Source organism: Lactuca saligna, chromosome 2, assembly GCF_052625555.1.
Source record: "Lactuca saligna cultivar CGN05327 chromosome 2, ASM5262555v1, whole genome shotgun sequence".
Classification (NCBI taxonomy): domain Eukaryota; kingdom Viridiplantae; phylum Streptophyta; class Magnoliopsida; order Asterales; family Asteraceae; genus Lactuca; species Lactuca saligna.
This window is the reverse complement of record NC_136418.1, coordinates 26424080-26496168: the sequence shown is the minus strand read 5'-3', so window position 1 is coordinate 26496168 and position 72089 is coordinate 26424080. Positions and strand designations below refer to the sequence as shown.

The window sequence follows — 72089 nt, the reverse complement described above, 5'->3', positions numbered from 1 at the left end:
ATCGAACTTCCCTTCTGTTTTGGGTTAAAATCTATGATTTAGGGTTTTCTATAAACCTTTTAAGGCTTGAAAGGTTGAGTATTTGGTCCCTTACTGGGTTAGACCTCAGATCTGGACCCATAAAGGTCCAGAGAACCTTTCCCATTCTGCTTTATGCTTGTTCATGGAGGATTGGAGACTAGGTTGCCATTTTTAGAGTTATTTCTCCATTTATGGCTTGAAGTGGGTTGCATGCACGTAAAGGTTGCACCTTTACGTGACCTTTTAGCACTGAAAGGCCAGATCTATAGTTTAGTAAAGCAGATCTGACCTCAGAAGGTCATTTGAGAGTTGTTATGGGAGCAACTCGCCGAGTCCATAAGTGGACTTGACGAGTCGAGTTCGGGTTGCCCCACATAAGAGGCTGAAAGGAGTCAGAGGACCCGTATAGACTCACCGAGTCGCCCATATACACTCGACGAGTCGGGTTAAAGTTTTACCATTGACTTTCGTTGACTTTAGGGTTCTGGTCAAGACTGATTCAGGAGAGTTCAGGAAAGGGTAGAATGGTCTTCTACCCAGTCTGTAGAGATGAGATCATGACAGAATATTGATCGGGGATGTTATTTGAATAATAGGAGGAGGCTAAGTCGGGACGTTGAGCACAAGAGTTTATCCGACTTCATTGAGGTGAGTCTTCTCACTATACTGTACATAGAAGGGTACATATGTGTGACCGGTAGGTCTTGTATGCTATGAGATGTATGTGCTATATGTTGTTATGTGATATGTATGTGTTATGTATGTTATGTATGATAAGGACCGGAAGGTCAAGATGACATGGACCGGAAGGTCAATACGGGTAGGACCGGAAGGTCTACCGGAATTCGGGACGGAAGTCCCCTGAGACACCTGGATCGGAAGATCTCACAGAGTTATGGCTTGGAAAGGCGTATGTGTCGTATGTGGTATTTTGGGGAACTCACTAATCATTTATGCTTACAGTTGTTATGATATGTGTTTCAGGTACCAACGAGGATCGCGGGAAGGCGCCAGCATGATCCGTACACACTTATGGAGATTATGTTGTTGAGATTCTGGGACATGTTTTGTTATGACACAGTGAATACATTATGTTTTGTGGTTATGATGTGATTGAAAGTATGTTTTAAAAATGAAAAATTGTTTGAAAATTTACATCGTTACAAGTTGATATCAGAGCCTTGGTTTGAGGGATTCGGGTGCATCTTCGGATGAATCTGAACTCAAACTGGGGAATTAAGAAAGTTTTTCATAAAATAAACAATTTTTCATAAAATAAACAATTTTTCTAAAAGAGTGAATACATTATGTTTTGTGATTATGATGTGATTGAAAGTATATTTTAAAAATGAAAAATTGTTTGAAAATTTACGTCGTTACAGAGACCAGGGTTCACCACCTACTATCCCAGGTATGTAATGATTCCTCCTCCATTTTGAGCATATTTATTTTATAGGGAAAATGTGTTTTGATTTAATGGGAAAAAAATATTAATAAATTGAAGAAATTAATTTTTGATAAACAGGTGGGGTTACACTTATATTTTATATGGAGCTTGTTGTTGTCAATGATAAAGGATTAGATGGAGGAGACACCAACCACAAGACTCGATTCAAGAAGGCCACAATCCTCTTCTGATCAAAATGGTGGTCCAGTGGCAGTGAATGAGTCGATAGCAAACGAAGGAGTAGGAGTAGGACAGCCTGTCCCTATGATTGGTCGAATACAATCTCAACTGTCTACATCACTTACTGCCACAGCTGCTGCTGAGTTGACTTGCACTGTATAGCTAAGAATTTGGTCTCATGATTCAAACAATCCATGTGCCTCTCTCAAGCATGAACGATGTCGCTTAACAATACCACATGATGTCCTTTGCAGGTAACATTTTTTTAAAATAAATAAAAAAAATAAGGAGCTTGGTGGTGGTTGATGTTTGTATTGTATGTTGTTGCAGTGAAATGGGTGCTCATTTTGCAGCTTGTGGGAGATATCTAACTGCTTGTGTTGCATGTGTGCTTCCTCAGTTTGAAGGCGATTCAATTTCTGGGGTACAATCACAACTTCATCATCAAGAGGGTAAGGGGCCCGGAACATCTCCTACATGCCATCCTATCTCTGCACGCCAAGTCATCTATGAACTCAGAATATATTCACTTCACGAGGCAACCTAAGAGACCCCGATGCCAAACCTGTAGTCTACCATGGCTCAATCAATAATTCAAGACGTATTGATGTCATGGAACAAAATAAACATCAAGGTGCATAAATCATTTTTGTTAGTTTTTCACACCTAATATTATATTTAATTATTTATTTTTTCATTAGTGTTTCCCCAATTAAAAAGTGTTACATCTATGGAGCTTGGTTGTGATCCAAAAGGCTACCCATGTGCTGGATATGACACCACAATTTGGTATTGTGTTGTTCTTATTGGAAGACAAAGCACATAACTCCATCAAATGTGTGAAGTAAGATTCTTATCTTAATTCATAGAACAATAGTCTTTTTATTTCTTTTCTTTTCTTTCTTTAGAGCTCTCATTGGCCAAAATCTGTGAGATACTAATTCTTTTATTTATTTATTTGTAAATCCCATCTCACCTTTTAGTTTTTGTGTTTTTGTTGTTCTTGGCAGCTTCAAAAATAGTCTACACCAGAAGACATTGATGATATGGATGATGTGACAGCACTATGCCGACAACATGTCGTCGGTATAGGTTACAGATTTTTTGATTTTGATTTATTTATTTTCCTTTGTGCAAGAACTACTATCAATGTCGTTTGGTGGAGAGCTATCCCGACGATATGTCGTTGGGATAAAAAAAAATGGCTATCAGTGTGACAGCACTATGCCGACGACATGTCGTTAGTATAGGTTACTAATTTTTTTATTTTGATTTATTTATTTTCCTTGGTGCAAGAATTACTAACGACATCGTTTGATGGAGAGCTATCCCGACGACATGTTGTTGGGATAAAAAATAGCGATCTGTGTGACAGCTCAATGCCGACAACTTGTCATCGGTATAGGGTTGTAGCCTAATAGAACTCACTAGACATTGATTTCATTTACAATGACTTTTTCCTTTGTTCCTCCACCTCCCAATGAAGACTCATGCTTCCAACCCCTCCCTTCCTCTTCACCAGTGAAACAATTCTGGTGTACATCTTCCGACCACTCCTCTTTACCGGTAATGACAACTTCCCACTTTCGGCTATCACAACCCAGAACCGATAAGCTTTCTAATTTTTTTTATTTCACAGTTTTTTTTTCACTGATTTGGTTGTTTTCCAGTGAAGTAGTGATCGGAGGACCACGTACGACGACCCACATTCTCCTTCCGGCCACCACATCTCACAAAAACAGGTAGCGTATTTGATTTCAATTTTTTTTTCTGAGTTTCAGGTGACCACCAGAATCCCGCAAGCACATACCACATAACAGGTTAGTATTTTTTTCGATCACCTGTATCGATGACATGTCGTCGTAATAGGTATATAATAAAACTTTTTTTACATCGAAAATCACTCCCAACGACCCTTTGTAGACGAGCACCTCGGATTCGAGCTTCTTTACAGAGCAAACCCAGCCCCCATAGGGCTTTCTAGGGAAAATCCCCCCACATGTGGCACAAGTTTTTAGAGGCAACCAAATTGGGTTTTGCAGGGATTGAACTCCCGACCTCTATCCCATGTGGGTATTAAACCTGGTACCTCTTCCTAGCTAGGCTGGAAGTCATTGGTTATTGCCTTGCTATTACTATTGAAAAATGTATGTATGCTTCTATTATATATTATTTAATAACTTTGCATGCCTATATATCTTGTTTGTTTATCATTTTTTGTAAAAACAAGTAAAGTACATTGCGTGGGCGGCTCAATCATTTTAGCGGCTCTAAGCAAACCAAAAATTTGGGAACCTTTAGCCTTTACTATATTCGGAAATCAAAAACATATGAGATGAATATGTCACAAAAAATAGAATAGGTAGAAGAATGCATTGTCGTTTCAGTTTCATGAATGCAGCGATCGTTGATTTATTCTTCTGCTTTATTTATTTTGTGGTTGCCGGATTGGATTTCTTATTGGACTAAACTTTTGGATTTTGGAAAATATGGAGCCTTAAGCCCTAACTTAAAAAAACCTCTACATAGAGTCCGCACCGGACTACATTGTTATTTCTATCTCTACATACTTTACTATTTATGTTTGTTTTGACATTTTTGTGGATATACGACTTGAAAACCAAGTTCACGAGGAGAGGATGAAATGGATAGAGTTTGGAGCATGTATTCGAAGATAAAATGAAGTTTCTAAAGCCCATCTTAAACAATGAATGAAATACATCATAAAGAATGTGAAGAGTCTGAAGCCCATCTAAAAAAAAACTATTCAAGAACTTTGACTGAAATTCATGCAAGGCAGCAGGCAGCATGAAGCAACCCATTCGACCTCCAACTAATATCGACTTGTGATATTCGCCTTTTTGTAGATATTTGTACTGATACTGAGATTGGGTTGTGTGATATGAATATATATATATATATATATATATATATATATATATATATATATATATATATATATATATATATATATATATATATATATATATATATATATGTAGGATTTATTTGTTTGTTATAAGATGTCATTAAATTACAGAAAAATCAATTTTTTTTATTTTATAGTCATTTATAAAAATTGTAAAGATTATTTATGCTGAACATGCCCCAAATTAATTGTTTGCTTAATGTGATATGCTCAAGCAACCGTCCTTCCATTTAAAATTTCATCATCCTTATATTTAATTATAATTTTCCCATCACAATTTTTAAGGTTTTGAACTACATCATCCAACGACTGCGACTGTTTTATAAGATTCACATAGTAATCATTGTTGAACAATCTTGATCATGTATATATGTATCCTGTTATCTTTATAGTAGATGAAAATGATTGGAAAAAACATAGAGAAAATTAATGAGCTGACCAAGCTTAAATTGGACTTTTTTTAGTAAATATATTATTTTCTAAGGCTATAAACTTTTGGACACACGCAATTCATTGTCAACGAATATGCATTCATTCCGAGTTTCCGACACATCCGTCCATGTATTGCTGTATGCCGTTTGTGGACCATTTCAAATTCCGACATCACGGTGTGTAGTGACTATTTTCTAATCTTAGTATTCCCCAACAGGATAACGTTGCGAATTTAATAAGCAAATACAGATGCTTTTTTCTGATTTGATGATGCAGGACTGCAGTATAGAATAGGTCAAAGAAAGAGCATGAAATATTTTGTGTCGGTTTTGTTACATTTCATTTGCAATTTTATTACTCCAAAAAGCTAGAAAACAAACAGAAAACTACAACTTTCACACGTTTATACAGCCTGCTTGCTTCCCCTTTGTGCCATTTGTATCCTTCACTCGACTCTAATGGTTAATTAATTAAAGAATGAACATGATAAAGACTAGAAAGATGCAGAAAAGTAAAAAAAAAAAAAAAAAAAACTCTTGAAGAATCTATCTTGGACGTTATTAATTAAAGGCATTCTGCTCAGTGAGATGCTGATATATATTGACAAAAGTTTGTAGCGTAACAAGTACAACGTGTAAAATGGTAGGTCAAGTGATATTAGTGAGCATTGAAGCGGGTAAAGAGATCACAGATTATGCACTTGAATGGGCTGTTCGAAATGTAATCAAGCCTATGGATTCTTTGATTCTACTTGTGATCATCTCTTCTCAGGAATACAATCCGAATCCAATCAAGAATACTCAACCCCGACATTCTTCTAAAGGATTATTTTCTCGTAATATTATTATTATCTAATAAACTAAGTTTTCAAAGCGGATGCGTGTATGTTTCTATGTTTTGTAACTTCATTTATGTTATAATTAATAGGCATGTTGAAGAAACGGAGTAGTGGGAAATATGACATGTCGGATAAGGATGGATTTGTAGACGATGGACGTGATATACCACAACGAATTTATAATGTGTGTGCACAAATGATACACCACGTTTTCTCCCTTCACAAAGTAGTCAAGGTAAATGTGTACTATGTTCGTTAAATGACGCCTATAGTTATACTCATTCTACTAATAATATATAATGTTTTTATATGATAAATCCAGGTTCATACCGAAGTAAAAGTGGTAGCGTATGCCCCGGTGGGGTCAGTGGCTATGGTAGCAACAGAACAATGTGCAAAATGGGTGATTCTTGATGAGTATGTATGCTTATATATAAATCAATAATAACTTGGATTAGAGTCATTTTGAAGAAGTATTATATGATCAAAATCAGAAAAGGTAATGATTTGGAATATGTTTTATATTCATGTGGCAGACGCTTGAAGAACGAAGCAGATTGTTGCTTAAAGCAGTATTTGAATTGCAATGTCGTGCTTATAGAAGGTCCCTTTCACAAGATCCTTCGATCAGTGAACTTCCCACTGAATATGAACATTGATCAGGAGCAGATCCCGACTATGGCTGATATGCTTGGTACTTCTCCAGCCTACAAGCAAGTTAACGACACCAATCTTGTAACTGGATCAGATCTCATTCCAAGCTCATTCAACACACAAAACAGTTCATTTTTTTCAAGTTCATCGTCTACTACCATTGAATATTTTTCAGAAAAGACTATGTCTCCAGTTGCAAAGTCCAAACCTCCTCGACAAAAGCAGTATCTAAAATCACAGCAGTTGAATCAGATTCCTGAGTTTGAGGTTAAGGTCAGTAGAAGATCGGTATCTGGTCCTCTAGAAGTAAGAACGGATGGAAATGGAAATCATTCCAAATTTAAGAATGGTGAGGTACCTAATCTTTTAATTCATTCTTAATTTTTAACTAAGGATGAATTGATTTATGTGTTTATGTGTACATATTCTGCATTTGTATGTTATGATGGGTGATCTCTCATTCATTCAACACACAAAACAGTTAATTTTTAACTAAGAATGGTGATCTCTCATTCAATTTTTAACTAAGAATGGTGATCTCTCATTCATATATATGGTGATGGATCCATACACATTTCTCATCAATAGAAGTCCATTTAGCGACAGGTTTACAGCACTATTCGCGATAGCATCCATTTGACATCTTTTAAAGCTATTTTGTTTTGACATATAGTTTTCCACTAAGTTTATTTAACAAATTAAAGAACTATCACCATTTTACCATACTCTTTCTTTAAGGGTAAATGTCTAATGAAATTTTCAAACCGTTCACAAACACAATTATGTTTTGTCTTTTCAGAAAAACCCAATAAACTTAAAATTTGTCTAAAAAAGCTCAACTATATTATATTTTTATTCAATTCTATAGAAATCACCATATTAGAAAAATGACTTGTAAGACAAACGAAATTTTAAAACCGTTCAAAAAACTTCAATTATGTTTGATGAATTTAACATTTCGAACAACACAAAAAATGATTAGGATTTTTTGAACGATTGTAAACTTCGTTGGGTTTTTTTAGATAAATGATAAGTTCGTTGGGTTTTCTTGAATAGATAAAACATTATTGAAATTTTTTGAAATTTATTAAAACTTAATTGAAATTGTAAGTCATTTTCCCTTTCTTCAATCATTACCGTTTTCAAAAATAAATTATTAAATTAACTCCTATACCTTTGTCTTTGTGAAATAAGTTATTAAATTAACTACTTTATCTTTGTCTTTGTGAAATATTTTGTAATAATCTATTATCTTTTTTCTAATTATCCCTCATCTTTAATTTTTTAAGCTTACATCACATTTCTAAAATTAAATATCAGCATAAATAATATTAAGATAAGTATATTATAACAAGAAACAAGAAAAAGCTATGTCACGTTTTTATTTTTAAAATTAAATTTTACTTCGTTCTCTTATCCTTTTTCTTCTATCTATAGATATGGCAAGAAATATAGACGACATGAAAGTAGAAACCGGAATAGCATATGCAACAAACCGAAGCCAAAGCCAAACAGAAAGGCATCAAAACAACTCGAGGCAACTTACTACAAGAAGGGTATCATTCAGCCATGCAAATACTCCATCAATTGACAGAACCTCAAGCGTACGAAGGGACATGTCTCTCTCTCTTAAAAAGCCACCTACACCACCTCCTCTTTGCTCTGTTTGCAAGCATAGTGTTCCTGTATTAGGGAGATCACCACGAAGGTTTAGCCATGAAGAGATTGAGAGAGCAACGGATGGATTCTCAAGAAGAAATTTCTTGGCAGAGGGTGGATATGGTGAGGTATACAGAGGCGTTTTGAGTGATGGACAGGTTGTGGCTGTGAAGCAACGAAAGATTGCTAGTGCACAAGGTGCAGCTGAGTTTTGTTCTGAGGTTGAAGTGTTAAGTTGTGCGCAACATAAGAATCTTGTCATGTTGATTGGTTATTGTATTGAGAAGGAATGGTTGCTTGTGTACGAGTTTGCTTGTAATGGATCTTTAGACAAACACCTATATGGTAAGCATCTCTCCCTCTTTCCAAATTAATTATTTCCATGTGAAGTTTATCATTTTCCATTGAAAATATTGTACTTTTTAATTTAGTTAAAGCTTTATTTTTAATTTGTATAGGATCAGAGGAAAGTGAGGTCATGACTTGGGAGAAGAGAATGAAGGTTGCATGTGGTGCTGCAAGAGCATTGAGATATCTTCATGAAGATTGTCGTGTTGGGTGCATAATTCATCGAGACTTTAGGCCTAATAATATTCTCTTAACCCATGATTTTAAGCCAATGGTGAGTCTTTAAAATTCTTGTAACTTTAACAATAATTGTTTTTTGTCTGTATTTTTTATAGATTCAATGATGTATGTGTCAAATATAGGTTGGAGACTTTGGATTGGCTCGATGGCAAGTAGATGGAGAGTTAGAGGAAGAAACACGCGTTGTTGGTGCATTCGGGTAATGAATTTTAGAACCCTTTTCATTAAAGGCGTGCACAATTAATATACTAGAAACGAAATGAAAATTTTGTTTTAGCGATCAAGGTGTTACAATCACATAGTTTTGAAATTTTCCACTTTCGATAATGGCATGGTTTTTGGGTATAGAAACATCCCATTCTCTCCTATGATACAGATATCATTATAAGAAAACAATTTTCTAATAAGGTCCACAAAATTAACCTGTTAAAATAGTTTTTCAAAAGTATGATGGTATAACAATAACATGAAGCAACAATAGTTAAAGTGTCTAATTATTCTTACATCAAAATAAATGTCATCTAAATTTCTGAAAGCATGTGACATCTTCGGTCTTCATCTAAAACTCATAATTTAAATATGTCAAAAATTAGTAGGTTAGGCTTGTAAAACCTAATAAGTATTATGGAGGTTAGACATTATTAAGTGTCTAGAAACTTATATAATTCATCCATGATGCAAACCTTTAAAAAAAATTCAAAAACTGAAAAGTTTGTATGTTTAATATGTGGAGATAGAAACATCCCATGATAAACATAGTTTTAAAAACGTTAATAAGTCGTAGCAACATCAAATAAACAATATCAACAAATTGAAATACATAATATGCTTCTAAACCTGAGTTCCAACCTTCTTCCTGTGACTCAGTCTGAGTGCCAAAGTGGTCTATCCTTGTACGAACTAATGTTGTGACATCCCAACTTGTTTCCTTCATATATTTTTCATGAGACATTTTTTTTCTTGATTTATTTTGCATAATGTCTAAACTACTGAAATCATTCACTATGTCTAACCATTACACTTAAACCCAAGTACTATCCACTAGAATTGTCCTTTAGGTTTCTCCATGCTTTTCTATACTTTGTATCATGTTTGGACATTTTTTCATGATAGATTTTCGTAATAGAACTCTTCCACATGTCCCTTATTTATATTCTAGGTTGTCTAATCATTTCAGATAGTAACATATTAACTTATAGTAAGCTACTTTTCTAAAAAAAATCATATTCATCTTTTTGTGCATATATTTTTGTACCATTTTGCTTATAATCAATATTATAACATGTAACATGTTTAACATTATGTCTAATCATGTAGCCTAATACATAACATTCATTGAAATTCACTTTAGGATTTCTTCAAACATAAATTTCAGTTAAACTTCATGATTAAGACATAAATGACATAATCAATTTCACACCTGTTAAGGACTTTGAACCATCTAACTATCCACATATGTTCAAAACATGATATTAGTCATCTGAACTTCCTAAAAATGAAATTTTACATATGTTAAACACAAAATTCTCGTTTTCATTCTAAAATGTATGCACTGTTCATGATTTTAAAAAAATAAATAAATAAAAAATACTCAATTAGAAACAAGAATGTTTGTCTATATTTCTAAAAGTATTTGAAAAATCATTTCATTAATGCAACCCATATTACATATGGAATTCTAAATAGTTAATTCACATAGAGAATTAAATCAAGAAAGATTCAAATTAAAACAATATATTAGGGGACATGTGTTCTTATGTAGTGAAGCCCCCCTCAAGCTAGTATGTAACATTCTAATATTCTATTCTAAGTCATGAAGTATTATAGAACACCTAGAGACGAATATTGAAACCAATAACAATCATCACACAACTTAGAATTCAACACAAAAGGTTGACTTAATCATGTATTCATCATATAATTTCGATTTTAATAAGTTCAAAAAATCCAAGAAGCTTAATCTACTAAGATGGACAAAACTGTTGCATTGTAAGCTTCTTCTTCAACGATTAAGTGTTAAAGCTTTAGTAGAGCTTTAGTTCTCATTCCATTTGTGAGTTCTCTACCAAAATCACATTTGTCTATCAATTTCCTTCTTCAATTGCTACAAATATGGGAGAAGAAAGAGTTTGGGGATCTAAGATGCAAAATTTGACCAAGTGATGATTTAAATTCATGTTTTATCATATAATATTTTTATCAATAAACAACAGGTCGGTTATTGTCATTGTAGAATATTAAATCAAATTACCAAATAACTATAAATTCATGTTCTTTTACAACAAAATTCGAAAAAAAAATCTTGTAATGATAAAATAATCATGATATTGATTTTACGCAAAACATAAAAACGAAATATTTAACTAATTAACATAAAAGAATAGTATTTAATTCATGTTTAAATTATCACCTAATTTGAAGCATAAATTAAGCCATATTTTATTTTCAGTTATTTGGCTCCCGAGTATACACAGACCGGTTTGATTACCGAGAAAGCTGATGTATATGCCTTTGGAGTCGTCCTTTTAGAGATCCTAACCGGCATTAAGGCTATAGAATTCTCAAGAACCTCTAGGCAGCAATATTTTCCTGAATGGGTAAGAATCTTTAGTATCATGTATTGTCAATGCATACACAAAAATTAATAATAATAATAATGAAAAAATTACCTTCTTGTCAATATCATATAAATGATTTAGTGACTTTTACTTTTCAGGGTCGAGGTTTATTTGCAGAGGGAAAGGTATGCATGGAAATGATCGATCCAAAGTTAGGGAACATGTATGATGTAAAAGAAGTAGAATACATGATACATGCAGCATGTTTATGTATATCATCTCAACCCGAACAAAGGCCAAGGATGTCTAAGGTTAATATTAATTCATCCATAAAATATTTACTTTAAATTCTTAATAACTTAAAGCACTTTGACTTTTGAAAGTCGGACCTAGTATTTGTAACACAAAATTGGATTGGATTTTATCATAAAATCAAAAGTGTAGGAGTCAAATTACTTTTTGTAATTAGTGTCACATGTCCATTTATTTTAATTAGAATCTCATACAAGATAGGCGGTGTGGAGTAGGTATTTGTGTAAGAGGAGTTGAATCTGAAACACAACGAATTGTAGGGTCAAAGGGGTTGTCCCTAATTATAAGGTCAAGGGGCATGGAAAAACAAAATCAGACTAAAGGAATATGGAGAAGAGAAAATTAAATATGTTCCTATTTTTTTGTTCCTACAAATCTTTCTATCCAATTAAATGTGTAAAATTTAATTCTTATTTACTAAAATTTAATTCGGGTACCAATCAAGAACAACAAGTAATTAAGTATAATTCATTATGTATGCACCAATGAACAAGAAGAAGAAAATCTTCTAGAAAAAACTTGTTTCAGGAAATCATGTAGTGTTTTAGGAAGGATACCATATGTGAGGAAATTATATAGTATTTTTTTCAGCAAAATCCTTAGATAATAAAACGACGTAGTTTCATAAGGTTTAGTTCCGAAGCTTAGAATTCACCAAGTCTCAGAACTCTCCTAAGAATCTTCAACAGTCCTTACATTAATTCTCTATCAGTTGCTTTTATTTTTACGACTAAATCTGAAAGTGCCATTGAAGATTATCAGATATTGGAATTCATAATAAATAGATTCCAAATATTAATACAAAAAGCGGACTGGACTTACATCGTCTTAAAACTATCCAAAATTTAACTGATTAAGTTGAAAAAAATGCAGTTTTGAAGAGTATTATCGTTTTGATATTTGTGTTTCATGTTTTCGGTTATTACAGGTATTGAGAATCCTGGAAGGTAATTTTCTTGTTGAAAAGCTTGATAATAGTCAAGAACAATCTACCAACATCTTCCTAAAACCAAGTTTAGAAAGCCATAATTCAAGCACAGATAGACTATCAATGAAGCAAGAAAAAGGTCAATATCAGAAGCCAACACGCCCTTTAACAAAACTAAGTTCAATTGCACTCAGATTGGAAAATCAACAAGATACGATATCTAAACCAACAACATCTCCACAAAAGCATGTGACCAGTGATGAATATCAAGAATACTTGCAAGGGTCATTCCAGAAACATATCCAGAGGTTGAACATGAAGTTATAAAAGTGTAAAATGTTATTTAATTGACCATCATTTGTTATTATTTAATCAATAAATAATTTCATTGATTCTTATTTTTGTCAAGAATACTTGCAAGGGTCATTCGGCGTAGTCCTTTTTTTCTCCACTTCTTTTAGTTCCAGCTACAAGATATGAGAGAACTACAAATATCAAAGTTTGTACGTATACACTTAGAGTATATATATTACATAGGGAACAAAGTGAACAATATATATATTGTGGAAAATACTACTTTACAAGCATGTAGCCTTGGTGTGGGAATAGATGTTTCTCAAACATTATTCATCATGCAAGATTTCCATTATTACAGTATGTGTACGAATATATCTATATATAGCTTTACATACAACTCAACGACTTCCCTAATGGGTATATATCCAGCCAAGATTCAACCCTTCCATGGTAGTTAACAAGCAAACCAGATCATGAGGATTATAGTGTAGATTGTGTGCCGAAAATAAACACACAATCGCTTAGAACTCAGAAAACTCGGTATCCCAGATCTCATAATCATTATCATCTTGATGATCTGGCAATGTGAATCTTACCCTCGGACCTTTCTGGGCTTTTGCTTTATTCTTTTGGTTCCTTTTTAAGCATGGCTTCAAACAGGTGGCAGCAGTAGCTTTTCTACTAGAACTATCGCTGATAGATTCTACTGCTTTTTTGCGTGAAGGGAAACAACCCGAGGCAGCAATGGAAGCTTCATCAGAATCACACTCTTCTTCTTTGGGAACGAAGTTGTCCCCCTTTTCCTCGAGAGAAATATTAGCAACCTGTCTTCTGGGTATGACTTTTACGTCACGATTACCTTGTTTCTTGTTTTGAAAATTCTCAACAGGAACTATCTGGTGGAAAAAAGAAGTATCGATCTCCTCCATCTGACGAAGGGTTTTGTCTGAAGATTGTCGAGTGAGCCTCCTATGAACGTTTGGCTCGACCATAGACTGATCACCTTCAAATGCTTGTTTGTCGACACCTTCATGATAATCAGGTGGGTAGTGGGGGCGAAAACGGTAGCCTTTAGACTGAAGCAAACGATGGATGGTGTGGTAGGGAACAATGAAAAAGACTCTGCCAGGTTTCAGAATTGATTCAGGCTTAACCACGATATATGGAAACTTGAAGACATCAGGTCTGGTGACACAGTGTCTTGGGTGTTTTGCCATGACTTGAGCTGCTTTTATGGGGTGTTTGTATAGTTCAACTATACCACCTGGGCGTACGAGTTTTAGGACGCCATTTTCCTTTCCAACTATCCCCATTCTTTTACTTTTTGCTACCCCAGAACTCTAGAAGAGAAAAAGAGAAGAATAAGAGCTAGATTTCATTCCTTTTTATGTCATGGTTCTCTTATAAAGACATATTTGGGTGGCTGATTTTACTATGTTGATCATCATTGAACCAACCGAAGGAATTTTTGTATTCTAAACATTGGTTTTAATGTTTATCTTGTTAACATTGATAATGGTGTTTTGTCTTGTAATTGTGCACCCTGGCCGCGTCAACACCCGGGCAGTGGTGTTTATCCGGTCATTAAAAAAATCATGAAATCATACTGGAGTCCCATGGTCCTTGTTCAATTTTTGTTTACATCACATGGTCCTTTAATTTTTTGATAAATAATCGATTTAGTTCTAAGAAATTTCAATGAATGATATATATTATCGGGCGTGATGGTTTTTGGTAACCAGAACTTTGAAGTGTTAATATTGTTGGATTATGTGTCTAAGTCGTAACCATATTAACCGAAAAACCAAGCCATAACCAAATTAACCGATATAATCGAATCATTACTAAAAGATATGGTGTGGATTCTAATCTTGATTAACCGAATACATATGTGTAACACTTGGTAAGTTTCTCTTTTGCTCTTGTATTATTTAATTAATCTATTTTAGTCCTTGTGTTGTATGCTGGGTGTAACACATGGTATGCTTTACGTACAAGCTACAAAGTGAGTACGCGGGCCAGCGTACCACATGGTGCGCTTAGCGTACTCATGCAAGGTGGGATCGGGACTTCGGATACGTACGATGGGCGTACGTGCATGTACGCGAGGCGTACGTGGGTCATTTTGAAACCCTAATTCTCAGGGTTGGACACTATATAAACATCATTACGGACCCTGAAACCCTCATTTCTCAGCTTCCTTTCTCCTCTTAGCCCTACATTCAAAACCCTATGTAACAACCCAAAATTTACAGAAAATTTTAACTTTTATACTTATCAAAACCAACCACAATTGTTTCCAAAATAATCTCATTACATAACCATAGTGTTTCAAATGATCAGAGTATCAAAAAAAATAGATGCGAAAATATTGGAGAATGCATGTCGCGCCATCAAGTCAGACCCTTGCCCTTAGAACCAGTAGTACTTGAAACATTCAACAAACTTTAAGCACGCGCTTAGTGAGTTTCCCAAAGCACGCAAACATAAAATCACATAATACCAAGCACACATACATATAAGTTTGCCATGGACTCCCTCAAAGACTAAAGTCAAAAACTAAAGTCAAAGGTCAAAGTTAACGGCCTGTGTTAACCCAACACGCAGATTTGTCCTTCAACTCGTCGTGTTTCTCAATTAATTGCACAGATCGGGAGAACTCTCATCAACTCGCCGAGTTCACTAATGAACTCGCCGAGTCAGCCAGAAATCCAACAGCTTAATGCATTAAGTTGTTTCCCTCGAATCTAGGAACTCCAAATCTTAGATCTCCTCTGAAATGATGTCTAAAAGGGTAAGGTTTCCAACTTTACCTTTAGGAACCATCAAAATGAGTCAAACCCAAACCCTAGACTCATTAGAGTGAGGTTTGACCCATTAAGCCCTTAAACTCTCAAAACATAGTCCCAAAATACAGATCTGGCATCCAAAACCTGGAAAATCACATAAAGTTTCCAACTTTACATCCACGCATGCTAAAAAGAAACCATAGGGCTCAAGATGGGCTAAAAAGGGACTTATTTAATGAATGGGCCTAGAACTTAGTAAAGCTTGCAACTGTAAGCCAAAAGGGGCCATAAAATGGTCAGATCTAACATAACAACCCCTGGAACACTCAACTTCTTGGACAATCCACCCATGAGCCCAAAATCAAGATAAAACCTTAAAATAAAGAGATCTAAACGATATCAAAGCAAGGTATAAACTCGATAACTCCAAGAGACTGCAACAAGTAGGGAGATTCGGGATCTAAGTCTTCCCTCCAAGCTTTACACCTCTAACTTCAAAGCTTCTTAAAAAGAGCACAAAAGATCAACACTCAAGACCCTCCAGAGGCCACACGCTCACAGAAGATGATGATGCACACTATTAGGGTTTATGGGCTGAGGAGGCTGGTAAAGAGGCCAGCTAAGGGACTTAAGGCCTTTAAATAGGGTGCAACACCCTAAAAATTAGGGTTTCCTTCCCAGCTGTCAACTCGTCGAGTTGAAGCACCTCAGCTCGCCGAGTTGGTTCATTAATTTCCGCATCCAAAGCCCTCTCTGTAACATCCAAAAAATACAGACCAAAAATTTCATTTTTAACTTAAACAAATATAAAACCATTTGTCTGAAAACCTCATAGTAATATATATATATATATATATATATATATATATATATATATATATATATATATATATATATATATATATAGGTTCAGGTTCATTTGAGACCGTTCTAATTTTGTGAAACCGTGAGACCAAATCTAAAAATAATATTAAAATGCAAAATAAATGGAAAAATCCAAAAATTCTTTTTTTAAATATTATTTTCGGAACTTGAATTAACATAAAAATTAAAAAAATTAAAAAAAAAAACCGTTTTTTTTTTAAAATAAGTGAAATATTCTAATAGAATATTACACTGACATATACTAAAAAATAATTTTAAAATACAAAATAAATGGAAAAATCTAAAAATTCTTTCTTTAAATATTATTTTTGGAACTTGAATTAACTAAAAAAAATAAAAAAAATAATAATAATAATAATAATTCCATTTTTTTTGTAAAATACGTGAAATATTCTAATAGAATATTACACTGACATATTTTAAAAAATAATTTTAAAATGCAAAATAAATGGAAAAATCCAAAAATTCTTTTTTTAAATATTATTTTCGGAACTTGAATTAACTAAAAAAAATTAAAAAAATAAAAAAATGCATCTCACGGTCTCACAAAATTAGGTCGTCTCACATGAACCTATATATATATATATATATATATATATATATATATATATATATATATATATATATATATATATATATATATATATAAAACCACTATATCCATCGTCAAAACATGTCATAACAAAATCATATCAAAGTATAAATCCCATAGATCTCTGGTGCGGAAAATGTGGTATGATGCGTTGCGATCATGCCGGCTCCTTTCCTTTCGAAGAAAAAGGATCTGAAACAAAAACTGAAAATCGTAAGCACAAAGCTTAGTGAGTTCCCCATCATACCACGAAGCATACAATAAACATATTGTCAGGAATATATGGGTTCCCGGCCTACCCTGCTGAGCATATATATGGGTGCTCAACCTACCCTTGTCAGGCATATCGGGGTGCCCAACCTACCTCTTGTCAAAGCATATTTAGGTGCTCGACCTACCCTCCGATTTATTTTAACCGGCTACGGGGACTATTTCACCCCTACTACTTCCACATAAAACATAACATAACATACTGTCAGGCATATATAGGTGCCAACCTACCCTACCGGTGTATCTCAACCAGGTCTAGGGATTGGTCCCCTTCATACCACTATCACATTATAACATAGCATACTAGCACATAAAGCATAATAGATAGTGGCATACCAGATAATTATCAATAAGACAATCATCTCTACTATACTCTTACTAGTGGGCCGACATCGGTGCCTTCGACCCACTTCTATTGGAACGTAACTCACCTCAATGTCATGAAGTAGCTGAAATGTCCTCGGCTATGGGATCAAGTCCTCTTAACTCCTACACATAACAATCTCCTTTATTTACCCTTTCATACTTGTAACCCCTTTAAGGGTCAATTATGGTCAAAGGTCAAAGTCAAAGGTCAACACTCTGGTCAAAGTCAACCTTCTGGTCCAGGTCAGCCTTCTGGTTGACTCAACTAGCCGAGTTGGTCCATCAACTCGTCGATGTAACATCCCGAATTCAGGTGTGTCTCTTAAACCCTTGTCCTTTTCCCAAGTTGTCAAAGTAAGCCCTTAAATGAATTGTCAGGCTTGTGGGTACGCTTGGCGTAGTGAAGGGTACATTGCGCGTACTCGCACGCATAATTTTGTACGCGGACTCGCCTGGGTACGCTGGGCGTACCCAGGGTTACGCTGGGTGTAGCGGGCCCAGGTGTAAACCCTAATTTGGGGCTTGTACACTATAAAATGAATGTTATGGCCTTGACCTCAGCCCTATTTCAGAGAGTGAAACCCTAATAGAGAGTCCTCCTTCGTTTCTAACTAGTGTGCTGGTGTTCTAAGCATCAAGGTGTCATTTCTAGGTGGTGGAAGAGAAGAAGAGGCCATTTTCGAGGCTAGGAGTTGTGAACATGAGTAGATCCGAGATTTTCAGAGGTTGGGGCTTCTTCCTGAGGTAAAAAGCTCAAATCTTGACTTGTCATTTGTGTGGTGTGCTTCTTGGACCAATTTCTAGGGTTTTTAGTCCCAAGATGGAGACTTTATGAGCAAATGGTCTCCATTGGCCTAGATCTATCATATTTCAGGACTATAGGAGTTGTATGTTCATAAAAATGCAATCTTGGACGTGGATATTGAGCCATGCATGAGATCTAGACCTTTTGAGGAGGAAGGAAAAGTGTTGACTTCCATTGACTTTTAGGGTTTTGGTCAACCCTTAGACTTTTAGGGTCAGGGAGGGGTAAAATGGTCTTTTACCCTTCTGTGGATTTGTAGAGTGGATTTAATCTAGCCTTTGAGAGCCATTATTTATTTGAGAGTGTTGTTTTGTGTTTAGGCAGGGGTTAGATCAGTGTGTTCGAGTACGAGATTATCCGAGATACCCGAGGTGAGTCTTCTCACTATACTTTACCTAGAGTGGTAATTAGAGTTATGTGACAGGGTATTTTTTATGTTATTTATATGATGTGATACACTGCATTATTTCTATGTGATTTATGCTATGTATGTTTCAGAGTTTACAGAGTTAGAACCGAAAGGTTCACAGAGTTAGGACCAGAGGGTCCACAGAGTTACGACCAAAGGGTCCACAATTATAGCCTCGGGTAGCTAGTATGTGTTATATGTGGTATTTTGGGGAACTCACTAAGCATTTATGCTTACAGTGTTGTGTTATGTGTTTCAGGTACCAGTGAGGATCGCGGGAAGGCGTCAGCATGATCAGTACACACACGAGGAGTTTTTATGTATTATGAGCTTGGGTTGTGTTTTATGGATGTTATATGACACAATGACATTTTTTATAATATTTATGAATGAAAGTATGTTTTGGAATATGTAAAAATTGTTTTGAAAATTTCTTTGTTACAGTCGAGTTCCTGGGTCCATAAAACTCTCGAGTCTCGATCTTACTCGTCGAGTTCTTCCACGAACTCGTCGACTTCACTCACAACTCATCGATTTCATCCTTGAACTCGTCGAGTTCCTCTTCATATCAGTGGGTACATTTTGATCTTAACTTGCCAAGTTCATCCTTGGACTCGTCGAGTTCATTGATCTTCAAATCCATAAACATGTCCAACTTTCTGAGTCATCAGTAACGGCAAAAGTTGGGGGACCACAACCCAACTCGCCGAGTCGTATGAACAACTCATCGAGTCCCCCAAATTCCAAATCTGTCCAATCGATTTTGGTCGGGCTTAATACATCCAAAACACAGGTTTTGTTTCCTAGGGTGGATATATCACGTAAAGTTTCAAACTTTACGTTAATGCATGGGTTATTTAGCTCAAAAATACTCTAAAAGCGGTTCATATGATGCATGGGACTCCTATGGCCATAAAGTCGGCACCTTTATGCCATGGAGTCCCTCAAAGACTCTAGATCTGAACTTATTAACCCAAAACATGCTTGCATCCATGAATGATTCCATAATATGCTCCATATAGCCCTAAACTACCCCATCAAGAGATCTAGTAAACAATATACAAGGTACAAACTTTATACCTCAAATGAACTAGAAATGAAGCACAAGATCTGGATCTACTCGCTTCCTTTAGAACCCCTAAACTTCCTCTTCCTCCTCAGGCTTCAAAATCACCAAAAACACACAACAATGGCTCAAGAACAATCTAAACGGGTTAAGGTTTCGTGACTATGGTTTGGAGGTGATGGAGGCTATAGTTGAGGCCAAATAAAGTGTTTAAATAGGGTGCAACCCCTGAAACTTAGGGTTTCACTCTGACATCCCTACTCGTCGAGTTGTGGCTCTCAACAAGTCGAGTAGACTTCAAGTCTCACGTCCAATAATTCCATTCCTACTCGACGAGTTTGGGGCCTCCAACTCGTCGAGTCCCTTCAATAATGAGAAATTCGTAATTAAAAATACATATCAAGAACCTAGTGTTACACTCTTGACACGCTGAGTTGAAAATTTCAACTCGCCAAGTCCCAAAGGAAAATACAAAAATTTGAAGAATAAGCTCATAACCAAACCAAGCGTTACAAATCCCCCCCCCCCCCCCCATCCCCCGTCCCCCACTTGAACTAGACTTCGTCCTAGATGTTTTTCGATGTAAAAACATAAGGATAATGCTTTCACATCTCATCCTCCGGCTCCCAGGTCCATTCGGAGCCTCTTCGGTGCGGCCATTGCACCTTCACCAGCTTTACCTCTTTGTTACAAAGAGCTTAGTCTTTCTATTCGGAACTACAATGGGCTACTCAACCTAATTCGAGCTCTCATACACCTGAATGTCATCCAACGAAATAATTGCATATTCATCCGATACACACTTCCGGAGCTGAGACACGTGGAATTTGTTATGGATTTAACTCAGTTCATCCAAAAGATCCAATCGATAAGCAACCTTGCCGAATCGGGTAGAAATCCTGAACGGTCAAATAAATCAGGGCCCCAACTTGCCCCTCTACCGAAACCAAATGACACCCTTCCAAGGTGACACCTTTAGCAAAACAAGATCTCCCACCTGAAACTTGAGATTCGAACGATGTCGGTCGACATAACTTCTATGATGGCTCTATGCAACTCGCAGTCTGTCACACACCTACTAAATCAACTTGGTGGTATTAAGAACTACCTCGGCGCTTCACATAACTCGATGTCCAACCTCACCCCAACAAACTGGAGTTCTACACTTCCAACCATACAACATCTTAAATGGGGGTCGGTCAATACAAGCATGATAATTATTGTTATATAAGAACTCTGCTAGTGGAAGGTAAGTATCCTAACTCCCTCCAAAGTCTAATACACATGCCCGAAGCATATCCTCGAGCGTCTGAATCGTCCACTCACTCTGACCATTGGTATGGGGGTGGTAAGTGGTGCTGAAATGCAATTGAGTATCCAACTCCTCATGAAACTTCTTCCAAAATCTGGATGTGAAATGTACATCGTGGTTCGAGACCATAGATACCAGCACCTCGTGCCTGACTACCACCTCCTACACATACATATCTGCTAATTTCTCGATGGGGATGCTCTCCGAAATCGAGATGAAATGTGCACGCTTGGTCAACCTGTCCATAATAACCCAAGTGGAATCCACACCCCTCGTCGTCTTAGGTAACTTCATGATAAAATACATAGTGATCTCTTCCCATTCCACATGAGAATACATAGCGGCTGCACCTTGCCATGAGGCCTCTGATGTTTGGCTTTGACCTTCCTACAGTTCAAACAAACGCTAAACGTACCATACAACCTCTCTCTTCATGAAAGGCCACCAATAAATTAATCTCAGGTCTCGGTACATCTTTTTGGCCTCTGGATGAATGGAAAACTTAGACTTGTGCGCCTCCTCGATGATCTTTTGTCTCACCTCCCCAAATGTCGGAACCCAAACTCTGCCACACTAAGTCAATAAACCCTGGCTACCTCAAACAAACAAAGGAATTTTCCCCTAAATTCACTCAGTTTTCCAGTTCTCCCTTTTCAAACCCTCCACCTGTGCATCCTTAATCATATCTAATAAAGGTGAAATCACTGTCATCCTCAAGCAAATATCTCTAATCGGAGCACTCACTGCCTTACAGCTCAAAGTATCGGCTACCACATTAGCCTTTCTAGGATGATACAAAATCTCGTAGTCATAATCTTTTACCACATCCATCCATTTCCTCTATCGCATATTCAAATTCTGTTGATCCGTTAAGTACTTCAAACTCTTATGATCAATGAAAATGGTGCATTGGACCCCATATAAATAATGTCTCCAAATCGTGAGGACAAACACCACTGTCCCTAATTCTAAATAATGAGTAGGGTAATTCTTCTCATGAGGCTTCAACTGTCTCGAGACATAAGCAATCATATGCCCTCTCTGCATTAGAATAACTCCTAGCCTTGAAATAGAAGTGTCTCAATACATTACGAAATCATCCAATACCTTGGGTAGAGCTAGAATCAGGGCCTCGTATAACCTCTGCCTTAATGTCTTGAAAGTCGATTGTTGTTCTAGACCCCAATGAAAAATCACACTTTTCTTGGTCAAACGGGTCAAGGGTACGTTGATCTTGGAGAAATCCTGAATAGATCTCTGATAGTAGCCTGCAAGACCCAAGAAACTTTGGATCTCGGATGCGTTCTTCGGAACTTCCCAACGCATTACCACCTCAATCTTGGCTGGATCTACCAGAATACCCTCTTGGTTGATGATGTGCCCTAGAAACTGTACCTCATGCAACCAAAAATCACATTTGGAGAAATTGGCATAAAGCCTCTCCCTCCTCAGGGTCTGCAACACCTCCCTTAAATGTTGCTCGTTCTGCTCCTTGGTCTTAGAATATACCACAATATCATCAATGAAAATAGTCACACGTCGATCCAACATAAGTCTAAAAACCCGGTTCATGAGATCCATATATGATTCTGGAGCATTGGTGATCCCAAATGGCATCACTACAAACTCGTAATGACCATAACAAGTTCTGAACACCATCTTCGGTATGTCTTCGTCCATCATCCTCATCTAATGATACATTGACCGAAGGTCAATCTTGAAAAACCAAGATGCACCCTGAAGCTGATCGAACAAATCATCAATCCTCGGAAGCGGATAAATGTTCTTCACTGTTAGCTTGTTCAGATCCCGATAATCAATACACATCCTATGTGACATATCCTTCTTTTTCACAAACAGGATCGATGCTCCCCCACGGGGAACTACTCGAACGAATAAATCCTCGATCTAGCAACTTCTGAAGCTGCATAGAAATGAAACATCCTAAAGATAAGGTCCAAAACTTTCGTTTAAAATCACAAATAAAAACCATAAGTATCATTCATCATATAAAAATCATAAATCATGTATCTCAAAATTTTCATAATAACTGTCAGTATATCCAAATCATATGTCAAAACATCAGAGTAAATCATCCCAAGCTAAAATTGTGGTGTGTGTCATGCAATCATCCTGAGCACTTCCCCTTACTAGCAGAAGTACCTGAAACCAAAACTGAAACTGTAAGCAAGAAGCTTAGTGAGTCTCCCCAAACTACCACATACCATACACATAATCACATAATATCATACATTGGGCCTTGCCCACTACATCAGACCCCGCCCAGCATCAGACTGAAGTCTGATATACATATAACATATCAACAATAATATAACATAAACATATAAGTATTCCTCGGGCTTGCCCCGGCATCGGATCGAAGCCCAGAAAATATAACACATATCATATAAGTTAAACATTCCTCAAGCTTGCCCCCGACATTGGACCGAAGCCCAGAACATATAGACATACACATGCAAGAATCACGCAGACATCAAGCATGCAAACATTCATCAGTCTTGCATCAGCATCAGACTGAAGTTCGGAAACATATAAGCTACATCATGTTAACCCCAGCATCGGACCTAAGTCCGGCATACGATAACATACATAAACGGGCCGGCATTGGTGCCTTTGACCCGTTCCTACTGGATGAAAAACCACCTCACAAAGTTGGTTGTTGAATCTCTCGGTAAGGAATCGCTATCAGCTACTTCTGTGTCTCCCAGCTATAATTATCACAATAACACTTAATCGATATCCAAAATCTTTCTTAAGGTAAAATGGCTACTTTACCCCTGGTCAAAGTCAACATTCTGGTCAAAGTCAACATTCTGGGTTGACTCAACTCTCCGAGTTGACCCAACAACTCGACAAGTTCTATAAATCAGATATCCTGAAATCGCAATCCAACTCGTCGAGTCATCCCCCTGACTCGCCGAGTTCGCGAACTACTTGTAGTCGTGATAAAATGAGTCAACTCATCGAGTCCCTCCTCGGACTCGTCTAGTTCTATCTGGTACAGAATCGGGACAAATCGACTCAACTCATCGAGTTCCTCTATGTACTCGGTGAGTTCTTCAGTCTGTTTGGGCCTTCTAAATGGATTAATCCCCTACTCTTCAGATCTAAGCTTCTTATTTCTCATGCACACTGAAAACGTCCTTTTACAGGTAAAGTTTCCAACTTTACCCATTAATACCTCTACTTCATGGTTTTAGCTCAAACCTTAACCCTTTAGGACCTAGATCTTGGACTACAAGCCATCCTTTCACCAACTAACGCATACTAACAGATATATATGCCCTAAATACCACATGAACACATAAAGCTTCCACATTTTCACTCCATGCATGGCTTTTTTGGAGCTTAGAAGGCCAAAATAATGCCTTATAGCTTTCATGGGGATTTCATGGACATAAAGTTAGCACCTTTATGCTATGTAAGCCCCTCAAGGTCATAGATCTGAAGGTATACCCACTTGGGAAGTCCATGTCCCAAAGATCGTGTTTCTTGGACCAAAGAACCCCCATAAAATGATAACAAGGAGATCCAACTAACTACTAAGCAAGTTTGAGACTTGCTTACTAGAAAATGAAGAGGATGAGATGTTATTTATGGATCTACTAGCTTCCTTCTGAATCCCCAAGCTCCTCCTTCTTCAACAAGCTTCAAAACACACACTATTCATTCAAAAACAACTCTCAAGCTCAAACAAGTCACTACGGTTTCGTGGATTAGGGTTTGGGACTTGGAGGCTAGAAATGAGGCCAACAAGTAGGGATTAAGAAGCCTAAATAGGGTTCAAAACCCCAAAATTAGGGTTTTATTCTGGAAAACCTACTCACCGAGTTGAGGGCTCTCAACTTGTCGAGTAGATTGCTTGAAACCCTCGTCCCTTTCCAGTCTCTACTCGATGATTTTTGGAATACCAACTCGTTGAGTTGTTTTATAAAAATGAAAGAATTATTATTTAAATGTATACCAGGAACCATGTGTTACAATTCTCCCCCACTTGTCTTAGACTTCATCCTTGAAGTCTGTTGTGTCAAGAAACAACTCCGAGTAGTACTCCCTCATTTCCTCCTCAAGCTCCCAAGTCAACTCTGAGCCCTTACGGTGCTGCCACTGCACCTTTACTAGCACCACCCTCTTATTCCTCAGTTCCTTCATATTCCTTTCAAGAATAGCTACCGGTCTCTCGATGTAATTCAAGTTGTCATCGACCTGAATATCCTCTAGGGGCACAACCATTAATTCATCCACTAAGCACTTTCGTAACTAAGAAACATGGAAATTGTTGTGGATTTGGATGAGCTCTGCTGAAAGATCCAAACCTATAAGCAACCCGGCCCACCCGAGCTAAAACCATGAACGAACCAATGTATCTGGGGCCCAGCTTGCCCTGCTTCCTAAACTGGATGACACCTTTCCAAGATGACACCTTTAGGAGGACCATGTCTCCCACCTGAAACTCCAAATATGAATGGCTCTTATCGGCATACCTTTTCTGCCGACTCTGAGTGGTCTGGAGCCTGCTCTGGACCTACTAGATCATCTCAGTATTCTTGAGTACTGCCTCAGTACTCCCCATGAATCTCTGACCAACCTCGCCCCAACAGAATGGGGTCCTACATTTCCTCTCGTAGAGCATCTCAAAGGGAGGTCGGTCTATGATGGTGTGGTAACAGTTGTTATACGAAAATTCCGCTAACGGAAGCTAGGTATCGAAAATGCCACCGAAATCCAAAACATATGTGTGCAGCATATCCTCTCGAGTCTGAATTTTCCTCTCACTCTGCCCATCCATCTGAGGGTGGAAAGCGGTTCTAAAGTGGAGACACGTTCCCATCTCGTCGTGAAACCGCTTCCAAAATCTGGAAGTGAAACAGACATCCCGGTCTGACACAACCGAAACAGTCACCCCATGTCGTGCCACTACCTAACATACGTAGATCTCGGATAGCTACTCGGCCGATATACGCTCCTAGATTGGGATGAAATGAGCACTCTTGGTCAACTGATCCACGATAACCTAAATCGAATCTACTCCACGTGTGGTCTTGGGAAGCTTTGTGATGAAATCCATAGTGATATCTTCCCATTTACACATGGGAATGTCTACGGTTTCATCTTGTCGTGTAGGTGCTAGTGTTAGGCCTTGACTTTCCTACAAGTCAAGCATCTCTCTACGTACAATGCTATGTCCTTCATGCAGGGCCACTAGTAATCAGGGCGAAGGTCCCGATACTTCTTCGTCGCCCCGATATGTATGGAGAACCTCGACTTGTGTGCATCATCCATCATAACCTATCATACTCTGCCCTAATATGGAACCAAGACCCTCTCATGCAAGTTCAACAACCCACGGCTATCATAATCAAAGGAGGCCACCTGGCCTATGATCCATTCGCACTTCCGGTGCTCCTCCTTCAGACCCTCGACCTGCACCTCCCAGATATGTACTATTAATGGAGTACTCACGGTTATCCTCAGACATGTCTCGAATCGGGGCCACCACTTCCTTGCGGCTCAGGACATCGGCCACCACATTGGCCTTTCCCGGGTGGTAAAGGCTCTCACAGTCGTAGTCCTTCACCACATCTAACCAACAACGCTGCCTCATGTTCAGATTCATCTGATCCATGAGGTACCTCAAGCTCTTGTGGTCCATGTAAATGGTACAATGAACCCCATATAGGTAATTCTGCCACATCCTGAGGGCGAAAACCACAGCCCCGAGCTCTAAATCATGTGTCGGATAGTTCGCCTCGTGAGGCTTCAACTGCCTTGAAGCGTAAGCTATCACATGACCTCGCTACATCAAACCACACCCATGCCCGTGATTGAAGCGTCACAATAAATCACGAAGTCATCAACTCCCTCTGGAAAGGTCAGAATTGGTGCCTCGCATAACTGCTGTGTGAGGGTCTCGAAGGCTACCTGCTACTCAGTCCCGCAGCGGAATGTCACCGACTTTTTGGTTAGTCGAGTCAAAGGAACATTGATCTTAGAGAAATCTTGGATGAATCTCCAATAGTAACTCGCTAGACCAAGGAAACTCTGAATCTCAGTTGGAGACCTCGGAATCTCCTACTGCATCACGGCCTTTATCTTGGCCGGATCGACCAAAATACCCTTTTGATTGACAAGGTGCCCAAGAAACTGCACCTCGCGCAACCAGAACTCACACTTGGAAAACTTTGCGAAAAGTCTCTCCCTCCTCAGAGTCTCCACACCTCCCTCAGGTGCTCCTCATGCTACTCTTGAGTCTTGGAATAGACCAAGGTATCATCGATGAAGACTATCACAGATCGATCCAGCATCGGTCTGCACACGCGGTTCATGAGGTCAACGAACACGGCATGTCACAACTAGAAATTTTGTGCCTTGTAACTACAACACTTAAGTAAGAATTATGAATCTAAGACATGAAAGAATGCATGATACTAACTCTATAACAACAAATTTTCAATCAAACACTTCATACAAGCACTACAAATAGTCAGCAAGCAATTGGAAACCCTAGAATTCCTTGTTTAGGTCCATTTTGGACTAGGACTTCCTTATTGGGCCCAATGGACCAATAAACTTCCAATTTGACTATCTTGGGCTTAGAACCCTTAAATGGGCTCTAATTGGACCCACTTCCAATTATTTCACTATTTTGGGCCATATTGGGCCTAGAGTGAAATAAATCAAATATTATGAACCATTTTGGGCCATAATTAACCTAATTTAGCCCTAATAGGTCATAAAAATTATACTTTGATTTAATTGAGTCAAACATCATCTAACTTAACTATAATATGGGCTTAGGGGCAAAAATCCCCTCTCTCCCCTCTCCATTCTCGGCCCAAGGCAAACCCAAGAAGAAGGGTTGACTTGTGCTAGCCACCTCATTGTTATTTTGTGGGTAACTAGGCTATTATTCATCATGCATCCAAGCCTTACTCATATTTCCATGCACTCTCTCTTCTCTTCTTGATTCTCGGCCGAGAGCTCCCAAGCACACACACTTCATCCAATTTTTATTAAGCAAGCTCTCTCAAAGAACACCCTCACCTTTCTTCATCAAATTTTCGAGAATCAAGAGCTTTTCAAGGAGGTTTTTCCCACAAACACATCATCTAAGGTAAGTTGATGACTAATCCATGATCTAGCTACTTCATTTCATCAAAATCTCTTCTAAATCTATTCCAACTTGTGATCATGCACCTTAGAAGTCACTAAACTCGAGATCTACCAAGAAGACTTGCTAGGATCGAAATTTTATTCTTTTCTCTCTTCAAAACCGAAACTACAACTCAAGGTGAGCTTCATATCTCCTATTTTTCAGTTTTATAAGTTTGGGGGGGGGGGGGGGATACAAGCAAATGTGTAGATCTATGAGTATATGTATGCTTTGTGTGATTTCTATGTGTATGTATATGTTCTTATGTGATTGTGGTGTTGGATCTAGTCAAAAAGGCCTTAAAACCGAGAATATTATTAAGTTGTATGAAACTAGTATAAATTATATTATTACATACAAATCATTTCGAGAAAAATAACCAAGTTGGTTAATGTGAACATCTTTGGGTTAAAAACCCATTTTTGGACTCAAAATGTTAAAAATATAAAATTAAAGGGCCCAAAATGACAATATACAAATTTTGATGGTTGAAATGAGTCAAAACAGTTTCAACAATGTGTTTCCTGGAAATATACTCTTTTGAGGGATTAAAAGGTGAAATTTTAAGCATAATGGGCCAAAAATGAACATTTCGGCCCAATAAGGCCCAATTTGCGAGATTTTCAAAGCAGAGGGGCTGAAACTGTACTTTTCTGTAAAACAGGGGACTACTAGTGCTCCAAGTCCATTTCAAGGGTTAAAAATGCTTTTCACATATAAAAAGGACCAAAGATGCAAAAAAAATCCATTGTGGGCCAAAAGTGTAAAAATTGCAAAAATTGAGGTTTCAGCCGAGAAAACTTCATTTTGAGGGACTAAAACTGTTTTTCAAATAAATTTGAGCTGAAAAATACCTTTTCTACAAGTTTTGACACTAAAGTGTCAAGAAAAATGGTTTAAGGACTAAAATGGAAATTTTATTATACAAAGGGCCAAAATTGTAATTTATCCAAAAGAAAGGGGTTACAAAAGGAAAAATTATAGTGTTTTTAACAATAAATTTGTTATGATAAAATACTAGTACTACGACTACCGGCGAAATATAATACACCTTCAACACCAAAATCGTTACCAAACGAACTGATTCGGTCTCGAATCAACAACGAATCCGAAAATAATAATACGACCATACTTCAATACACATGCGGAAATTTCGGGAAGTCAATACACACGTGGGAATACACCAGACGTCGATACACCATCTTTGGGCCCAAAAGTTTCAAATCGTGCTTGTTGGGCCTAGCTAGCCCAATGACATGATCTTTAGGCCCGAAGGAAACTCGCTTACATGTTGTTGGGTCTTATATGACCTAACTCCGTGTAAAAGGACTTTCAATGGCTTCTGTGTTGTTGGGCCCCAAGGGTCCTTTGGTACTGCTAGTAAAGTCGAGAATTCACAAATGCGAGTCGGGCCAAGGGCCCTTCGCATTCACGATAGCCTTGAACGACTTATGGAAATATCGGGGGCTTCGTACCCTCTTTTCTCCTCGGTTGTGGGGCTATGAGAAGTCGGGGTGGTTGGATTAAGTGAATAATACGGACGACACCTAAGGGATCGTTTGTATAGTTGTAAACTAGTCGTTTTCATTAATGCGTGTTTATAACGATTCACAATCCATAATTAATCCAATGTCACCTGGAATCATCAAATACACACGTCGCAACGGTACAACAAAACATAAAACGCGTAATTCAAAGTATTAGGAAAACATCGGGTTTTCCTAGGGTTTTCAATTCATACACCTACGAGATGCATACCAAGTATAACAATTCTTTTTACATTTATAGAAACAAACAAGCATACTTACGGATCTTCACACTTTTTATACAATACTCTTTTCAGGAAATATCGGATTTTCTGGTGGTTTTCAAAACAATACAAAACATTATATTTCAAACATTACTTATGAACTCACCAACATTTCATATGTTGACGTTTTTCAAAATGCTTGTATTCTCAGGTAACAGGTAAATCGAGGGGAAAAATGTACTCAGTGATATCTTGTTCTTTGTTTAACTAGTATCGAACAATCTACTTTTTGGGAATGTAATGTTTTGAAACAATGTACTAAATGTAAACACTACCAGTTGTACTATTCCAATGCATGGTGATGAATGATGTTATGTTTCACGTATATTCACTGGGATGGTATTCAATTAAGTCACAACAGCCCTCGGACGTTTCCGTCGTCTGGTTCGGGGGTGTGACAGGTTGGTATCAGAGCTTTGGTTATAGTGAACTAGCATATCTAACCACACATTGATATGCAACTATAAACCAAAAGAGGGACTAGCACAACTCTGAACAAAACAAGTAAAACACAACAATAAACCACCCTTGCTTGCATTAGGAATAAGAATATAACGCCGAACCAAACAAGATAATGCTAGTATCCCGGTTAATTCAGGACTGTTCTTAGTGGTACCAAGGAGTGGATGTAGCCTGATCAACTACATTCTCTCCAAAGTATAACTAACACACGTTCTGATGAGATCGTGATAGCTAGGGAACCTAAAACTATACCCCTTTAGCACCAAAAAGAGAACATATGTTTAGCCTATGCAATAGTGGTAGGGTCATAGGATAATGATAGTTTATTCGTATACCTTCTCCCAGCCTACATGGAAGGAGAGCAGCAGGGCATTCAGTTTCATCAAGTCCTAGTGGCACACGGGATGCTTAAAGATGAACCAGAAAGGAATCAAAAGGGAGCCCACGACGTTGGACCTGACGAGTACATGGACACCGACTACGAGTTCGAGGAGACCGATGTTGACATGGAGGAAGAACAAGACTCGGACAAAGATCACGCCGCATCCCCTGTTAGTGAGGTGCAGCAGGACCACCCCGCCCCACCGGTGAACCCCACAAGGGAAAATCGCTCTCCAGAAGCTGAGATTGCCGCCCTGCGGCAACAACTGTTCGCCATGGAAGCACATGCAGTGCAAGCAGAGCATGAGAGGGGATGAAGGCGCCTCTCCCCCTCCCTGATGGCTGTTTGTAATCCTTAACGTAGCAGGAGCGGGTGCTGCCACCTGCCTTGTTGAGGCTAAACTCGGGCACTGGGACCGCTTATATCCACTCTGATTGCACTGAAAGCAAATCAGGTCTGATATTGTCGTGGTAGTGGTAGCAGTTGTACAATCCATGCTCACATGTCCAGTTCGGTTGCACTTAAAGCAGCCTGAACACCCTGCCTTGCACGTCCTCTCGTGTAACTTTCCACATTTACTACAACGGTTGCGTCCCTACTGGCTCCTAGGTCTGTGGTCTGACACCTTGGGCTTCTTTCCCGTACTCCCTAACTAAACCTCCTCTGGTTTCCTCTCTTTCTCTCTCTCTCTCTCTCTCTCTCTCTCCCTAGCAATCATAACTTCCAGCATCTTGCATCTTGATCGGCTCACAAACTGGCAGATATCGCTCCGCAACATCTCATGATATTGGGCCTTCTTCATCTCCTCGTCTGCCACGTACTGCGGAACAAGAAGGGCCCTCTCCCTGAACATAGCGGTGATCTCTGGCACCGTCTCAGTCATCTGTCGGAGGTTCTAGAACTCCCTAGCAAGCTAGTGCACCTCGATCACAGGTGCAAACTCGACTCTGAACCTAGTCGAGCAATCGCTCCAGGTCATAGTGTCGCGGGCAGCATCACCCACAGCATGCCCAACCTCCTCCCACCAATCGCGTGCTCTGTCCTTCAGAAGACAGGACGAAAGTCAGACCTTGTCCCACTTGAGACATATGCTGGTATGAAATGCGTTGGCGACATCAGCCAACCATCTGATGCTAGCAATGGGGTCCCGAGCCCCATGATATCCGGGAGCTCCACAAGCTCTGAACTCCCTAAATGTCAGTGTGCATGACCCCATCATGGCCGCAACCTCTGGTGCTAGCAATGGGGTCCCGAGCCCCATCTGGTGTTAGAAATGGGTTAGCTTGTGTTGAAAGGTGCAACCCTCATTTATCCCAAGTAAAATTAAAGAAATAACAATGTGCTTTCATTTGTTAGTTATTTTGAGTATCACAACATCATATTTTGAAACTTTACCATATTATAACAATGTCATCCAAACACTAAGCATGCTATAATTAGGTAGGTTATTCAAATATAAAATGAGGTAATAAGAAAAAAAAAATTAGAAAGTACAATGCTATAATTTTTGTAATTATAGTATAGTCTCATAAAAACAAAAAATAAATGTACAATGTTGTAATAGATATTAATGAAAGTAGGATGATACGATACACAAGTACACTGCCATTTCATGCATTTATCCCTTCATTATAATATTTAATCATCAAAGTTCTATTTGAATAGGTGATATCAAATTCTAGAAAGAGCATGAATTGGCACAATACTAAACATATTTTGCTGGTAAATTACAATCTTAAGTTTGTTTTCTTCTTAAAGCTAATTTATTTTGGTCTTTGATTCTTTATTTTTTGGTGGTGTTTCCAAACTATTAAAAATTGTAATCAATATTATAGTAGCTTATGAGAAATATGTGTTCATTTTAGTTCCCTGGATTAAATTTCAAGCCTTAATTTATGCCCATTTAACCATTATATGGTTGGTGGCTATGTGTGTCAGCAACAAAGTAGATAAAATCATAGAATAATTAGTCTCTTTTATGTTATGAAATAATCAAATAAGTTGTGAAAAAGTGATGAAACAATACTTCTCTTGAATCTATTTCCAAAAGTATTCCATACTTGTAATAAAGGCACATATATTTTTCCAGGTGAAAGATACAACATAGTTGGACGATATTTTCATTATTTACTCATTTTACCAATATAAGCAATGTATTTTTGTTTTCTTTATCTGTGATGTCAATGTGTTCGCATTTCCTTAGCCATTTGTTTCACTAAAAATTCAACCGAGTTAATTATTTGTATGGTATGACATCATACTTTCATCTTTTTTGTTCTACATTTTTTTTTCTCAATAAGACATAGTTGCCAAAAATCTTCCCATACCATGATTTTGGTGTCGTTCTATAAAAGCTTAATTACATGTAGTATCGTGTATAACGTATATTAAGCTCAATAAGACGTTGTATCTTACAACTTTGTTATTCGCCTATGTCTTTTGTTGGTTCTTAATGCCTTTACCAGTTAATGTATGTATATTAGTTGTTGAAAAAAATCCTATTTTTTGAAGTTTTAAGCTTATGGGAAAGATTTTGATTTTTGAGGAAAAAATTGCTATTTTTTAACTGCCATAATGTTATCATTATCTCCGATGAATGTTTTCGAACTATATTTAATTCAAACAAGAAGACATATTAGCTCACGGTTGACAATAATTGATATAAGAATTATCATTTTTAATTTTGAAAATTTGTTTAATTCTATAATCGTGGTTTCTACGAGTTATAACCTAGTACTTTAATAAATAAATGTTTTTTTTACCACTTATCATACTTTCATTTAATTTATCAAATGTCATTTTGTAGTTTTTTAAATTAATTTTTATTCCACATATCATTTTATGGTTTTTCTATTTTATTAATTTCACATAGTATTTAAATACAATAATAAATGCATATTAATTTCCTTAATGGACTTTCTTTTTAATTTCAAAAATCAAAGCTAACGTTTTGATTTTTGGATGGGTTTGAGGGAAACACGCATATATTGACCTTACAGCGGTATCCCCTCTCGTAAGCTTGAGGGTCGGGGGTTTCACGGTGGAACAGGCTGCATTAAAAGCTACTACATGCAATGTTACCAAACATAAAAAACCATACATAGAAAATCAACACTCGCTCATAGCATTTGCATTTGATACGTTTGGTTTCCTTGCGCCGGATACGGTAGAGCTTCTTAGTAGATTACAACGAATCATGCATAACAATGTTATATTCCCTAGATCTATAAATGTAGTTTTTAAAATAATTGTTTTTATCATACAAAAGGATTTAACGACGTAACTTGTTGCCCGTTTGTCTTTTAATTCGTTGTATGATGATAAATAAAATTTTGTATTATTTTATTCATTAATTTCTTTTATTTATTTATCTAAACTATTTGTTTAAATTTAGAGAAAAAAACACTTTAATTTTTATAATTAAATATTTTTGTCATTTTTCATATAAATTCAAACTTATCAAATGTTTAAAATTTTAAATTTAGTTTTTTCTTTTAAATGAATTCATATAATACATGAATCTTATACCTAGTAAGAAATAATAACACAATAACAATATTCGCTTTGGTTTACAATTCCTTTTTGGTAACCAATGGAAAATTTAGGAGGAAAAAAGTAACAAATTTTGAATGTTGTAGATTATTTACCCGATTTCCAAAACAGAAGATTGAATGTGAACATATTGGATGAGAAAACGAAAAAATAAATTCAAGCCTTTAAAATCATAGTCAATGTTGCAGATGTTAGTTCTACCCGATTTTGAATTCCATTTCAGTAATGAATCCGGATAATTAACTCACTACATATTTGCAAATTGAAAGTTATATGGCAAAAAATTGATTATGATCCAGAAATTTTGATTATTATATTTAATATGATATACTTTAACAAACCTACAATCACAAAAGTAAACATCTTGTTTTGACTTATCATTGCTTGATATATATATTCTTCCGTGTTTAAAAACCAAAACTACAACAAAATAAGATGTTTTACAAAACCAGAAAAACTCAAATTTCATGTTCTTAAAGAGCTTGTTTTCCATATCATTCATTGCAAATTTCGAAAAAAAAAAAAAATTAATAGAAATTCCTTTCTATTAAACCATGTATATATTAAGGACCCAAATTTTCAGTTGAACATATTTGGAAGAGGTCTTACTGCCATAAATGCATCAACCATCTACATAAAAACAAATATTGTAATATATCATTATAAGAAATATTAATTCTTAAAGATTCAAAATTTCCTAACACTAATCATATAATCATTTTTAAACTTGAAAATTCAATTTTTTTTATTAAAAATGGTTAAATACAAGAAATAGCAACATACTTTAATTTACGGGTTTTAATGTCATAAAAGACCTTATATTTTGTGTTTTTTCCAAAATAAACCTCAGCTTTACTATTTTTTACGAAAAACTTGTGAAATGTGAGGGTTTTTTCAGTAAAAAAAAAAAAAACTAAAAAAGTTAGGGTTTTTTCGGATATGGTTAGAAGGTTGAGGGGTTTTTTTGGAAAAGAGAGAAAGTTTAGGGTTTGTTAATGTAAAAATTACCTCATCAGTGACGTTTGCCCTAGCTTCACGGTGCTTTTCCACAATGTCTGTTAAAACATCAATCAGTCTCTTCTTAATCTCACCTGTAAGCATGCGTCCCGAACCATACTCCTAAAACAAAAAAACAATATTATATTATTTTTTTAAAAGTTAGAAAAATATTTAAACAATTTCGTATATCATGGAATTGGAATCAGAAAGGAACGGAATCGTTGATTCCGCTGGAATAAGAAAAAATAAAATAAAATTGTTTGTCTTCATTTCATTTCTTTTCAGTGTGTTAATTTCATTCCAACATGAAACAAAATGAAAACTACAATATAACCAAATTTTAAGTACGAAAATTATCATGACAAAAAAAAAAAAAAAAAAAATGAAACTCATGATTTTTGTAAAATTACAATTGTATCATCTAAAAATAACAAGAATATATATTATGATCTTATTTGGGTTTTAATGAGCTTTAATTTTATGGACAATTTTTTTTTTTTAAAAGCAATTATATTTTGGGTGGTTTTGCAGTTTAATCATGAATATTTTATTTTTTTCAATCAAATCACAAAAATTTTAAATAATTAATCCAAATTGACGATTTTGTAATTTTGTTATATCCAGTTAAAATTGTTAATTTAAAAAAATGTCTGAAACTTTTACAGTTTGATTTTAAAAAACAAAAAATATATATATAATTGGTTCAACAACAAAATTGCTCATGATATAACGGTTTTTCTATAAATTGCCCTAATTCTATTATTTTCCATTTCCTGTTTTTCTAAATAAAAATTTCATTACCTATGATTAAGCAATGTATAAAATAGAGTTAAAACTAAGCATCATATTTACATACAGTATAAAAAACATGATGATAGCATAAACAAAAAATTAAAAAAGCAAGGGTATAAAAGTAATTTTATTCTACCCAAACCAAAAATTAATAGTTTTCTTACCTTTCTAATATGTTCAAGTTCATCATCATCCTCCAAGAAGAAACTAAGGTATTTGAAAGGTATATCCACCTAATACAAAACATCCAACTTTTTTCAAATCTGATTATTTAAAAAAGCAAGGGCATAAAAGTAATTTTATTCTACCCTTTTCTACAAATCTTTCAAATTCAAATACCTCAAGATTTGCTCCCAACTGTCTATGCTTCTCAATAGAATCCTGCCCTCCTGAAAATGCATATCTGTTTACCTGTAGAATATTAAATAAATAAAAATTAGATTACAATATATTGCAATAGTTATATAAGTTATAAAAATAATACAAAGATTTCAAAACACCTTGTTTTTAATTTCATTTTTAGAATCAGTCACATATATTGCAGAATTCGCATCACTTGCAGACATTTTCCCTGTTTCACCCTGCAATATTTTTTTTTTTTAAAAATGAAAAACAACTTAATACAGAAAGTGAAGGAAATGATTTTTTTTTCCAAATTTGCCCTTGGGTATTTACCTGAAGAGCTGGAAAGAATAAAGATTCGATTAATGCAGGTTTGTTATAACCTAACCTAGGGGCAACATCACGTGTCATCCTGAAATAAGGATCCTGAAAAAAAAAACACAAAAGAAATTATATAAAAATCACACAGATAATAATAATAATAATAATAAATAAGGGCATAAATACAAATTACAAAACTAGGGTTTTGTTTTATTTTATTTTTGACTTATTGCAGAAAGAACCTGATCAATTGCACATGGAATCAAGCATCTAAGTTTATCTTGTCCAGGAAACAAATGTGGAAATGAACTAGGGAATGATGGAACAGCCTGCAAGAAAAAAAAAAAAAAAAAATGTTATAAAATTACTTAAATACCCTTTTCTATAATTGAATGATGTATTAATATTATACTGAAATTGTAAAGCTATTGAGCCTCTAGAAAATAGAAATATGTGTTGCATTCATGACTTGCTAAGTTTGTTAAAAAGGTTTGAAGTTTCTATGATCAATATTTTTGTTCAAACCATAAAAATAATGAGAAACACAATAATTATTAATTAAAAAAATAATAAACAAAGACCTGAACAGGTGGAAAGCTGATCTTTCCAATGTGATCTTCACCAGTGAAACCAAATATACCAACAACCTTAAGAACAACAATAAAAAACATTAGAATAACAGAGTTTAATAGATGGAAAAATTTTGGAAACAGTAAGTTGAAAGAATGACAAATGATTGTAATTTGTAAATTACTAAATTGTAATGATATATTCACACCTTATTGTATGTGACACATTTAGCAACCTTTACCATGTTCTCATAAAAGGCACTGCAAATGAGATTCTTCTCACATTAGAGGCATAAAGGAATACAAGAAAAAAAACAAAAGAATTCAAAGAAAGAAAGTATTGTGTGTGTGTGTGTTTTCTTTGAAAAGTTTGAAATACACAGACTACTTACCCACCAACATAGTCAAAATCAGAGAATATGAAGGTTCTTGAAATGTCAAATCCACAAGCAATGATATCTTTTGCATTCTCTCGAGCAAGTCTCTTGCTTTCTTCCACTGTAAGATTCTTCCACATGCATTTTTCATCATCTGTTAATTGTATGACAAGAGGAACCTTGAAAGCCTCCTGCAAATATCTGCAAAAATGAGGGCAAATTTGTAAAATGTTAGCCTGGTTTCCCTGACTTTCTCTATTAAGTCACAAAGACACACTCATAGATGGTTTACCTAATTAAGTCCTATAAAAGACTTGTAAAAGAAAAAAGGGTTATGGATCTTTGTAGTTGAAGTGTATGATTGAGGATAAAGGATATATAAAGTAACAGAGCTTACTTGGTGAACATGAAAGGAACAAGATGCCCTAAATGCAAAGCTTCAGAAGAAGGGCCTCTGCCAGTGTAGAGATAGAATTTCTCCCCACGTTCATAAGCATCCAGAATCTCATTGAAGTCTCTGTTGCATAATATATATATATATATATACAGATACTTAGGTTAACACTCCATCGATTATCAATTCAAGAAGTTAATATACAGATACATGATAACTACTCTTAATTGATAAGTCAACCTTAACATACTTGACTTTGAAAGCCAAAAAATCTGTTCAATGATATATCGGTAAACCTACATTGTCAGTTTCGTGCTTTTATATGCAAAATTACGAAGTCCCTCAATTGATATATTCGATCGGAATTCATAAATACGACTACATTTGAGATGTATATCTCTAAAATCACTAGATTGGAACTCAATGGATGTATGATGGATACCTGTGAGCGAAGAAAACGTTACGGCGGAGGAAGATATGAGGAGTACGACCAGTGAGGCGAAAAACTCGATCAACAAAGAATTGGTCGAGCCTTTGACAACCAAATTTGTCGATGAGTTTATCATAATCAATCTTGCCTTTAGCCGATACTTCCCATGGATTCACAACTTGCTCTTGTTCTTGTGTTTGCTCTGCTTTCGTTTCGTTCTCCGGCTCCATTGATGTAATCCCCGCTTTTTACCTTTTGCGGCTGGTTTGAAGGCTGAAAATGAAAAACCCTTCGTGGTTTTGGACTTCTTTCTTTTTCTGTTGTTCCTCAATTTCTATTTTGTTCCTTTTATCTACTCGTTTTCTCCTTTGGTATTTATCTTTTCACCTTTTTATGTTTAATCCTTTGATATAATATATTTTCTTTTTCTAAATAAACAGGTTTGAATTTTACTCTCATGTTAACTGAATTTTTATTTGATGTAATTTACAAACATTAAAAAGAAATCCTTGATCATGGATGGATTACATATTGCTTTGAAAAGTATGCAGGACAAATCCCTAATCAATGGGGTTAAACTTCCATCAAATAGCCCTCGTATTTATCATATGTTTCATGCAGATGATGTGATCTTTGTAGGAGAATGGGACAGGTTTACATCAGAAATCTTTCAGCAATTCTCAAATGCTTTCACATCTCGTTTGGATTAAAAATCAACTTTTATAAGTCTTGATTATTTGGCATAGGGATTACATATCATGAATCTAAGGAATTATCCAAAGTGTTGGGGTGTGTTGAAGAATCTTTCACATTTAATTAATTGGGAGTACCGGTAGGAGCAAACATGGGTCTGAAGAAACACTAGAAACCCATCATTGACAAGTTCAAATCTTAAACTATCTGACTGGAAAGTCAAGACGCTCTCATTTGGTGGTCGCATCACTTTAATCAAATCAGTTCTAAACATCTTGACTACCTACTTTATGTCCCTTTACAAAGCACCACAAGGCATTATTGACGCTCTAAAATAGATAAGAAGGAATTTCCTATGGGGGAGGTGAATTAAAAAACAAAATTCATTGGATTGAATGGCAAAAAGTAACAGCTCCCATCTCAAATGGTGGTCATGGGGGGATCAACACTAAAAGCACATATTTTGGAACTACTGGTCATATGGTGGTACCGTCTGATAAATGAGAATAGAAGCTAATGGAAACAGGTGTTATCAGTCTACACAATTTGTGGAAGAAACCTGCGCAATATATTTCTAGGAAGACTTCCACCGGGGTTTGGTGTAATATATATAAAGCAGTCAAGGCTCTGGGAGGAATTGGTATTAATGCTTATCATATATTTAGACTAATTCCTGGATATGATATTCAAATTATGTTTTAGAAAGACATTTGGTGTGGATAAAGTTTCCAACTTTGTCCATTAAGACCTCACCACAAGACAAGATTTTAAATCCTAAGTTCATAAGGTCTTATTTATGACCTCAACTTGTGTATGGGGCAAAGGGGACCACAACTTAACACTTTTTCCATCACCTAGGGCAAAAAGATGATCACCAAACTAGCCTAAGGTTCTAAATATGTCCAAAACTCCAAAATCACTTCTTCAAGGGACTTTATGGCATGAAAATAATAAAGAAGAGGATAATAAAGATAGAAGTTATATACATTCCCAAGCTCCACAAGATGCAAGAGATGTAAGATCTGAAGTAGATACACTCTTTTAACAAGCAAACACACATTCTTCTTCTTCTTCCCAAAGTGCAAACCAAGGCTTCGGACCTCAAGAACACCAAGGTGTTGTTTGTTTTTCTATAAAAACTTCTTCAAACCACTTATTGTTGCGCGACGCAGCACACGCGCAATATTTTCCCTCTCGCAGCAGTTTGTTTTTTGGAAGACTTCAGACTACAAAACCTCTGCGCGTGTGTTGCGTGGCGCAACACTTGACTTGTCTCATCTAACCTCTTCCACTTTCATTTTTTCTAAGTGTTTTTTTAAGAATTTTTGTATAGCTTTTTTTTTTTTTTAACTTTGATTTTCTTAAATTTTTATTTACGGATGTGATACAATTTATTTTTATAATTTCCATGATTTTTTTAACTTGATTTTTTTAATTTTTTTTTACCGTTTTACTAATAATATTTTCAATTTCAGTTACATCTTTTTTAACGTGTGTAGTTTTTTACGAACTTTGTAGACAAACGTTTGCAATACTTTCTTAATTTTTTATTATTTTCTTTTTTAATGTTTTTTAAAATTAGTTTTTTTTTCTAGAATAAAACTATTAGCTTCTTTTACATTTTTTTAAGTTTTTATTTTTTTTTTTTAAAAAGTTTTATATTTTTGTTTTTTTACATGTTCTTGTTATTATTATTTCAATGTTTTAAGACTGGAATTATTAATTTCAGTGTTGAGAAGTATTTTCAGTTTATAAAATTAGTTTATTTAAATTTTAGTTTACTGCAGCAGTCTACAGATGTAAAAAAACAAACATGCTTCTTATTATAGGCTGCAATCGTTTGTTCCACCTCTTCTGCTACAGAGGATTGCAGAGGTGGTCTGCAGACTTCATGAATTTTTGCTTCGAAAAAACAAACAACACTCAAGAATACAACAATAAACATCAAAGGGAGCTAGGGTTTCGTTTAGGAGGGTTAGAGACTCAAGAGGATGTCATAATCTTGAAGTTAGAGGCTTTAAATACAGAAGAAACCCTAAAAGATCATAGGCTTGGGTACTACAACCACCACGTCGTAGCACACTTCCAACGACATCGTGGTGCTCACCAGAAAAGCGTAATCACAAAAGCCATGCCACGTCGTGGCAAATGTTTTTCCTCAAAAACCATCCATTTGATTCTTTCAAAGGTCTGATCCAATCTGAAAACGGGTGTTACATAATTCGTGTAAATATCACTTCAATTTCCCACATTTGATATTTATATTTTCATATTTTTTTATGTTTAATCCTTTGGTATTTATCTTTTCTTTTTCAAAATAAACAAGTTTAAATTTGACTCTCATTCAATTTTTTTATTTGATCCGGTCATAGATGAAATAAAAGAAAACAAAAACAAAAACCATATTGGTGTTCCCAATTTTAATATCAATTAAAATTCATTAAAAAAAAAAAAAAAATTATTGACAAAAATACATGATGAGTCCATATCCTTTGCCAAAACATGTTGATTCCAACTATTAGAGTCCAACACGTTTGATCCATATGATTTGATTTTCTTGCCCACTTTGATCCTTTTGCCAAAAAAAAAAAAAAAAAAAAAAAAAAAAAAAAAAAAAAAAAAAATCACAAAATCAAAATGAAAAAAATGAATCATAAAGGATTTGAAGATTATGACGATGAGGAAGGGAGAGTCTTATCCACTAAACACAGCGAAGTGAGTGGTGCCCAGAAGGGGAGAGGATGAGTGAGGTGCATATTTTGATGCTCTTGAAATACGTAACTATAAAACAAATCTAAAAGAAATATGTAGAAAATCTACTTGAATTCCTCCCACAAAATACGAATAAAGAAATGTAATAGAGAATCCCTAATTTTCCCTAATTAAAACCATGTATACCACATGCGTATATATATCGTATATATAAACATACAAATTTTCTTTTGACAACATTATCAATGTGCATGCAATGAATACTTTACATATACATACGTGTATGAATAGTTAAAAATGTCGTATTACATATATATATATATAAACTATAAAAATATAAATCTCCACTCACCCTTTACAATAAAACCGTTCTACTAAAATACTATATACTTCAAATTCGTGTCACCTTAAATCCCGGGAGTGGTCAACGAAGGCCAACATGGCATATTATATCTTTTCTTTTTTCATTTTTCTTTTTTTTTTTTTTTTTTGTTTAAAACTTTAACTAACTACCGGATCAGCTTTTGGAATGTTTGTGGAAGATTCCATTTTTTCTAATTGTTGATTGTCGAGCATAGGAACAATTGGAGGCTGCATTCTTCGTGTTACTGTCATGTTTAGACCTTCTGTTGTGTGAATTGTTGCTCCTGTCGTCATTTTCACCTAAAAAAAAACAAAAATATTATTACGACCAAATGAAATAAAAAAAATAAATGAAGGAAAATTCGTAAATTAATAAAAAATAATAAAATATAGATAAATTAACTTACGGGTGGTGCTCCTAGTGCCATTTGAAAGTTAAATCTACGGACAAGCATCGCAACTGCAACTATTGCCTACAAGTATACGTTTTATTTAATTAAGAAAAATAGAATTCGTTTTTTTTTTTTATTTGAGCCTTTTTATGAAAAGATTAAATTACATGAATGGTTTCTATGGTTTAGGATAATTTGCACGTTTGGTTATTAACTTATTTTTTATCTCGGAAGGTCCCTATAGTTCGTTTTTGTTGCGAGTTTGGTCCCTATTTTACCTAAAAAGACTATTTTGGCCTTGATTTTTAAATAAATTAAAAAATCAATGGCAAAATAGTATTTTTAGGTAAAACAAAGACCAAACGCGAAACAAAAACAAACTATAAGGACCTTCCGAGTTAAAAAAATAAGTTATAGACCAAACGTGCAAATTACCCCAAACCATAGGGACCACTCATGTAACTTACTCTTTTTATAAAAATTATGATTTTTGATTTCCAATTTTTACTTTCATTTTTGAGACATTTATATTTAAATAATTACCTCAAATGAAGCAAACATGTCACCAACACATTTCCTTGGTCCACCACCAAATGGCAAGTAACTAAAAAAAATATCACCGCTTAATAATTTTACCCAATCATATCATTTCACTTCACGTGAACACTTTATTTTATAACAAAATTAAAAAAAATAATAATAATAAAAAAATTAACCCTTTATGACGACTTTTAAAATACCTAAAATTTTGATTTGTCTCATTGGGATTCGGCCCATCTAAAGGCCATCTTTCAGGGTTAAATTTATCTGCATCTTCCCAATGTGTAGGAGATCGATGGAGATTCCAAACTGAAATAAAGAAGTCTTCACCCCTATCAATTAACAAATCATTTTTTTTAATAATTTCTAAACCCAAATTAAGTAATATAATTTAATACCCAAAAAGTTATATGATTTCAACCTTTTAATCGGATACTTGTCAAGAACATCGTCTTCAAGAGAACGACGTATCAAAACAGGTGGTTGAGGGTAGAGCCTCAACGACTACAAAACATACAATTGAATGCGTAAGGGTATAAATGTAAAATTATTGGGCCCCACAACATAAATATGTTTTTTATTAATTTTTTTTTTAATTTTCTTACCTCATTGATCACTCGAGTTGTATATTTAAGTTTCTTCATGTCTTCAATGGTTGGAAATCTATCGCCTAAAACCGCATCAACCTAACAACGATATCATTTTGAAAAAACAAATTTAATTTTGCAAATCATTAAATTAAATCCATAAGTCTAATTGTATTGTGTGTGTGTGTGCGTATGTGTGTGGAACTAACCTCGTTTTGAAGCTTGGACATGACACTAGGTTCCTACAACATAATTGAAGCACTAATAAATATAACTTTATCATAAAGTTTTAATTTTTTTTTTTAATTTTAGTATTAAATTTAAGGTACCTTTGAAAGAAGATAAAAAGTCCATGTTAATACTGCAGCAGTTGTCTCATGTCCTGCAATAAGCATTGTCATCAAATCATCCCTAAGTTGCTTGCTTGACACCTAAATATAAAAATATATATATATATATATAAGTTGTAATAATATTATCAAAGTTGTAACAAATTAAATAATTTATAGAAATAAAAGTTAAAAAAAAAAAAATCATACATCGTCTCCTCCTGCCAATAGAAAATGGAGAATACTTGGATCGCTTTCGTTCATGTATTCCTCATTGAAGTCTACATCTTCTTCATCAACCATTCTCTGAGTGTGTGTGTATATGGTGTGAGGTTAAGATGAAGGGTAGAAATGTAATTTGGTGAATATGAAATATAACTCTTTTACCTTGCATATTGCAATTAGATCATCGAGGGTTGTGTTGATTAGTTTAAGGGCTTCATTGACTTTCTTTTGCCTTGGTGAGATATCTTTCCATATTGGAATCTCCCATGTTGGAATTGGTGAGATGCTTCGATCCTCTGCTTCTCGCAAAACCGTGTATACTGCCTGACAATCATGTCACATTAGCAAATAAATAAATAAATAAATAAAATCATAACTTAGGTTGCATTTGTTACACTAATAGGACTTGATAAAGCTTTCTAGGGCTATTTTCAATTATGAAGACGAGAAGGGCGTTCATGTCTTTTCACACATGAAAGATCAACAGCGAGTCTCTGTACCACCTTTTTTTGGTACGCCAAGAATTAATTATTTGTCTCATTGATATCAGTTTATGTCTCAGATCAATACATGTCAAATACAATATTATCATGTCATGTCATATCATGTCAAACATGCCATGCCATGTCATATAATGTCAAACATGCCATGCCATGCCATGTCATATCATGTCAAACATTCCACGAAGTAATTATTTGTCTCACTGATATGGGTCTAAACCAGTTCAATACTGTCATATTATATCATGCCATGCCATATCATGTCATGTCAAGTGTGCAAAGAATCAATTATTTGTCTCATTGACATCAATCCAATACATGTCAAACACAGTATTATCATGTCATATCATGTCAAACATGCCAAGAAGTAATTATCTATCTCAATGACATGGGTCTACGCCAGTTTAATACATGCAAAACACAGTATTATCATGTCACATTATATCATGTCATGTCATGTCATGATATACAAAACACAATATTGTCATGTCATGTAATGGAAACAAAAGGGACCTTGAGGGAGTTTTATAACACACATCTATCAAAGTGAAATTTTAACTTACCTCTACGATTCCATTATCTTTTGTCAACGAATCAAAATCATAATTAAATACTGCTTTCCCAATAATGTCTAAAGTCAAACGTGAAAAAAGTGATTCCATTTCCACATCCTCTCCATTGTATGCAGCATCATCAAGTTTTTTGCAAAGGCGATTAGTAGCTTCTCCAAACAAGCCAATCATTGCTGCTACATACTACACTTGAAAGTCATTTAGAGTTGAAGTCAATACAATTGATTACTTTAAAAAAACAAAATTGTAGATATCGATATTATAGGTCCCATTTCGACAATTCATACAAAAAGGGGTCAACTTGGGTTACATTTCATTGTTGAGGGATCAAACTTGTAAAATTTTACAACATTGTACTTTCAATTCTTTTCTTATTAGACCAATGTAGATTTTTCAAAGTACAATAGGAAGAATTGAAAGTACAATGCTATAATAAACAAACCAACGAAAATAGTCAAATACACTACTATTTTTTTTTTGTATTTAATCCTAAATAATAATAATGAAATATGTGACAATGATACCTTTAGATGTAATGCTGGAACTATAACTCTTCTTCTAACTCGCCAAATTTCTCCATCAGCTGGAATTAATCCTGTTCCCATTACAAATTCTAGGATTTCGGCTAATATACCCTAAACATCAATTATCAATAATCAAGTTTAAATAAGTTAATATTATATAAAATTCATTTTTTTTCTTTGTTTATTAAGAAGATATAGTGGCTTAAACATAGACACTTACTTTTGAATATGCCTTTGAATTGTCTTTCAATATGCGTTTTGCAATGTTTGGATCGGATACTATCACAAAAGACTACAAAATAAAGGGCAAATTAATCAACATTCCCGCATCTTTTAGACATCATAGGACAGTATAGAATAATACTGTGTTTGGTGTATACTGGAGTGGAAAAAAATTATACTTTTTAGTCCACTTAAAAAAGGGGAACAAAACTTGTACTTTTTTGTCTTGCAAAAAGTACTTTTTTGTCCCATCCAAAAAAGTGGGGCCCAGACCACACTGTGAATGGGACAAATCTATACTTTTTTGTCCTACCCAAAAAGTTGAAACAAGGGTTCACTCTCGATTTCCCATAATGAAAATGACATAAATGCCCTTCTTATCCTCATCATAGAAAATAGTCCTACAGAGTTTGTCCAGTGTCTCGAGTAACAAACAAACGTGGTCTTTTTGTAAGACAAAAGGAGTATAAAAATGGAAAGGGTCAAACCTTGGGACCAAATGTCAACCTAAAAATTCCACCATATGTGAGAAAAAGCTCATACAAAGGGATGAAAAAAGCTTCACTTCGAATGGCACTAATTGCCCCTTTTGCCTCTGGAATCTTTGGATAGTTTCCACCCAAATCTATTAATTGAGATAAAGATTCAATCAACTCTGAAGGCAACCCCAATTTTTTCAAACTGTTCACCAATAATGATCCAAAACTGCTCTCCCATGAAACAACAAGAATCAATATTAACATACATTCATCTGTAGCGACAGTTTGACTTCCTGGGTCAAACCGATTACAAAACAAATTCAAAACATATACATTTGTGATAAATGTAACACCAAGATTGTTTTGTTTTATGTAATGTTCTTAATCTTCAATGCAATGTACTCGCTAATTTACTACAAGCTTCAAAAATTCATGCCAATTTTTGACTTTCGGTAAGTAAATGATTTGACTCAAAAGTTAAACTCTCAATCTTCCAAATGCTTTTTCTTTTTCTATTTCTATTTCTTTTTCTTAGTCTAATTCAGATGATATTCGGAATCACATAATCACATTCAAGCTTCAAAATCGCACATCCAAACACCCCTAATTTGCTCTTTAACAAACGAAACGACATTGAACTAATAAAGAAACATTTTCCGATATCATCGAGGTGAAATTGTTTGATTTTGAACATTAACATACCTGGGTTTTTCAACTGTGAATTCGCCTGAAGCAATTCGAGCCGATAACTCAGCTCGCCGTTTCTCTTCTCGTAGGGCCTCCAAGCTCTTGCCACTCTTTTCTTCCTTACTCGAATCAGGTTTTCTCCCATTTGAATACGAGCATTTAATCGCACAGCTTCGTGAACTCCCTGCGAAAAAAATCATACAAAATCCCATGTCAAAAAGCAATCTTCGGACCCTAATCAAACGAAGTTAACTTCGATAGAACAAAATAAAACCCATGTTCCAAAATTCAACCCCCCTGTGCGACAAATAACAATAACAATCAAACTGAAAGAAAACCCACCATATGATTTGGGAATCGCTGGAGATTTGAGCTTGAATTTGTTGGTATGAGAGTGGTGATTTTTGAGATATGGGGAGGGAAATTGGAGGGTCGTTAAACTGGCAGCCATGGTGAGAAAGAGAGAGAGACACGATACAAGAAATGTGTATAGTACTATTTTGTTTTATAACATTGTGTGTATCAGAGTTTGTAAACCGCAAGTAACAAACAGACAGCAGTGGAATCTTTAATTTTGGGAGATATGTGATACCCTCCAACGAACGTGGTTGGGCATGGCGGCCATTTGTAATTTCTGATGGAAGTTCATAATTTTAAAGTTTTAAAATTTTAAAATGGGTAAAAGACCGAATTGGATTTACTTGTAAAGGCATTGTTTTGTAATTTTAATATGGAAAAAACTTGTATTTCGGTCTTTTTTTTTTGTCAAGTACATCGAATTATACGATAGCTCACTTTTTATATCTTTTAAATAATTGAAAATAGAGTATTTATAATAATATCTTTAAGTTTTTCAAAAAAAATTCCAACACAAAAAAATTTGTACATTAAATCCAAAAATAGGATAAGAATCGATATCAACAACCATAGCTAAGCATGATGCAATTACATATGCCAATATTCAAAATAATTAATTGCCCTTTCAACCCTTTAAAAAACTTCAACTAAGGCCATGTTTGATTTCTTGATGGCTAGATTCTATCAAACTTTTGGGTTGACTCGGCCCAGGCAAGGTGTTTGATAACAACCCTTGAAGCCTCTTGCGTGGAAAAGTCATGGGATTATCTCACAACTTACTCTACCCAGAACACCACAACTTATAGGTGTGTCCAAGAGGAAAAATCGGACCTTACTTGATATGGTTCGATCTATGATAAGTAGAAATACTCTCTCTTTATCATTTTGGAGTTATATCTTACACATCGCCTCTCGTATTTTAAATATGACACCAACTAAAAAGGTAGACATGACACCATTTGAGATTTGATGTGGAAAAGCTCCATATTTATCTTACTTGAAGGTTTGGGGTTGTGAAGTTTACGTTAGACAGGAAACGTCAAGTAAACTCGAACCTAAGTCTACCAAAATGCCTATTTGTAGGATCCCCAAAAGATCGTTTAGGTTATTACTTCTACATCCCTACTGAGAATAAATCTTTATTTCACGAAAAGCTGAATTCTTAGAAAACAAATTTCTAATGGATGAAGCAAGTGGGAAGTGCACGAAACTTGAAGAAGATTAAGAACCTCAAGCCGATGTAACTCAAGTTGGCACTAGTACTCAACAAGAGATTGTTGAAGATGAAGAAATAGTTGTTCTTCAAACCTGATTAAACACAAGGCATTCGCAAATCCAGTAGGACTCATCAGAAACCTGAGAGATATGGATTTCTCATTGATGAGTGCTTCAAGATGATGAATGTTGATGAGCCTATCAACTATTGAAATGCAATGACAGATCTTGAATCTAGAAAATGGCTTGAAGTCATGAACGCAAAGATACAATCCATGGGAGAAAACCAAGTTTGGGATTTGGTTTAGCTTCCTACCCATTGTAAGACTGTTGAGAGTAAGTGAGTCTTCAAGAAGAAGACTGGCATGGATGGGAATTTATACATATTTAAAGCAAGATTTGTTGCAAAAGGATTCACTCGGACTCAAGGACTTGATTATGATGAAACTTTTTGTCACACCCCAAAACCGGAACAGTGGAAACGTTCGGGGGTAGAGGACGTCATATACAGTATCACAACACAGCATAATAGTAAACAAGCAAACAACATCATCCATTGCATTAATAATATAATTTAATACAAGTATGTTCGGTATAGTTTAGATGACACCAAAAATATAAATCAAAATATAAGATGAGTCTTGAATGCGCTCCATATTCTCAAAAACTGGTATCGGTACCTATCTATTGATGACCTGAGAATACAAGTTATTTTGAAAGAGTTTATCAGCTTTAAAGTTGGTGAGTTCATAAGTATTTTAGTGTCATTGTTTGCATCAAAATGTTTGTAACAGTGTTTGAAGTACGAGTTTGTAAACGTTTGTAGTAAAAGTATGTGAATGCTTGTAAATGTTTGTAACTTCTAGAAAATCCTATATTTTCTACTAAAGTAGCCTTCCACCCAGGCACGACTGTTTTGTTTCTTGTAAAAGTGTATAATTTTCCCAAGTGTAACTATCATTATCAAAATATAGTTTATACATTATTGTTTATGTGAAATGATCACAAAGCGAATGCAAAGGGGAAATTAATATAGTACTGTAGTGTTGTATTATAGTAACTACTGATGTACTAACTACCTTAAACTGGATTTATATCAAGGTATTATGTGATTAACTGTACCGTATTATCGACTATGAACACGACGATGAAAGACGTCGGAAGTAATGACATTTGGCACCTGAAGACCTGCAGGTCCTACTATAGCTAGCAGCAAGGTGTAGGATAGTCAATCCAGTATAGATCCATACGCAAACTAACGCTCTCCCTCCAGGAGATTCTGGCTACAAATCGGGCCATGGCAATGAAGACATGCCCCGAAACAATGGTTCACATTTATGTTATAGTATACTTGTATATGTAATGTATGTACTAGCATAGTGAATGTATAGTTTCTCATCATAGTATCGTTGTATAGTTTCTCATAATAGTATCGTTGTATAGTTTCTCATCATAGTATAGTTGTATAGTTTCTCATAATAGTATCGTTGTATAGTTTCTCATCATAGTATAGTTGTATAGTTTCTCATAATAGTAAGTATTGACTCATGAATGAATTGACTCTTTGTATGCTTCATTGAACCAGTAGTAATGAGTAGTATATCCCTAACTATACCTATTATAGTTACTAGTAGAATCGTTTGTATGACTGAATGTATTGAACTGAGATAAAAGTCTTTATATCTATACATATATACATAATATATAACTAAGGATCCAATGACACTCGGACAAACAACAGGGTACTCTAAGTCTACAACCAAACAAGGAATAGGAAATAAAGTGAGTTGCCAGTCCTAAGTCCTTCAATCCTTACTTATATAACTATATATGTAAAGACATGGTTTTAACAATATATAAGTTTGAAGCTATAATAGAAAAGGTTTGATACATAAAAGTGAGTTTGGTAAAGATTTTAACATGTAAAATAGTTTGATAAGCAGTTTGAAGTCATTTGTTTAGTAAAATACTTTGAAAGTATGGTAAATCCATATGTTTGATAGTTATTAATCACATGTGATTTGATATAATAACTATGATATTCAACTTGTATCCCCCTAAAATCATTTAAAAGATTGGTTAAGGGGTATGAACTCACCTATAGTGAGTGGTTTGGATGAAAGTGTTGGATAAGGTGCTAGGGGTCAAGTAAAGACTTGAACTCACACACTGATCCTATTTAACATATAAATACACATATATGTATCTAATTTGTGATTATAACACTAATTAAGCAAGTAAAGATACCCTAGAACACGAAAAACACTTTTGATTCAAGTGTTATAAGATCATAGAGTTGCATCGAAGGGTTGTAGGGCTTTGCTTTGAAGTTTAAAGTCCAAGAGTAAACTCATATGGAGTTTACAGCCTAAGGTTTACGGCCCTAGTGGGTTTATGACCGTAAACCCATGGCAACTCCTACTATTTTGTTGTTTAATGTCCTTAGTTCATGTAGGAAGGGCTCTGGTCCAATAACCAGACATTAGGAGGTAGTGGTGGCACATATGCACCGCCTTATGGTGTTTACGACCCAAGGAGATTGCCTTGGCCATAATTGTAATGTCCGGGTTTCGGGGATAAGCATTTTAGACGATGTAATAGTCTAGGTCAACTATTTCAACTCTTTTTCAAGTAATAAAGATGAAATATTTGAGTATTATGTGAATTATGTCTATTTATGTGCTTATTATTTAATTATAAATGTATAATTAATAAAGAATAAAAATAAGCGTCAAAATTAAAGTGTGAGATAAGCCTGATATCTCTACAGTAGTGGTCGAAACAAGGATTCCGAGGATATAAAGAACGCTGATATCCGAGTTATAACGAAGAAGTTATGACCTATCGATGTTTCGCGACGGAACCGGCACGCTACCGGGAAGCGTAAATAGTTAAATTACGATAGAGCTAGATTTAGCGTTAGCGATCTAAACGAAAGTCGTAGAATATGTTAAACCAAGAGTGTACATAAAAAGAACGCCCAAATCTGACTTCGTATGAAGAAGTTATGATTTTTCGAAGTTTCGGCTTAGCAGTGTACAGCCCAAAATTCGAATATTAGATCGAGCGGTTTTTAGCCGACACAACCTAAACGAGAATCGAAGATCTGGTTAAGAGTGGCGTAACGAGAAAAAGATAGGTGAAAACGGACATTGGATAAAGAAGTTATGAATTTTTAACGGGCCAATCCTGTCCCAGCCTGTTAATAATATAACTTTTAAAATAAAGTCAAAATTAGCCGACAGAGTCTAAACGAATGTTGTAGAGTACGTTCCCACCGTCGTGTGGATATAAAGAACGTAGAAAACAGAGCTCGTACGCAAAAGTTACGAATTTTTAAAGTTGAAACATGAAATTGCGAGACCTGATGAAGAATCGATGACATGGCAGTGATCTAGACCGTCCATCGCAGATCAGAGGTCGCCTCGGATTCGAACACGTTGCTCCTCGCCTATGCCCCGCGTCCGAATTCGGTATGCCCCGCGTACCCTCGCTCTTATCCGCTCCGAGTGCAAGACAGCTGGAGGCTCGCTGGCAACCTCATCCGAAGATACACGCCGCGTAACCAAGGATTACGCCCAGCGTAGTCCGAGGCCTCGCAGGCTATAAAAGGGGGTGAGGGTCTTCGGATTTTTCACACCTTTCTTCACTCTCTCTTTAAGATCTTTCTTTCTCTAGGGTTTTGAACCATCCCCTAAGCCTAGGTGATCCCCTAGCACCCGAAGGAAGCCCCAAGGCTCCCAGAGTCCCGAGAAAAAAGGGTCTTTCAGTTTCAGAAACGCTGCTTCGAGCAAAGCCTGGTTTTCTTTAAAATCCGTTGTAAGTGAGCTACGCTTACGCAATTTTTAATATAGCTTTCAAATAATTATAGTAATGTTATTAGGTCCTTAAAATAATTATTTGGGCTATTATTATGATTTATATTGAGTGTTATTTAACGCTCATCGTGGTTGATATTAGACTAAGCCCTAGTGGTATTGATACTAGGTTTTATCGAAGGAAAATTGTTTTGAGAGTATCGAAGCATTGTCCGAGTGCTGATTCACCACGTTTCAGGTGAGTGCATAGTTACTTTCATCTTACACATATATATGAAGTATTTTATATATTACGTGCAATGTGTGAATATTATCTATATACTTGCTATCTATGTTGGATGAGTGTTTTTATACAAGTTTTAAATGATTTAAACTGTATATGTATTTTATATTTACGAAAATGTTGGGGGTAAAACATGGGTGGATGTAATAGGTGATGTGTGATAAAATGATGAGAGGCCTCAATGTTGTTGTTGTTAATCCAGTCATCTAGTAGAGTATAGATGATGACCACAGACTCTTCTAGACAGTCCAGTGGAACGCTGGTAGGCTCGCAACCTATAGGTGTTGTGAACGATGTGTTCACCGGTGTACTCCATCCCCCACATGGTTGCCTTTAGGACATTTATTGCGAAGGAACCCCCTTAGCAATAGTGTCCATCCCGATGATGATCCTTAGGATAAGTCCCTTATGATAGGTGTTTAGGGACGTAATGTGAGGATAACGGGAATAAGTAATCGGGTTATTATTGGTTGATGAAATTAATAAACTTATTTATTGTGGGTTGAAAACCCTATGTGCTCACCAAGCTCCCAAGCCTGACCCACTCAGTTTTATGTATTACAGGTAGTAGCGCTAGAGCATAGTTGTGATGTGTTGGGATGAGGGATTACGGATATAGGCCTGTAGATATGAAATAATGTAGTCAGGCTTATATTGTATTGTTTATACTTATGTACTATATCGAACATGACATCCTGAGTCTTTTAATGAAATACATTTCTAAGGAAATGCTTTTGATAAATCTTTATCATATTATTGTTTTGGGACAAATTCTGCAACTCTTTTATTAAATGTTACTCTGATTTTGAAATAAATTATAAACAAAACAGGTCTTTTCTAGCCATGATTTTGGGGATGTCACAGTTGGTATCAAAGCATTAGTTTAAGCGAACTAAGAATTTGTAGGATTTCTAGACTTAAACTTAGAATTCTAAGCGATGATTGTGAGGCGTGAGCACTAGCTTATTTTAGGAATTGTGCCTAAAATGCTTTTATGTGCTAAATGCTTTGTGCCTGATATGCTGTTATTTGTTCGGATCTTTGGTCTGTTGTTGACCGGATCTGGAAACCTTATGTGTTTAGGATTCTAAAGTATGACTAAGATATTAGAACTAGCATATAAACGTTTCGAAGTGATAAGGATGATTTGAATGTCTATCCTAAATAAAGATCTAAATTCACCTTATTCAGTGTATAGATCAAAATGACAAGAGCTCGCAGTGGAGCTGGGAATGCGAATGGGAATGGGAATCAACCCCTACTGATTCAGCAAATACATGTTGCAGTAGAAGTTAAACCTGAGCCAGTCACCAAGGCTGGAGTTCAAGCCATGATTCAGGTTATGCTAGCTGAACAAAGGGAAGAAATTAGATAGATGTTCCATGAAAATAGGGACGAACCTACCATACACGTTGATCCGACCGAGCCAATTCTCGAGCAATCTGAGGAAGGAAACTACAACCACCAAGGGAGTCAAGTAGGGACTCAAGGTGAAAAAAGGGATGGCCCGGAGAGGAGAAACAACAAGGATGGGCGGATGTACAAGAACTTCTTGGGTGCGAAACCACCAAGTCTCTCAGGAAGCCCAAAGCCTGTTGAGATTATGGATTGGATCTCCGAGATGGAGATGGTGTTTCAAAGCTGCGAATGCAGCGAGAAGCAAAAGACCGTCTTCGATGTGAGACAACTGAAAACTGGAGTCTTGAGTTGCTGGAAATTGTTAGCAGATACGATGCCAAGAGGAGAAGATTTGAAGATGTCATGGGAGGAGTTCTTGGAACAGCTGAAGATGCAATATTGTTAAGAGATAAATATGATCGACCTGAACAATGAGTTCCAAAACTTGAGGAAGGGAAGAATGAGCGTTGACGACTACGCTACTGCATTCATGGATAATATGAAGTTGTTTCCATACCTAGTGCCAACCAAACTCTCCAAAATTGAGAGGTTCGCGAACGGATTGCCCGTTGACTTTGGCCCAACAGTCAAGATGGCAACTACACTGAAATGAGTTGTTCGAGCAGCTAAAAATGTGGAAACCCAACAGAAAGAAAGGGGTCTGGAAAGGGTCAAGGTTGGTGAAAAACAAAAGTTTGATGGATCCTCAAAGTCCAATAAGAAGAGTAGATTCTCGAAGTCTGGTTCGAGAGGAGGAGGATCAGAAGCGAAGTGGTGTGACAAGTGCAAGAAGAAGCACACTGGGAAATGTAACAGGGGAGTCACTTTTTACAAGTGTGGAAAACCAGGGCACTATGCCAACGAATGTACCCTCACCCAGAAGGCATGTTACGGGTGAAATGAGGAGGGCCAGGTTTTGAAGGACTGCCCGAAGAAGAAGGAGGCAGGGAGACCCAACATACCACCAAAGCTGAAGGCGAGAGCCTTCCAAATGACGCTCGAGGCTGCGAAGGAGGCAACAAACGTTGCTTCAGGTACCTTTCTTGTAAATGGTTTACCTGCCAACATACTATTTGATTCAGGAGCAAACTAGTCGTTTGTATCCCATAAGTTTGGTGGAATATTAGCACTGCCTATAGAAAAACTTGATGATGCCCTAATTGTGGAAGTTGCCAGTGGCAAGTTCATATCTGTTAGTAACCATATTAGGAACATCGTCATCGACCTGAACGGAAATGAATTCCACGAGGATTTATTACCCATAGAGTTAAACGGTTTCGACATCGTTTTGGGAATGGATTGGCTTAGCACCAACGACGCTGAGATTCTTTGCAGGAAGAAGATAGTAAGGGTAAACACACCCGGAAAGGGATCATTTATGGTGTACGGGGACAAACGCAGAGTGAATTCTGGAATCATCTCCCTGATGAAAGCCAGGAAATGTTTGTCCAAAGGATGTGCATCATACTTGGCATTCGTAATCGATGCTAAGAAGGAAATGAAGGAGGTGCATAATATACCAGTTGTGTGCGATTTTCCGGAAGTTTTTCCCGAAGATCTTCCCAGATTACCACCTGATAGACAAGTGGAGTTTCGGATAGACTTGTTACCCGGTACAACACCGATAGCAAAGGCATCTTACCGATTAGCACCGACGGAGATGAAGGAGCTTATGATGCAACTTCAGGAGCTATTGGAAAACGGTTTCATTCGACCTAGTTCATCACCCTGGGGAGCTCCAGTGTTATTCATAAAGAAGAAGGACGGAAGCATGAGAATGTGTATAGACTACCGAGAGCTGAACAAGGCAATGGGGAAGAACAAGTATCCATTACCGAGGATTGATGACCTATTCGACCAGCTGCAAGGTTCGAGCTACTTCTCAAAGATCGATCTTAGGTCGGGATATCATCAACTGAAGGTAAGAGAGCAGGATATTGAGAAGACTGCATTTAGAATGAGATATGGACACTACGAGTTCTTGGTTATGTCATTTGGGCTAACCAATGCTCCAGCAGCATTCATGGATTTGATGAACATGGTTTGTAAACCATTCATCGATAAATATGTGATAGTGTTCATTGACGACATTCTGATCTACTCGAAAAGCCAAGAAGAGCATGGTAAGCATCTACGAGAAGTGTTGGAAGTGTTAAAGAAGGAGAAGCTTTACGCTAAGTTCTCCAAGTGTGATTTTTAGATCCAAGAAGTCCAATTCTTGGGTCATGTGGTTAACCAAGAAGGGATAATGGTTGACCTAGCAAATATCGAAGCTGTAATGAAGTAGGAACGACCAAAAAGTCCCACAAAGATTCGAAGCTTTCTAGGATTAGCTGGATATTACCGATAATTAACCAAGGCTTTTCTTCGATAGCATCTCCATTGACATCTTTGACCCATAAAGGATCTACATATACGTGGAATGAGAAGCATGAAGAAGCGTTCGAGAAGCTGAAGAAGAAGCTATGTGAAGCACCGATACTTTCTCTACCCGACGAAGTTGAAGACTTCGCGGTCTATAGTGATGCATCTGGAGTCGGGTTGGATTGTGTTCTGACCCAAAGAGAAAAGGTGATAGCATACGCATCTCGACAATTGAAGGAACACGAAAAGAAATACCCTACTCACGATTTGGAGTTGGCGGTAGTAGTTTTTGCTCTAAAGATATGGAGGCATTACCTCTACGATACAAAGTGCAAGCTGTTCACTGATCATAAGAGTCTCCAGTATCTCTTTAATTAGAAGGAGTTGAACATGAAACAACGACGCTAGCTGGAGTTACTCAAGGACTACAGCTGTGAGATACTTTACCACTCTAGTAAAGCCAGTGTTGTCGCGGATGCTCTCAGTCGGAAAGTCAATCTTGAAAGGAAAAGGCCAAGAGCGTTGAGAATTGAAGTTGTCTCGACCATTATGGAAAGTATAAAGAAAGCTCAAGAGGAAGCTTTTGAGAAGAATGACCGAAAGGGGGAACGTTTGGGGAAAATGTTGGGGTTCGGTACAAACAACCAAGGGTTGAAGGTATTCCAAGATCGAATTTGGGTACCAAAGACGGGAGGAATAAGAAATCTTCTAATGGAAGAAGCACACGAAATCATGTACTCGATTCATCCCGGTAGCACTAAAATGTATAGGGACCTAAAACCCTACTACTGGTGGCCGATGATGAAACTCGATGTTGCGAAGTATGTGGCCGAGTATGTTACTTGTGCGAGAGTCAAGGCACACCATCAGAAACCGTATGGGAGTTTAGAACCTTTGCCTGTACCCGTGGGTGAATGGGAAGACATCACGATGGATTTTGTGACTAAACTACCCAGGATGAAGAACGATCACGACATGATTTGGGTGTTCGTGGATCGGTTCACTAAGAGTGCACACTTCATAGCTGCCAACGAAAGGTGGTCTATGGATAAGCTTGCAAATGCTTACGCGAAGGAAATTGTAAGACTTCACGGTGTACCTCTAATGATTGTGTCAGATCGTGACAGCCGTTTACAAAATTGTGTTTGAGTACAGCTTACTATCCAAAGACTGATGGTTAGAGCGAGAGAATGATTCAAACACTTGAGGATATGCTAAAAGCGTGTACCCTTGATTTCGAAGATAGCTGGGATGAGCACTTGTGACATCCCGGAATTTCAATCTTGTACATTTAATCAATTCAATCAATATTCAACTCGTTTTTTTCGATTTCTAGTGTTATTCAAGGGGTCATTTAAGTGTTCTAAGCTTGTATATAACCAAGGTTGAGTTTAGGAATGAGTTGGAGTGTTGAATAGTGAGAAAATCGGGCCATACACACCTCTTGGAGGAGTGTACAGCCGCACACGTGGGTGTGCGGCCGCACACCCACTCCCTTGGCAACACACTCACTTTTGGGCAGCACCCTTACCCCTATATAAAGAGTAGCCCCCTTCCTTTCATTCTTTTAGCACCTTGGCAACACACAACCTCATTTCCTCCCAAGTTTCTCCAACTTTGAACCTCCTAAAGCTTCAAGAACGTGAGTACTTCTTTCTCTATCTTACAATTTATGAAATACCACTCTATCCCAAACTCTAAGTGTGCAAAAACGTCATGTTCTTCGTGCTTGGAAGTGAGTGTGGCTGCACACCCTCTTGGGGTGGCCGCACACCCTTAAAACACCCTCCAAAGTGAGAGTTTAACTTCCATAATCGATGTAGACATGCCCCTAGCCTGGTTGCACCTTGGAATGGACATTTTGGGCATCATTTTGAGAGGTGTATGACCGCACACACCTGTGTACAGCCGCACACACCCTTATGTGATAGCACACTCCAAGTGTGCGGCAGCACACCCAAGTGTGCCACCACACACTCTTGTGTGCGACCATACACTCATTTTAGAGCCATAAACCCACCTCTAGGACCCCTATCTTGCACTTCAATTGAGTATATACCTTGAACACTTTGTGAATGTGAGTATGGAACTTGAGAGCACTTCAAAGACACCGCATTTCATGAGTATATGGCCGCACACCCATGGCCGCATACACACTACAAGTGGCCATACACCCCTAACTCAATCCTACAAGGTCCTATCACTTGGTGCAAGTAATTTCAAGTCCCTAGAGTGATTTCCAATGGTATTTGGTAGTGAAATACCTTCATTTGACTCGTTTATGTGTCATTGCGTGTTAATTAGGATCAAATCGTGTTCAAGACTTCACTTGAACACCCGGCTCTTCGTATCGATCCTTCAATCAAACCACTTACCCAAGATGAGTTCATACCCCTATATTTTTCCGTATTTTTAATGTTTTTAGGGGGGATACAAGCTAAACATAAATGTTTTCAAAACTCATGAACTTCTCATACTTTAACCCTTTTGTACTGTGTTGAGCATAAGGGTCGTTTTTCACTAAAATTTCATAGTTTTCCGGATTCGCTATTCACTATGTTACTCATGCAAACTATAATCGGTATAGTTTGGGATTTTTCTAAACATAACAAGTATACAAACTTTCACTACTAAACGTAAGCACTAAGAACAGGAATAGTTTACAGTTTGCACCACTACTCTATCACGTTTTTCAATCAAACCACTTACCCAAGGTGAGTTCATACCCCTACATTTTTCCGTATTTTTAATGTTTTCGGGGGGGATACAAGCTAAACATAAATGTTTTCAAAACTCATGAACTTCTCATACTTTAACCCTTTTGGACTGTGTTGAGCATAAGGGTCGTTTTTCACTAAAATTTCATAGTTTTCTGGATTCGCTATTCACTATGTTACTCATGCAAACTATAATCGGTATAGTTTGGGATTTTTCTAGACATAACAAGTATACAAACTTTCACTACTAAACATAAGCGCTAAGAACAGGAATAGTTTACAATTTGCACCACTACTCTATCACGTTTTTCATAACTGTATTTATCTCTACGAATGGTATACATTCGGATTTTCACTATGGTAGAACGTTACTACACTGCATGTAAACTAGATTGTACGATACTGTGAGGTGCTACTTCACTACTGTACCCTTAGGTGTACAAGGATAAATCCTATCATAGTATAACTAGAGTCTCCTGGAGGGAGAGTATGAGATTTGTGAATAGATCTATACGGGACTGACAATCCCACACCCGGATTGCTAGCTACAGTTGGGCAGGCATGCCAAGGGTGACAAATGTCATTTAACTCGATGCCTGAAGAACGTTGGAAAGGTCTCTAGTGATATCAAGTATGGTTATATGACTCGCATTATGTATAAATCACCTTTAGTTTACAATCTGACACTCTTCAACAGTTTTATTTATGCTAAATAGAACTAAAACACACTACGTACACTGGCCAAAGACAGGGTTTTCAAACGGAACTAATTATGCAATGGATTCAAATACAAAATACTTATAATTCATGATTAGCTTTAGCTAGTCACATGAGGTAGTATTTTCGCATATCACTACAATTTTCAGTAACGGACATTCATGGTTTTATACGGAATCGATAACGCTAGATTTTTACTAAAGAAAATATCGGATTTTCTTGGAAACATATGGTTTACTACAGAAATGATAACACTACATTTTCATTAAAGAAAATATCAGATTTTCTTAAAACTATACAAACATTTCTGCTAGCTCATCAAAAAGTTTCATTACAAACTACTACTTATGAACTCACCAGCTTTATGCTGCTATTTTTAAACTGCTTGTATTCTTAGGAAATCAGTAGACAGGTACTTGTTGGGTTTTTGAGGAGTTGGAGCAATAAGAGTTTAATTTTTATATTATATATATATTATGTATGATGAAATCCAAACAAGTTTAAGATAATTTCCAAATTGATGTAAACATTTTTATTTAAGTATTCAATGTAATGGATTGCGTTGCTATGATTGCGATTATACATTGGTTTTGATGCTATACATGACATCCTCCACCCCTGAACGTTTTCGCCATTCTGGTTTTGGGGTGTGACAGATTGTTATCAGAGCCCTTGTTTATAGCGATCTAGTATACCAAACCTTACATGGTATACAACTATAATCACTAAAGGGGCCTAAGTGCTCTACACAAAAAAATATACTTTCAAAAATATAAGTATTTTTATAAAAGTATACAAGCATGCGTACCTAACAGAATTTGTGTCATTAATGGAACAACACAAAAAGTATTTGGATGTTAGGACACTCCGGTTAAACTTGGACAGTTATGTAATCATGTTTCGGGTGGATATAGCCCGATCAACTATATTCAATCAAAACATGACCAACATGTGCTTGGGAGTGACGGTGGTGTTACAGCAGGCCTAAAACTTACCAAAAACATTCATTAGAAAATACTATAGGAGTATTTCGCTAGAGCCAAATTCAATGAGGAGATTCATTCTTAGTGTTGCTACCTATCTATTTTGTAGCGATAACTTAGTTACATTAGTAAACTTTCGGTACTTATCGCAGGGTAGAACACTATTATTATTAGGATGAGATATATTTTTTTTATATATCTTGAGGACTTACCATCCTCTTCTTCCTGATTGTTTCTAGAGAAAGATGCCTCCTCGACCAAGACCCATCAGAAGAAACGACAACACTCCGCCACCACCACCACCCCCTCAATTCGACCCCATCATGTTTCAGGTAGCAGTTACAGCCACCGTGACGGCAGCAATGGCACAAGTGAACTCTAGTGGGGCTGGAGGTGGAACCAACCCACAAAGACAAGACGGAAGTCAGGGAAAACAAAAGGAATGTTCCTACATGGACTTCATGACCGCGAAACCCAAGTCCTTCGACGGAAACAGAGGAGTCATCGATCTGACTCGATGGTTCGAGAAGATCGAATCCATCTTCGAAATTTATGCATATTCTGAAGCCAACAAGGTGAAGTTCGCCGCCTGTACCTTCACTGACAGAGCTTTGACCTGGTGGAATGGTCAAGTCAAAACCCTAACCCTGCCAGTAGCTAATGCCATGGGTTGGGAAAGACTGAAGGAACTCATGCTGGCTGAATACTACCCGAGGGGCGAGGTGCAAACGTTGGAGCACGAACTTTGGAACTTGAAGATGAAGGGTTCTAACATTGCTGCTTACACTGCTAGATTCTGTGATCTGACACTTCTCTGTCCGGGAATGGTCACCCCGGAAAGCAAGAAAATTGAGAGGTACATCTGGGGGCTGACACAACCCACCAAGGGAAATGTCTTGGCTGCTAGACCGACTACGTTTGAGAGTGCCAAGGATCTGGCACAAATTCTGATCGATAATGGGGCTGATCTAGACGAAGTGGCAACTGTTTCTGAGCCACAAAAGGAAAGTGGTGGGAAGAAGAAGAAATCATGGAACAAATGCAAGGGTTAGTCTTCGCAGGAGCCCTCCAAGAAACAACAAATAGTGGCAGTTCATGCTGTTACTGCTCCTGCTGCTGCCCCAGCTACTGTTCCAACCACCCAAACTCCTACCGGTGTTTATGCTGGGAAATTACATTTGCGCAACCAGTGTAACTTCCATCATCACGGACCCTGCCGTGAGTTGAGTTGCAACAGCTGTGGGAAGAAGGATCACACAGCTCGATACTGCAAGGTGCCAACCCAACCCACCAACCAGACTGTGGGAGCAGGTACTGGTCAATCTTGTTATGGATGTGGAGAGGTTGGGAATTTCAGGAGAAATTGCCCCAAGGCAATGACTGGTGGCAATACAAGGAGAGTTTTGGCAATGGGCCAGAATGAAGCGGTCGCTGATCCTACCGTTGTTACGGGTATGTTCCTCCTTGACAACTCTCATGCATGCATTCTTTTCGATTCTAGTGCGGAAAGGAGTTTTGTTAGTCATGCATTCAAACATCTAATCAAATGTAAATCCAAAACTTTAACTGAAACGTTCTCCGTCGAGATGGCTAATAGAGAGAAAGAGAGTGCGAACAACATATTCCTAGGATGTACTCTTACCTTAGGCGATCATTCCTTCCCTATCGATCTTATGCCTGTATCTATCAAGAGTTTCGATGTAATTATCGGTATGGATTGGTTAAGCCCCAATCGTGCTGATATCCTTTGTTTCGAAAAAGCTATTCGCCTCAACCTTCCCTCTGGCGAAGCCCTAATGATTTATGGTGACAAACTTAGTTCGAACCTTCGTATCATATCGTGCATCAAAGCTCAGAAGTACCTACGGAAGGAATGCTATGCGTTTCTAGCTCATGTCATTGATGGGATGCAAAAAGTTAAAAAACTTGAGAGCATCCCCGAAGTCTGCAACTTTCCTGATGTCTTTTCTGAAGATCTCCCAGGAATTCCTCCCGAACATCACGTCGAGTTTCATATCGACTTAATCCCCGGAGCTACTCCTGTAGCTAAGTCTCCCTACCGTTTAGCGCCAGTAGAGATGAAAGAATTATCCAACCATCTCAATGAGCTGATCAACAAAGGATTCATAAGGCCGAGTTCCTCACCCTGGGGAGCTCCGATCTTATTCGTGAAAAAGAAAGATGGATCCTTTCGGATGTTCATTTACTACCGAGAGCTGAATAAGCTGACCATAAAGAACCGATATCCCTTTCCCAGAATCGACGATCTCTTTAACCAACTTCAGGGAGCCATTTATTTCTCAAAGATAGATCTAAGATCAGGGTACCATCAGTTGCGAGTCCACGAGAATGATGTGCCTAAGACAACATTCTGAACTCGATATGGACATTACGAATTTGTAGTAATGCCCATTGGTTTGACCAATGTACCGAAAATATTCATGGACTTGATGAATCGAGTGTGCCATCATTTCTTAGACAAGTTTGTAATCATGTTCATCGATGACATACTTGTCTATTCGCGGAGTGATGGTGATCATAAACACCACTTGAGGCAGGTGTTGGAAACATTAAGGGCGGAAAAGCTATACGCGAAGTTTTCGAAGTGCGAGTTTTAGATCACGAAGGTAAATTTCATTGGGCACCTTGTTAGCAAGGAAGGTGTTCACATAGACCCTTCCAAGATCAAAGCGATAGAGAATTGGTCTGTACCTAAAACACCCACAGAAATCCGGCAATTCTTGGGCCTCGTGGGCTATTATCGTAGGTTCATCCAGAACTTCTCCATAATAGCTAATCCCTTAACTACCCTGACACCGAAAGGTGTAACCTTTAGTTGGGGAGTCAAACAAGACAATGCATTTCAACCATTGAAGCAGGCCCTGTGTAGCGCACCTATCTTGTCCCTGCCCGAAGGGACGGAAGACTTCGTGGTCTATTGCGACGCATCCAATCAGGGCCTAGGCTGTGTACTCATGCAGTGAGGAAAGGTCATCGCCTATGCCTTAAGGCAGTTGCAGACACACGAGGTCAATTATACAACTCACGATCTAGAGTTGGGAGCAGTTGTCTTTGCATTGAAAATCTGGAGACATTAACTCTATGGAACCAAGTGCACTATCTTCACCGACCATAAGAGCTTGCAAAACATCCTTGATCAGAAAGAGGTAAACATGAGATAGCAACGATGGGTAGAGCTACTCAGTGACTATGAGTGCGAAATTCGATACCATCCCGACAAGGCCAATGTGGTAGCAGATGCCCTTAGCCGAAAGGAATACTCCGGGCGAAAGGTGAAGGCATTGATAATGACCGTTCATTCCCATCTATCCGGACAAATCAGCGAGGCTCAACAGGAAGCCTTGAAACCAGAGAAAGTGATGGATGAAGCATTGAGGCGAATGGACAAGAACTTAGAGGTTAAGGGGGACGGAGTGTACTATTTCATGAACCGGATCTGGACCCAAAAGTTCGGTGGGTACAGAGAGGTTGTCATGAATGAGGCTCACAAGGCAAAATACTCCATTCACCCCGGTTCAGATAAGATGTATCTGGATCTCAAACAACTTTATTGGTGGCCAAACATGAAAGCGGAGATTGCAACCTTTGTGGGCAAGTCTTTGACTTGCGCCAAGGTGAAGGTGGAATATCAGAAGCCCTTAGGTTTACTTTAGTAGCCAAAAATACATGAGTGGAAGTGGGAAATGATAACAATGGATTTTATCACCAAGTTACCTAGATCCCCGAGTGGGCAAGATGCCATCTGGGTGATTGTCGATCTGTTGACTAAATCCGCCCACTTCCTGCCAATCAAAGAAAACTTCAAGATGGAGAGACTTACACGGATCTACATGCAAGAAATAGTTCGCCTTCATGGGGTACCTATATCCATTATCTCTGACCGAGATAGCAGGTTCACCTCAAGGTTCTGGCAATTGCTTCAGAAGGCATTTGGAACTAAGTTGGATATGAGCACTGCTTATCATCCTCAGACTGATGGAAAATGTGAGAGAACAATTCAAACATTGGAAGATATGTTGAGAGCCTGCGTCATCGACTTCGGCGCGTCGTGGGACACTCATCTTCCTTTGGTCGAATTTTCCTACAACAACAGCTACCATACTAGCATCAAGGCTGCGCCGTTTGAAGCCCTCTACGGCTGCAAGTGCAGATCCCCTATGTGTTGGGCTGAAGTAGGTGACACGCAGTTAGTCAAGGGTCAAGTCCCTGACAACACTGTCACTGGTCCTGAATTCATCCGAGAGACAACATAAAAGATCGTGCAAATTAGAGAGCGACTGAAAGCATCTCGGGATAGACAAAAGAGCTACGTCGATAAGAGACGGAAACCCTTGGAATTCCAGGTTGGTGACCACGTCCTTCTGAAGGTCTCTCCCTAGAAAGGCATGATACATTTCGGAAAACATGGAAAGCTAAACCCAAGGTACGTTGGACCATTCGAGATCCTTGCTAGGATCGGTCCCGTAGCATACAAACTCCAGTTACCTTGAGAGCTCAACAAAATCCATCTTGTCTTCCATATGTCGAACCTAAAGAAGTGTCTGTCCGATGATACACTTGTGATTCCTCTAGACGAGATCGAATTAGACGAGGGGCTACACTTTGTGTAAGAACCTGTCGAAAACATGGATCGGGAAGTGAAGCGTACAAAACAGAGTCGCATCCCGATAGTGAAGGTTCGCTGGAATGCCAAGCGGGGTCCTGAATTCACCTAGGAGCGTGAGGATTCAATGAAGCAGAAGTACCCCCATCTATTTCCAAGTTCATGATTGTACTTTATCCTTGAATTTCGGGACAAAATTCCCTCTAACGAGGGGATGATGTGACAACCCGAAATTTCAATCTTATACATTTAATTAATTCAATCAATATTCAACTTGTTTTGTCGATTTTTAGTGCTATTCAAGGGTCATTTAAGTGTTCTAAGCTTGTATATAACCAAGGTTGAGTTTAGGAATGAATTAGAGTGTTGAATAGTGAGAAAATTGGGCCATACACACCTCTTGGAGGAGTGTACGGTCGCACACATGGGTGTGCGGCCGCACACCCACTCCCTTGGCAACACACTCACTTTTGGGTAGCACCCTTACCCCTGTATAAAGAGTAGCCCCCTTCCTTTCATTCCTTTAGCACCTTGGCATCACACAGCCTCATTTCCTCCCAAGTTTCTCCAACTTTGAAACTTCTAAAGCTTCAAGAATGTGAGTACTTCTTTCTCCAGCTTACAATTCATGAAAGACCACTCTATCCCAAACTCTAAGTGTGCAAAAACTTCATGTTCTTCATGCTTGGAAGTGAGTGCGGCCGCACACCCTTAAAACACCCTCCAAAGTGAGAGTTTAACTTCAATAATCGATGTAGACATGCCCCTAGCCTAGTTGCACCTTGGAATGGACATTTTGGGCATCATTTTGAGGGTGTACGACCGCACACACCTGTGTACGGCCGCACACACCCTTGTGCAGCAGCACACTCTAAGTGTGCGGCAACACACCCAAGTGTGCGACCACACACTCTTGTGTGACCATACACTCGTTTTAGAGCTATAAACCCACCTCTAGGACCCCTATCTTGCACTTCATTTGAGTATATACCTTGAACACTTCGTGGATGTGAGTATGGACATTGAGAGCACTTCAAATACACTACATTTTATGAGTATACGGCTGCACACCCATTAGGTTGTACACCCATGGCCGCACACACACTACAAGTGGCCATACACCCCTATACTCAATCCTACAAGGTCCTATCACTTAGTGCAAGTAATTTCAAGTCCCTATAGTGATTTCCAATGGTATTTGGTAGTGAAATACCTTCATTTGACTCATTTATGTGTCATTGCGTGTTAATTAGGATAAAATCGTGTTCAAGACTTCACTTGAACACCCGGCTCTTCGTATCGATCCTTCAATCAAACCACTTACCCAAGGTGAGTTCATACACCTACATTTTTCCGTATTTTTAATGTTTTCAGGGGGGGATACAAGCTAAACATAAATGTTTTCAAAACTCATGAAATTCTTATACTTACACCCTTTTGTACTGTGTTGAGCATAAGGGTTATTTTTCACTAAAATTTCATAGTTTTCTGGATTCGCTATTCATTACGTTACTCATGCAAACTATAATCACTATAGTTTGGGATTTTTCTAAACATAACAAGTATAGAAACTTTCACTACTAAACGTAAGCACTAAGAACAAGAATAGTCTACAGTTTGCACCACTACTCTATCACGTTTTTCATAACTGTAATTATCTCTACGAACGGTATACATTCGGATTTTCACTACGGTAGAACGCTACTACACTGCATGTAAACTAGATTGTACGTTACTATTGTTGGATTAATGTCTAAGTCCATAACTATAATTGGTAAGACTTGACCCGACCCGGCATGGTCCATTTGGGTTGCATGGCATCATGCACTTGGATAGACTATAATGAGAGAAATAAGACACTTATGGTTATTAATATATTATAAGTTCTAGTATATTAATAATAAGAATAATAAGATTATTTAATTAGTATTGATCAAGAATTAATCTAGGATTAATTAAGTGATCAAAAGAAGACTAATTAAATATATGGGTTGATTGTGTAAATCATCCATACTTGTATAGTGGGCTAATGCTCCATGGATTATCTAGTTGGGCCAAAACCCATATGATGCTCCATGGATGCTCCATGGTGTATTTGAACCCATGGATCCAAGGAAATGGAAAGTCATGACAATTAGGGTTTACCCTAATTGTATAACTATATAAGCATCTTATTCTTGAGGAAAATCGGCCACTAGAGAGACTAGTATTATTCTTGAAGAGGGCTAGCCGATTTTCATGAAGTGTAGAATTCTCTCAAGTTATTCCAAGTGTATTTGGTGTTGTGTGAACCATTTGAGGTGTCACACTTGGGGCACTAGGCACTCAAGCTTCATGAAGACATTCTGCATCAAAGAGGTATTTATTCTATCTTGCTTTATTGATTGTTTTGTATGCTAGATTAGGATAATACCTTGGATGCTCATATTTGCATGTATAATAGAGAAAACATAGATCCAAGGTATTTAGGGTTGCATGTACACTTAGGAGTGTTAGAATGCTCATAACCCAACAGTGGTATCAGAGCCTAGGTTTGTTTTCTTGTTATACTTGCAAATGGAGCTGAAAAATCGAGTTTTGATGCTGTCAGCCCAGCACACTCGCCGAGTCCATGAAGGGACTCGACGAGTCCAAGGAAAAATGCATCCAACTCGCCGAGTTTTGTTCATGCACTCGATGAGTTGGACCCCAAACAGCATATCTTCGAGGTTTTTGGCTAGAAATGGACTAGGAACATTACCCTAAGTTGTTTTTAAACTTATAAACTTGTTTTTTAATGTGGTAATGTTCATGCTAATCCATTTTCAAAGATAATTGTCAATAGATTCATGTTTTGTATTAGTTTAAGGTTTAGACTAATTACATGAAAAAGTTTGATTTGAATTATCTTGTTCTTATGAGTTGCTTAGATTAATAGAAAAGTTAATTGAAATAGTTGCTTTCAATCCATTTTAATCTAAGAGTTGATTATAAAATGTGTTTGTGTAACTTGTCCTCAAGTTACATGAAGAGTCACATTAAAGACTCATAAAACTCATAAAATTGGCAAAGGTTACAAAAAATGAAGAGTCTAGTTCTAATTAATTGGAGTTATGACTCCATAATTTGTCCTCAAGTTATGGAGGACCAAGAGTCTCTTCATTAAATAAAAATAATAATAATAAAAAAATGTAACCTTAATTAATTCCATAAGTTATAAAATAAAGAAAAGTTAATTCTTTATTATTTTAAAGTCTTCCATAATTTGTCCTCAAGTTATGGAACTTGAAGAGTTTTTTGGATTAAAACTACTTTAAATACATAAATTATGGATTAATTAGTTTTGAATAGTTTCAAAACTTGCCCTCAAGTTTTGGAATTTGTAAAGTTTTCACTTATGAATACTTTAATTCCAAGTTAGCCCTTAGAATTTTAAAAGTTAAAATTTAACCCTTATACTTTATAATATTATAAGTTAATAATATATATATATATATATATATATATATATATATATATATATATGTATGTATGTATAAGAGTAAAGTCAGTCTTACCGCTAGTACGCCTCATTCACGAAGCCGGTCTATAAGGTGGGTATAAGGTTGTTGCCTATAAAATGGCAACTTAATGGGTGTCCACTCTCACCCACCGCTTGCTTGACCGGTGGAGGGTCGTTAGCCGAACGGGTTTGACAGGACTATAATTCTCCCTTCATTAAAAGTATTAATGATAAATACTAAGTAACTAAACTCTTAATAATACCCAATCCTAGTTACTTAGGAAAATGTGAATAAGGTGCTAATCCATGAAATTACACTTTACACTTTGTCTAAGTCGTTAGTGGAGCGTGTGTGGTTAACCGGCACACTAACTTGGACTTAACAAGGTAGGTAAAGGGTGACTTAATATTTATCATAGTATCGATGGAGCGTGTGTGGTTAACCGGCACATCGATTGAGGGGTAATTTATTAAGGGTACCAAGTAATTTTCATGGTTACTTCACACCTTGTTTTGTGATCCTCGGCATCCCAGTCACAAAACCTGAAGGGCACACTCGAGATTGAAACATGCCATTGAATAGTTCAATGAATCTCAAAAGATCTAGGAGTTTCAAAACCAATTAAAACCTAATAATACATTTCGTTTATCTTGGTGGAATTTGGTGAATCGTCATTCACCTACCTTCAAATTGTTTTATAGCTTGGATTACGACATACCTCTTCTAAGTTATAAAATAGTTTGTTGGGTCCTAGCCTTAATATTTCATATTGGGTGTATATTAAGGACTTTAAGATCAACTATCTTGAATATCTCCCAAAAGATGTCTGGTTTAGACATTTATGATCTTCCCAAATCTCTTGAAACAAGCTTTCCTAAATGAAGATGATGTCCCATGGAAATCATACTTCTTTCACCTCCTCCAATTATTCTCCCTAACCCACAAGTTCTTGAAAAGTTTAAGGTCACTCAAGCCCTATTGGCAAGGCAAGGTCTAGGTGTGATCACATCTTGGAGATGCAGTCACATATTGACAAGCCGGGAGAGTTGGGTGTCAAAGTCTTGAGAAAGTTGGTGGTTCAACTACTTTCTAAGTCACATAGTGAGTTCTTTTGGAACACCTATGAAACAGACTATGACAAGACCCTTAATGATCTTATCTGTTTGCTAAGATCAACTTCCTAAAACGTACTGGAGATTGACAATGATGACATTGGATATCTAGTAAAGCATTCTCTTCCCAATGGAAAGGGATCGGCCATAGTCAACTCGGTTGAACAAATGGTAAAGAGAAAAGCTAAGTCTATGATAGTCCTGTGTACCATTATCAAAGGGTCCATATGTTTATATTGCCAAAGGAAGGGGCATTGGTTGCGAAGCTGCAAAATTTTACCTAAGGATGTTAAAGTCAATAAGATTGACTCTACTTCAGGTAAAGTCCACTAATCTAACTCTGTTAAGTTTCTATTCTGAGATTCCTGATACATGATGTGACTGGGTCACATGGTAATGTTTTAAGAATCAAAGAATAGTGAAGGAACTTAAAGAAAGAATATGTTGAATCTGATCGCGTAGATGGATTTCTATCGCGTAGTTTGAAGATCGGATTCTTGAGCTACTTCTTAGGAGTTATGAGATATTGCTTAGGAATAGATAACGACAAGTTTCATATGGATTGTAAGGATAAGTTTTTCCGCATAGTTTTAAAATAAAAGAAAATTTTTGATTTTATTTATTTTAAAATATCCTTACAATGGCATTTGAGGATAAATTGTTGCTTATACGTTTCCGCCATTCTGGTTTTGGGGTGTGACAACACTTACCTTTGGTAGAATTTTCCTACAACAACAGTTTCCACTCAAGCATCAAGATGGCACCCTATCAAGTTTTGTACGGACAGAAGTGTCGTACGCCGTCTTATTGGCTTTAGGCTGGAGAAAAGTAATTTATGGGCCCCGAGATTGTCCCTGAGACTGTTGAGAAGCTGAAAGTGATCAGAGAAAGAATGTTAGCAACTCAGGATCGTCAAAAGAGTTACGCTGACAAGAATAGGCCACCGATGACCTTCGAAGTTGGGGATTCGGTTTTGCTTAAAGTCTCATCGTGGAATGGACTTTTAAGATTCGGGAAACGAGGAATGCTAAGTCCAAGGTTTATTGGACCGTTCAAAGTTCTTCAGAAGATTGGGAACCAAGCTTACAAGGTCGAATTACCCGAAGAACTAGATGGTATTCATAACACATTCCATATGTGTTATTTGTGGAAATTCACGGGAGAATTTCCCAACATAATCCCAATCTCAGAGTTAAGAATGGATGAGAATAAAAGGCTGATCGAAGAGCCTGAGGCAATTGTTGACCGTAAGA

General features: G+C 36.8%; 4 protein-coding genes across 4 annotated transcripts in view; 2 read left to right on the top strand and 2 right to left on the bottom strand.

Annotated features, from left to right (window-relative positions):
* The window catches only part of LOC145029620 (FK506-binding protein 2-like), a 3299-nt gene extending 1640 nt beyond the window's left edge, over window positions 1–1659 (top strand). The window contains 2 exon segments of the mRNA XM_078978115.1: window positions 1406–1432; window positions 1547–1659. Coding sequence (XP_078834241.1) covers window positions 1406–1432; window positions 1547–1659 — 140 coding nt within the window.
* A 4528-nt stretch (window positions 1660–6187) lies between these two features.
* LOC145028817 (inactive protein kinase SELMODRAFT_444075-like) lies at window positions 6188–12944 on the top strand. Its single transcript, XM_078977546.1, has 8 exons — window positions 6188–6264; window positions 6384–6850; window positions 7939–8505; window positions 8619–8782; window positions 8871–8947; window positions 11198–11345; window positions 11465–11617; window positions 12547–12944. The coding sequence occupies exons 1-8, from the start codon at window positions 6221–6223 to the stop codon at window positions 12871–12873; spliced, it is 1947 nt and encodes a 648-aa protein (XP_078833672.1). The 5' UTR covers window positions 6188–6220; the 3' UTR covers window positions 12874–12944.
* A 22125-nt stretch (window positions 12945–35069) lies between these two features.
* On the bottom strand, window positions 35070–39281 carry LOC145030809 (Nucleotidylyl transferase superfamily protein). The gene is made up of 12 exons (XM_078979231.1): window positions 38954–39281; window positions 38515–38634; window positions 38133–38318; window positions 37950–38001; window positions 37753–37818; window positions 37414–37500; window positions 37184–37276; window positions 37009–37089; window positions 36848–36919; window positions 36673–36741; window positions 35726–35836; window positions 35070–35347 (listed from the first exon to the last, which is right to left on the bottom strand). The coding sequence occupies exons 1-12, from the start codon at window positions 39169–39171 to the stop codon at window positions 35297–35299; spliced, it is 1206 nt and encodes a 401-aa protein (XP_078835357.1). The 5' UTR covers window positions 39172–39281; the 3' UTR covers window positions 35070–35296.
* A 3313-nt stretch (window positions 39282–42594) lies between these two features.
* On the bottom strand, window positions 42595–48330 carry CYP97A3 (cytochrome P450, family 97, subfamily A, polypeptide 3). The gene is made up of 16 exons (XM_078979230.1): window positions 48109–48330; window positions 47782–47950; window positions 47089–47305; window positions 46599–46670; window positions 46379–46489; window positions 45846–46037; window positions 44945–45106; window positions 44768–44863; window positions 44558–44659; window positions 44438–44470; window positions 44247–44327; window positions 44063–44145; window positions 43842–43973; window positions 43645–43705; window positions 43117–43182; window positions 42595–43009 (listed from the first exon to the last, which is right to left on the bottom strand). The coding sequence occupies exons 1-16, from the start codon at window positions 48215–48217 to the stop codon at window positions 42848–42850; spliced, it is 1848 nt and encodes a 615-aa protein (XP_078835356.1). The 5' UTR covers window positions 48218–48330; the 3' UTR covers window positions 42595–42847.
* Between the last annotated feature and the right edge of the window lie 23759 nt (window positions 48331–72089).

Coding starts and splice junctions, on each gene's coding strand:
- LOC145030809 (XM_078979231.1), bottom strand. CDS start 39,171: ATGGAGCCGGAGAACGAAACGAAAGCAGAGCAAACACAAGAACAAGAG. Junction 36,920..37,008: donor AAAATGAAATTAAAAACAAG/GTGTTTTGAAAT, acceptor AATATTCTACAG/GTAAACAGATATGCATTTTC. Junction 36,742..36,847: donor AGTTGGGAGCAAATCTTGAG/GTATTTGAATTT, acceptor GTTTTGTATTAG/GTGGATATACCTTTCAAATA.
- LOC145028817 (XM_078977546.1), top strand. CDS start 6,221: ATGGTAGCAACAGAACAATGTGCAAAATGGGTGATTCTTGATGA. Junction 8,948..11,197: donor CGCGTTGTTGGTGCATTCGG/GTAATGAATTTT, acceptor TTTTATTTTCAG/TTATTTGGCTCCCGAGTATA. Junction 11,346..11,464: donor AGCAATATTTTCCTGAATGG/GTAAGAATCTTT, acceptor TTTACTTTTCAG/GGTCGAGGTTTATTTGCAGA.
- CYP97A3 (XM_078979230.1), bottom strand. CDS start 48,217: ATGGCTGCCAGTTTAACGACCCTCCAATTTCCCTCCCCATATCTCAAA. Junction 44,328..44,437: donor TGTCCAAGCTTCAAAACGAG/GTTAGTTCCACA, acceptor TATCGTTGTTAG/GTTGATGCGGTTTTAGGCGA. Junction 44,146..44,246: donor CAACTCGAGTGATCAATGAG/GTAAGAAAATTA, acceptor TATGTTTTGTAG/TCGTTGAGGCTCTACCCTCA.